This window comes from Hevea brasiliensis, chromosome 5 (genome assembly GCF_030052815.1).
Source record: "Hevea brasiliensis isolate MT/VB/25A 57/8 chromosome 5, ASM3005281v1, whole genome shotgun sequence".
NCBI classification, from domain to species: domain Eukaryota; kingdom Viridiplantae; phylum Streptophyta; class Magnoliopsida; order Malpighiales; family Euphorbiaceae; genus Hevea; species Hevea brasiliensis.
In genome coordinates, this window is record NC_079497.1 from 29,318,542 (window position 1) to 29,379,489 (window position 60,948).

General features: G+C 35.7%; 1 protein-coding gene across 1 annotated transcript; it reads left to right on the forward strand.

Annotated features, from left to right (window-relative positions):
- The first annotated feature begins 50,948 nt into the window (after positions 1 to 50,948).
- On the forward strand, positions 50,949 to 52,007 carry LOC110664143 (uncharacterized). The gene is made up of 5 exons (XM_058147711.1): positions 50,949 to 50,982; positions 51,139 to 51,242; positions 51,315 to 51,371; positions 51,465 to 51,635; positions 51,735 to 52,007. The coding sequence occupies exons 1-5, from the start codon at positions 50,949 to 50,951 to the stop codon at positions 52,005 to 52,007; spliced, it is 639 nt and encodes a 212-aa protein (XP_058003694.1).
- The last annotated feature ends 8,941 nt before the right edge of the window (positions 52,008 to 60,948 follow it).

Sequence of the window (60,948 nt, forward strand, 5' to 3'; positions counted from 1 at the left end):
ATGGTTAGGGTAGGGCCCATATGCATGTTTAGATTTTGTATTTTGTCCATTGTACATAAGTAAATGATGTAATTCAATTTATGATTGTAAATATTGTACTTGATTTTATATGAATGAAATGAAGTATTTTATTTACCTGAAATGATTTTGAGTATTATGATGATATGACATAGTTTATAGAAAATGAAATGAATATAAATTATTTTTAACAGGTAAATAATGGAGCCTGCCATACGCTAATAAAAGTAGAGGAGACTCTGTCTGGGTCTCTACAAAAATAAGATGTGATAAAAAAGATTTTTTTTCTACACATGAGATAATATAAATAAATAGACATCAACTTAATAAGGTACATGACAAAATAAGATAGGGTGCTCTGGCACCAAATGTAGCACATCTTGCTCAACTACACTATAGACGGGTGAGGGGTGTTACATTTTGTGGTATCAGAGCAAAGGTTTAGGTATTCCTAGGCATAGGTAGATGGAAAGTTATAGTGTGCATAACATGCATGAGCCTTTATTTAGAAGTCGAGGTGACATTAATGCATATCTTGTCTTTGTTTATTTTATAGGATCGATGGAGTCCGATCCTTCCGAGGAAGGGTCTTACAGACCTGAGGAAGAGGAGATTGGTAGTCATGCACCTGCTCGCAGTCAGGGGCGAGATAGGAGAGAGGAGTCATCTCTTGGTGCTGCAGGTAGAGCGCAGCAGGCATTTTTGGAACAGATGACTCAGATGCTCTGCAAGTTTACCGGAGCCATCCCACAGCCACAGCCACAGCCTGTACAGCGGTCCCCACTAAAGAAGTTGAGAAAATATGGGGCCATCGACTTTAAGGGTGAGAAGGAGGATGACCCAGCCGCTGCTGAGCATTGGCTAGAGCGAACTAAGAGAGTGTTGAAGCAGTTACATTGCACACCAGAGCAGCAGCTAGAGTGCGCTCTGTCGTTACTATAGGAGGAAGCCTACTAGTGGTGGGATTGTGATGCCCTTTACCCGTCTACTGTATAGCTGAGCAAGAAATGCCACATTCGGTGCCAGAGGACCCTATCTTATCTCATCATGTCCAATGTAAATTTTTAATATCATTTAAAAATGGTAATCCATGTGTAGAATTTCTTTTTTTATTACAAACCCAAACAGAGCCTCCTATGTTTTGTTAGCATCTGGCGGGTTTCACTAGTTACCTATTAACATGTTCATATTCATTTCACACTTTTTCATATCATAATCTACTGTATCAAATCATTCACAACTATTTATGAGATCTCAAAAGGATATCATCTATTACATTTATATAGAAATTCATAGACAATAATTTACAAGTTTACATTACAATCTCAAAGTTTAATTACAATCCAAAATGAAATACATCATGTTTTTATGTGCAATGAACAAAAGAACAAAATCTAGACATACATGGGCCCTACCAACAAAATTACAACTGTCAAGGTGACTAGTAAATACTGGCAAATCTGATCGGCCTCTGTATGAGCACTACTGCTGCTGCTGCTGCGGTTGCGGGGACTGGTCTCCAATACCTATGCGATGGAAAACCAATGCACTAAGCATAACGCTTAGTGGTGCGTAATTTATAATAACAATAATTGAATAATTGAAATAATAATTCTATATGGCAATTCATAATTTCTAGGTATTTTACATTTTTATTGCACTTTGGAAACAATTAAAATTATTGGGATCTTTTCTATTTACTTAATGTATATTCAGTCTTAATTTATCATTTTCAGTGCTCAAGAAACCTATAAGAAATTATAAAAGCTAAATACACGGGAGTATACTAGTTAGACAGTCATATGTCTATCCAGTATACGTCGGTCATATCAGGCATGAAGCCTGCAGGCAGGCATTTAAGCCAGATATAATATTAGGCACAATGGCCAATGAGCAGGTATAAAGCCTGTAGAACAATCATATTAGACATATTTTATCTGTTAATGATTATTTCTATAGGCAGTACTGCTATCTGTAGTCCCTAATTGGTATACCAATTGATCCAAATTAAATAAATAAGTCTAGGTATAATATGGGCAATTACACATTATTACTTATTTATTTGAAATGTTCATATCACTTTATAGTGGGAAAATAGGTCCCACATACCTCTTTCATGTGGTTTAGTGTTTAATGGCTTGTTAGGGTTAAATTCCCTACCAGAAGATAATTTATCTCATGGACCCTTCTTTGGTTTCAGTTTTTGTATCTTACTTTTGCCTATCCATATAATCAGTTTGTAGCCACTATTTGGCCACACTTCCTTCATGGAAGTTGTTCCTCTATGTTTTATCTTTATTTTTCCTTTTGAATCATTTTAGTTTGATTTTTAGAACTCAAATTATGGTCGGATAACCATAACTGACTCATTTCCAGATTCTGGTTCCTTAACTAGGCAGCTTCTAGACTTAAACTTTACCTAATTAATGGAACATGTTGCAGTCACTTTTGTCACTTTTAGGCATAGTGATCTTCATAGAAATTGTTTCCCTATGTCTTGTGGCCACTTAGAAGTTTTACTCACAATTTTTCAAGTTTTGTGAAATTATTTAGGGCCAATTAACTAACCTGGACTCATGTACCCTGTGCCAACAGGTGTTCAGTTCAGGTCAGTGAATGCAGGTCACTTTTTGAGGTTCTTAAATTCATAATTTGAGGAAGGTTCCTAAAACAAAGTTGGAGCCCTGTTTCTTAGGTTTCTAGAAAGGTATAGCTCATCCAAATTGGATTTCTCTAGTGGGAGATATGACTCAAATACTATTCTGGGATTAAATGAAATTTGGTCAGATTCTAGGTTTTGATGTATTGAATTTTTCTAACAATTTGACCTAGTTCTCTTGATTTTTGGGTTTTGGTCAAAATACCAATTTTGTAGCTCTGTGTCTTGTGGACATTTTACCACTAGTTTCATTACATTTGAGTTTTTGTAGTCTAAGTTATGGCCATTTTTCCAAAACTAGTAGGGTAAGTTTATGTCCAGTAGTTTCTAGATAACCTAATTCTGGACAGTTTTGTGACCCAACTTGGGCCAGCAATTTGATTTGGTTTAAGGCATTTCTGGGTCCTGTGGTTTTCATGAAAATTGTAGCCCTATATCTAAGCTTTCCAATGGTATAAAATTCAGGTCATTTGGACTAGTATAGAGGGAGTAATGACCAAATGAATATATACTGGTCATTTGGTCATTTTCTAGGTTTTGTGCAGGGTCATCCGGATTTGGGCAGAAAATTGATCAGGATTTAGATGAAATTTGGGCATGGTGTCTTCATGAAAAATGGGCTATTTTAGGTCTAGTTTCACCTCCAATTAGCCTCATACCAATTGGAGTCACATAATTTTAGTTTTGGTTCATCAAACACACTGGACTCATTGAGTCTCAACCTGTAAAAAATGGCACTCCCAAATATTCAATCTCCTCGAACTTCCTTACTTTAATTTGCATACATAACACTTATATAAGCAACAATCTCATCTCAATTAGGTCAATCTCAACCATTACACAAAATCCTCAAATCATGTATACAAACCCTAATTTCAAAGTTCCGATTTGCACAAACACAACACATTCAAACTCCCAATCATATCAACTTATCAAACATTCTCATGGAACCCATTTTCATCATTTAAAATCATCAAACCCCAAAGAGATCTGTGGCTGTCGAAAATGGTGACATGATGGGTTAATGGATTTCTTTTTAATTTAATGGAATTTACACTTAGTTTAGCATGATTTTCATGCTTAAAGAAGAGAGATTAGGAGTTTAGTGCACTAACCTTTTTGGTGACTGGTCAAACTTCCCTTCTATCCCTTCTTTTTACTATCAATGGCTTCCTTATGGAGTGGGGATGATTTTTAATGAAGAGGGCTAAGGTTTTTGGTGAGTAAATGAGGGAAGATTCAAGCTTGAAGCTTGAACAAAAATGGTGGAAAAAGAGAACCAAGCAACCGGCCAGAAGAGGGAGAGAGAAGAAGCGGAATGGAGAAGAAGATGGGTTGCTGGCTTTTGTCTCTTGTCTCTCTCTCTCTCTCTCTCTCTCTCTCTCTCTCTCTCTCTATATATATATATATATATATATATATATATATATATATATATATATTTATGGTACTTAAATTTTTTTTAAATTGTCATAAACCCATTTCTTTTCTTTTATTTTCTCTTCTTCTTCTTTCTAATTCAACTTATAAATTTTAACTTATGTTAATTATTTCATTCTCTCAAATTTTATTTTGACATTTAGGTCAAAATTCACCTCTGGGTGTGAAATGACCAAAATACCCTTCATGGTGCTCATTGGGTTATTATTATTATTTTTGTACCAATTAATAAATTCTCTGAATTTTATTTTATTTTCTCTAAATTTTTTCTATATTTTCTTAACATTTATTCCATCAATTTATGTCTTCTCACTATAGTTTAAGTGTAGTTCCAGATATTCTGACTCTCCGAACAGACATTAGTTGATGGAGCAGTAAAATGCATGGACTACCTACTGTGAGGGCGTTACAATTCTTCCCCTCCAAATAGAAATTTCGTCCTCGAAATTTACTTGATGTGAAGTGATGAGGGAACTGCTGCCTCATCGTTTCCTTGCTCTCCCATGTTGCTTCTTCTGTGTTGTGGTGTCTCCACAAGACTTTCACTAATGGGATCCTCTTGTTTCTAAGTTCTTTCACTTCCCGTGCCAAGATTCTGACTGGTTCTTCTTCATACGTCAAATCAGGTTGCACAATTATCTCCTCTGCTGAAATGACATGTGAAGGATCTGATATATATCTCTTGAGCATCGACACATGGAATACATTGTAAATCTTGTCCAGCTCAGGTGGTAAAGCTAGCCTATAAGCTACTGGACCCACACATTCAATGACATCGTATGGACTAATAAACTTAGGGCTTAACTTACCCTTCTTACCAAATCTTAGCACTTTCTTCCAAGGTGATACCTTGAGAAACACCATATCTCCAACCTCATACTCTATATCCTTTCTCCTCAGGTCGGCATATGACTTATGTCTGTCTGAGGCGGCTTTCAAATTGTCACTGATGAGTTTCACTTTTTACTTAGTCTACCTCACTAAATCTGGGCCCACTATTTTCTCTTCCCCCATTTCTGTCCAACATAAGGGAGTCCTGCATCTCCTCCCATACAATGCTTCGTATGGAGCCATTTTTATGCTGGCTTGGTAGCTGTTGTTGTAAGCAAACTCTACCAAAGGAAGATACTTCTCCCAACTTCCTTCAAAATCAATGATGCAGCTTCTTAACATATCCTCCAATACCTATCATACCATATCATTTATGTCATTAGTGTTAGGTTATTGTTATCATTCCTTTAATAATTATAATAATTCATTAAATTCTAAGGGTTACCTGAATCACCCTTTCTAACTGTCCATCCGTCTGTGGATGAAAAGCAGTACTAAAGTGCAGTTGAGTGCCTAAAGACTCCTGTAGCCTCTTCCAAAACCTCAAAGTAAATCTCGGGTATCGATCAGATATGATCGATGTTGGCACTCCATGTAGCCAGACTATCTCATCTATGTAAATCTTTGCTAACCTCTCCAGTGAGTAGTCGGCTCTAACAGGTAGAAAGTGAGTTGACTTGGTCAATCTATCCACAATCACCCATATAGTATCATGCTTCCTCTATGTCAACGGTAGCCCAGTGAAAAAATCCATGGTGATGCAGTCCCATTTCCACTCTGGTATGGATATAGGTGGCAACAACTCTGATGGAACCTCATGCTCAACTGGCATGTCAAACATCTGGTCACAAAATCACCAATCTCTTTCTTCATTCCAGGCCACCAATAATGTGTTTTCAGGTCTTGGTACATCTTGGTACTTCTTGGGTGCATAGCATGGAAGCTACTATGTGCCTCTTTCAAGATATTCTTCTTCAGTTCCTCATCTCTTGGTACACAGATTCTGCCTTTATAATACAGGCACCCATCTCCTTTCAACTCATAATTAGTCTCCTTCCCCTCTTGAGTTCTGCCCATGACATTTAGCAACTTTTCATCCCTTAACTGTGCTACTTGTATTTGCTATAGCAAGCTTGGCTTTACAAGCAACTCAGCCGAAAGTACCCCATCCTATGCTAAAGACAATCGACAGTGCTCTCAAAGCCATCATGGACTTCCTGCTTAGTGCGTCAGCCACTACATTTGCCTTCCTAGGATGGTAGTCGATCACACAGTCATAATCTTTAAGGAATTCAATCCATCTCCTCTATCTCAGATTGAGTTCCTTCTAGGTTGGCAAATACTTCAGACTCTTGTGATCCGTATATATGTGGCATTTCTCACCATATACATAATGCCTCCATATCTTCAATGCAAATATTATTACCGCCAATTCCAGATCATGAGTTGGGTAGTTCTTTTCATGTGGCCTTAGCTGTCTGGAAGCATAGGCAACTACTTTCTCTTCCTGCATCAGAACACACCCAAGCCCATTGTGAGAGGCATCACTGTAGATCACATAGTCTTTCTCTGACTCTGGCTATGTCAACACTAGAGCTTCCGTAAGCATAGCCTTCAGCTTCTCGAAACTGGTTTGACATTTATCATTCCAGTCAAACCTTGCATTCTTATGTAGTAACTAAGTCAGTGGGGCTGCTATACGAGAGAATCCCTTCACAAATCTCCTGTAGTATCCAGCTAACCCTAAAAAGCTCCTGACCTCTGTTACATTTCTGGGAGGCTTCCATTCAACTATTGCTTCAATCTTTTTGGGATTTACCCTAATCCCATCTACTGATACAATGTGTCTAAGGAAGGATATCTCATCTAACTGGAAGTCACACTTGGACAACTTGGCATACAACTGCTTTTCCCGTAGTGTCTGTAGTACTACTCTCAGGTGTTCATCATGCTCCTCCCGGTTCTTAGAATACACCAAGATATCATCTATAAAGACCATGATGAACCGATCCAAGTAAGGATGAAAGATACGGTTCATTAGGTCCATGAAAGCTGCTGGTGCATTTGTCAGCCCAAATGGCATCACTAGAAACTCATAGTGTCCATACCAAGTCCTGAAAGCAATTTTAGGAACAATTGTCTCCTTTACTCTCAGCTGGTGATAACTTGATCTGAGATCTATCTTGGAGAATACTTCAGCTCCCTTCAGCTGATCAAACAGATCATCTACCCAAGGTAAAGGGTATTTGTTTTTCACAGTCACCTTATTCAGCTGTCGGTAGTCTATACATAGCCGAAGTGTACCATCCTTCTTCTTCACAAATAGCACCGATGCTCCCCATGGTGACACACTAGGGCGTATGAAACCCTTATTCAATAGCTCCTGTAACTGAACTTTCAACTCTCTTAGTTCAGTGGGTGCCATCCTATATGGAGTAATGGAAATTGGTGTAATACCCGGCATAACCTCTATAGCAAACTCCACTTCTCTATCAGGTGGCAAACCCGGTAACTCTTCAGGAAACACATCCGAAAATTCACATACTGTGGGGATCTCTTGCATGCTTGGGCTAGTCTTCCTAGTGTTAACCACATGTGCTAAGAAAGCCTCACAGCCCTCTCTTATCATTCTTCTGGCTGCTATGGCTGATATGATAGTAGAAAGACAATCCATTCCTTCACCCACAACTGAAATCTCATCCCCTTCTGCTGTTTATAGTAACATCCTCTTTAGCCAACAATCTACCATCGCCTGATGATGTGATAACCAATCCATTCCCAATATCACATTAAACTCATGGAATGGTAGCTCAATCAAGTCAGCTAAAAACTCATAACCCTGTATCCTAAGAGGATAACCCTTGTGGACCTTTTTCACCATGACACTATGGCCTAAAGGGTTTGTAACTTATATGTTCTCCTGTAACTCCTCTACTTATAGCCCTTTACTAACAGGTGGGGCAATGCACACATAAGAATGCATGGAGCCAGGATCAATTAATGCACATACAGATAGATCATAAAGTAAAAAGGTACCCCTGATGACATCAGCTGGCTCTGGCTCATCTCGAGCTCTCATAGCATAAGCACGGGGTGCTACTTTAGTCTCCTGCCTTTGAACTGTCTCTGCTGTAGGCCTCTGTGATGTACCAGCTATATCAGGCCTCGCAGGTCTTCTACCCCTCTGTGCTGCTGGGGCAAGTCTCTCTGTCTTGAGTGGAATAGTGGAAACACTAGCATTCCTCTGTGGACAATCCTTCAGGAAGTGATCTGTAGACCCACATCTGAAACACCCACCAGTCAACAATCTGCACTCTCCTCTGTGGGGCCTGCCATAATGTGTACAAGCAGGTGGTGGGGCTGATCACAGTGTAGCTGTACCGGGAGAACTACCCACTGATGCACTAGACTATCCTCCTCCTCTCCTTCGGTCAAATCGGGATCTCCGCTTCTTACCTCGACCCTGAGTCTGACCTTGAGACTCCTTGGGCCCCTTACTACCCATGTCTGCTGAACCAAATTGACCAAATCTAGAACCCCTCTTACGTTGCCTGTCCTTTCTGGACTATTTTTCATTTTTTACTCTCTCCATATCAAGGGCCAATGCTATCAATTGGGAGAAGTCTATGAAGTGGTGAGATGTCACTATCAACCTAATGTTGTCATTCAGTCCGTCCTCAAACCTTCTGCATTTATTAGTTTCTATGGGCATCAACTCCAATGCATATCCACTAAGTCTCATGAATTCTTGCTCATATTTGAAGATTGTGAGTTGCCTCTGTCTCAGTGCTAGGAATTCTCTCCTTCTAGCCTCCAAGTACACATGGCCAATGTATTTCTTCCTAAATTCAGCCAGAAAGAACTCCCAGGTAATCTATGCAGGCTGTGTAACACCCCTATTTGCATAGCCTGGTAAATTACACTATTCCGGAGACCGGTGTTGGCCCCGACAATTAAGAGGACAAGAACTATGTTTAAGACACCTAGAAAAGCCCTAATCGAAAATAAATAGTGATTACCAGATGGAAAAGTAAAAATAAGAAAAACAGAACATAAAAGGTTAAATGAGCCAGGAGTCACAGCGATGGGTGACCTTCCCAAGAAGTGACTGCGAGGTCAGTCTAAACTCAAATTTCGAACCGAAAAATGTGACGCCGCAGTCCTTAGGACTATTGCGAACATAGTGAAAAAGAGAAAATCACAGAAAAGAATTTTTAAGCAGGTCAAATAATTAGGTCAGGGATCCGAAAGAAATATCGAATAACTTGCAAACCGGATCAGACCGGTGAGGGGCAATTTGATCAATTGACCCCTAGATGTGATTCCTGACCTAACTGTCCAATAAAATCGAAGAAACGAAAATTTCAGAATCGAAAATTAAATTAAAGAACTATTGAAAAATTAAAGAAAAAGAAAAAGAATAAAAATGGGACTTATTACATCATGATGATAACATCATATATGATGTCAAAATTAATTTTAATTTCCAACCTTTTTGACCAAGTCAAATAGCCAAATAATTACATAAAAACAAAAAAAAAGAAAAGAAAAAAAAAAGAAAAAAAGGAAAAAGTTTATTACATCACCTTATATCACTATTATGACATCATAAATAATTTTGTTTTTTCCCTACAAATATTGACCAAGTCAATTAAGTGAAAATAGACATAAAAATAGCAAAACTTGAAAGAACGTTCATTTTTTCCCTTTCTTCTTCTTTTTGCCGTGAACTCTCTTCTCTCTCCATGTATTCCACCATTAAAGCTTGGTTTCAAGCTTGATTTCTATGCACATACCTCTAATTTCTCCTAAATTTCTTCATAAAACCTTGCTAACTCAAGTAGAAAAGAAGATTGGAGGACAAAGAAAAGGAAGGAATTGAAGATTTGGAAAATTTGGAAGTCAAAGTTTGAGGTTAGTAATCTAAACTTGAATATTTTAATTAAATGTTTATGTTCTTAGTTCAATTAACTTAGAAATATACTTAAAATGAAAAGAAAACTATTATGGGGGACCAAATAGAAATTTTAGCAGCCATGGTACCCTAGAGTTTGATGGTGTTTAGTTTGGTTAAACATGAAATCTTGGTGAATTAATGTTGTATAGGTGATTTGTATGTTTAAATTGCATGAATTGAGCTAAGCATGAAAATTAGGGTTTTGGCACCTAGGGTTTTGGGAGGAAAAATATGAGAACCAACCAAATGATGTGTTTGACCTTGCTTGAGTTGAAAAATGGTCATGTATGACCAATTTTGGAATGTTGGAAGTGTTGGAATTGAATGGAAATTCGGATTGCTTAGGGCCATTATGCAGGCAGCAGGACCAAGGTCTCTTTCAGGGACCAAAACTGAAACTTTACCAACCCAATTGGTGTGATGCCAATTGGGAATGAAACTAGACACAAAATGGCACATTTTTCATTTGGGAACCATGCCTAAAAAGTGACCATATCATAGTGAACAAATTGACCAAATCCGGAATTAGGTATGCTGCCTTGTATAAAAATGACCAAATGAATAGTGTTTATTCATTTGGTCATAACTTAGGCTAGGCAGGTCCAAATGACCTGAAATTTTACCAGTAGAAAGATGAGATATAGACCTAAAACTTTCATGAAGAACACAAACCCAAATTATGCCCTTAACCAAGTCATTTAGCCATCCAAAATTGGTGACCTAAAACTGCCAGAACCAGTTTTGGTGCCCAGAAAATCTGGGTTAGGCCAATCCGCCCAACCATGTTCAAATGGCTATAACTTGAGCTACAAAACTCCAAATGGAGTGATTCAAAAAGGAGAATAAATTTAAGAAAATGAGAAACAATTTCTATGAAGAAAACTTAGTCAAATTCTAACAGTAATATGACCAATGGAACAGTACAAAATAGGACACCAAACTGAAAATTTGCAATTTTGCCTAAAAGACCTAAGTTTTGAAAAAACAACCAAAACCAACAAAATTGGTGACCAAAATGTGGTATGTGAGTATAGTTGGAGTTCCCATACCTTTTAAGCATAAGAAAGTCAATATTTTGACTTGAATAGTAACCTCAAATGAAAATTTTCAAGAATGTAAGTTTAAGCATATTTGGGCTAGAATTAAGTATTTATGAATTAATTATTAGATTTATTGTGAGATAAGATACTGTGTCACACCTTACCCCTCTGTAAGGCATAACATGATCCCGTAGAATACTTAATGAACTACCGAACTTCACCTACCGATAACTCATTAAGTACCCTACAAGGGATTTTAAAACAATTTTCTTACATTTTGGAAGTGGTGAGCATTTTGGTAGGAATTAAAAACCATTTATTGAAAGTTTAAATACTAGTAAAAATTTTTGTCCATTTTAATTTTGCCGCAAATTTTATAAAAATTTTGACAGAGTTCCGTTTGTATTTGGTGAAAACAGTTCTTCAAATACCTGAAAAAAGACACTTCCAATAATTTTCTCAACTCCCAACCTCCAATAAATCACAAATCAACTCAATTCAATTCACTTCAAAACAATTCCACAATCCAAATCAAAATTTATCATCACAAAATATTTAATAACTTCATTCATAAGACATAAAGTATGAAATTCACAAGTACAAATATTAATTTACAGAAGGAAATTCAAAAATAATATTATTACAATTTATTACAACTACTCAACTTTACATTGATACATACAACATTACTATATTTACATCAAAATTAACTACAAGGGTATAAAATAATACCCGTACAAAAAGACCAGTGTAGTCCTCAATTCGATAGCAGCTCACTCTGCTGCTTTCTCCTTGCTCTTATCTGCGACAGCAAAATAAGTTATCGCTGAGTATAAAAATACTCAGTGGTGCACAATAAAAATTTGAAATGCAATACATAAATCATTCATTGATGAAATACAATTTAAATATTTCTCAAATTATCTAAGTTCATAATAACACAATTTAGTTAAATAATTTCATAAACACAGTATTGCCAAAATCATACACAACTTAAGCCATGACACAAAATTTCCGATCAATGCCGTGTTGTACACCACGAAAAAGCAATCTACAACCCCATTAATCGAAATCAATGAGGGAGGTGGTTAGCTAGCTAATGAGTACTCATCCGATCTCAACCTCAACTGACAAGCCAGAGAGGGATGAAAATAAATGATCTCAACCCCATAAATGGAGGAGGAATAATGTGATACTGTCATGCTAAATGTGAACACAAAAATCTATTCAAAGCAATTTATTCAAATAATTTATTGGAAATCTAGTAAATTTTCAAAGTCATATCCACAATCATAAATGGCAACACAATTCATATTTAACTCAAAAAAATCAAATTTTCAAGAATCATATATTTAAAAAAGAATTACTGTGCACAGACCTGACGTGAGTCGCCTCTAGGCCTTGACTCAGTCTCTCCGAGCTTCCAAGTCTTTTTCAGCTGAAACACACAGTTTCATAGTGTTTCAGTACCATATCTTAGCATAAATCCAAAAATAAATTTAACTTTACTTTTACCTAGCTTTATTATGCTAAACTCGACGTTCTCGAAATTTTTGTGTTTCGGGTTACTATTCACTACACTATTCAAGTCAAATTATTGACTTTCTAAAGCTTAATAGCTATGAGAACTCCAACTTCACCCACATACCACAATTTGGTCATTAAATTTGTTGGTTTTGGTCATTTTCTCAAAGCTTAAGTCTTTTTGGCAAAATTGTCAAATTTTCAGTTTTGGTGCTCTTAGTTACACTGTTCCATTGGTCATTCTACTGTTGGAATTTGGCAATACTTCCTTCATAGAAAATGTTCCTTATTGTCTTAAGTTTATTCTCATTTTTGGATCACCCCAATTGGAGTTTTGTAGCTCAAGTTATGGCCATTTGAACCATGGCTGCCGGATTAGAAACAACCCAGATTTTCTGGGCAATTTTGGTGCTGGCAGTTTTGGGTCACCAACTTGGGGTGGCCAAATGACTTGGTTAATGGCATAATTTGGGTTTGTGTTTTTCATGAAAGTTTTAGGTCTATATCTCATCTAATCACTGGTAAAATTTCAGGTCATTTGGACCTGCCTAGCTCGAGTTATGACCAAATGAACAAACACTGTTCATTTGGTCAGTTGTACAGGGACAGACTGAGATTTTCCGAATTGAGTCAATTTGTTCACTAGGTTTTGGTCACTTTTTGAGCATGGTTCCAAAATGAAAATTGTGTCATTTAGTGTCTATTTTCATCCCCAATTGGTCTCATATCAATTGGACTTGTAAAATTTCATTTTTGGTCCTTCAAAGTTGACTTGGTCATGCTGCCAGCAGCATGACCACACTCCCTCCGAATTTAGCTTTAATTTCAACCATTCCAACACAACTCATTTGGTCACAAATGACCATTTTTCACTTCACAATAGGTCAAACATATCATTTAATCATTTCTTCAATTTTTTGCCTCAAAACCCTAGGTCTCAAACGCTAACCACACTAATTAATTGCATTTAGCTAATTTCAAAGCTCTCAACCATAATCATTCAACTATTGGAGGTCCATAAGCTCATTCAAATCCATCAAACCATGTAAATCATACTCCCCATCAAGCTGGACGAAATTTCAGTGTAGTCCTCTTCACATATTTTTATTTCACTTCATTAACTTCTAAACTCATTTAAGTAACTAATGATGCATTTAAATAACTAATTGATAGTTAAGAGACTAACCTTTATTTAGATCCTCAAATCCCAATCTTTTGTTCTCCTTTCTTCCTTCAATCTTCTTCTCAAGTTGAGATTACAAGTTCTAGTAAGGTATTTAAGGGAGTTATTAAGACTAAGTGGAGAAATTAAAGCTTGAATGCAAGCTTTAATGGAGAAGTTTCCATGGAGGGTTTATGGAGAAGGGAGGCGATAACTTGATGGAAGAAGAAGACAATTCTAATTTTTTTTTTCTTTTTATTTTCTTTTATCTTTATCCCCTTTAGAAGACCAAAAATCCAATTTAATAAATAATTTAATTAATTTGTTTATGACATCATGCATGAGGTCATGCATGATGTCATCACCTTTTTACTTTTTCATTTTCCTCTTTTTTTTTTCTATTTTTCTATTAGTTCTTTAATTTAATTCTCGATTTTGAAATTTTCTTTTCTCCGATTTTATTTGACAGTTAGGTCAGGAGTCAGCTCTCGGGGTCAATTGACCAAATTGCCCCTCGTCGGTTCATCCCGGTTTGCAAATAATCTAATATTTCTTCCGGCTCCCTGACCTAATTATTTGACTAGCTTAACAGTTCCTTTTCGTGATTTTCTCTTTTCCACTGTGTTCATAAAGGTCCTAAGACCGCAACGTCACATTTTACGGTTCGAAATTTGAGTTTAAAATGACTTCGCAGTCGTTCCCGAGGAGGTCACCCATCGCCGTGACTCTCGGCTCGTTTAACTTCTTATGTTCTGTTTTTCTTATTTATACTTAACTAATTGGCAATCACTAATTATTGGTGTTTATGGTTTCTCTAGTTGTCTTAAGTATGGTTCTAATCCCCTTAATTGTCCGGACCGACACCGGTCACCGGAACAGTGAAATATACCAGGCTATGCAAACGGGGGTGTTATATACTGAAACACTATAAATTGTGTGTTTCAGCTAAAAAAAGACCCGGAAGGTCTAAAGAACTGAGTCAAGGCCTAGAGGCGACCCATGTCAAGTTTGTGCATAATAAACCTTAATTTATCATTTTCTCATAGAAAATTTATTTAGTTATGTATTGTGAAAATATTGTGTTAATTATGGGTTTTGAGAACTACTGTGTTGCCACTTTGAGAATGAAAATTTGACTTTGGAAATTGATTGTGTTTTGCATAAAATATTTGAATAACTTGAATTAAATTGTTTTTAATTCACACTTGGTATGGCAATATTAATATGTTCCTCCTCCACTTGTGGGGTTGAGTTTGATATTTGATCACTTTCCTCCCTCTCTGGCTTTCCAATCTGAGGGGTGAGTTTGGATGAGTACTCATTAGCTAGCTAGCCACCTCCCTCACTGATTTCGATTAGTGGGGTGAGTTTGCCTTGTCGTGGTGTATAACACGGCATGTTTGGAAATTTTGTGTCATGGCCTAAGTTGTGTTATTGATTGGCAACACTATGATTATTAAATTATTTGATCAAATTTGTGTTAAATTAAGCTTTGAAAATTATGATTTGCTATAATTGTGATTTGAAACATGGTGAAATGTGATTGGGAGATTTTTGAATTATGAAGTGATCATAAATGTCTTATATTATGCATTTTGTATTTTATTGTGCACCACTGAGTATCTTTATACTCAGCGATAGCTTTCTTTGCTGTCGCAGATAGAGAAAAGGACATAGCAGCAGAGTGAGCTGCTATAGTAAGAGAGGAGAACAGTTTGGAGATCTTGTACGGGTATTTGTTAATACCTTTGTAATTATTTTGATGTAAATGGTTTAGTGTCATATGTATTAAGGTAGATTGAGCAGTGGTACAGTCAATGTATAATAATATTATTTTTGAGATTTTGCGTCTATAAATTAATTTATGAATGTAAATTAAATATTTAAAATATAATGTACATGAGTTTATGAAATGTTTTGAGATATCAATTCTTGATTTGAAATTTGGATTTTGAATTGAAGTGTTGCTATTGCTGTTATTTGAAGCTTGGTGGTTGCAAATGGGGTTGAAATTAATTATTTGGAAGTGTTTTTCACAGGTTTTGAAGAACTATTTTCCCCAAATATAGACAGCACTCTACCGGAATTTTTATCAAATTTACAGAAAAATAAAATGGGACAAAAATCTTAACTAGTTTTCAAACTTCAATTAAATGTTTTGAATTCCTACCAAAATGCTCACCACTTCCAAAATGTAAGAAAACGGTTTTAAAATCCCTTGTAGTATATTTAATGGGTTACCGGTAGGCGAAGTACGGTAATTCATTAGATGTATTACGGGATCATGTTACATCTTACAGTAGGGTAGGGTGTGATATGTTTAGTGGTACCAGAGCAAAGGTTTTAAAATAAATTTTGAAATGTGAATTTGAAATATTTTGTCGGTAAGTACAATTGCTCAAATGTTTGATACATATGATATATTTACATTATGAATATGCACTAACGGGGGTCAACCTCCATGTGTTTGATTTCAGAAAGTAGAGAATTTTTGGAAACAGAATGGAAGAGGGAGATCATTCCGTGGAGCAATCTATCGAGGCTGAGGTCCAAGGGGAAGCCCCAGCACTCCAGAACGTGAGTGGGTCAGCCACTCCAGCTCCTACTCCAGCACCGCAGTTTCCTGCTCAGTTTACACAGCAGATGGCCACATTTTTCTAACAAATGACAGGAAATGTGCCACCACTAGCTCAGATGCAAGCAGCTGCAGCACAATCACAACCTCTGGCTCGGCAATATGAGAAGTTAATGAAATTTGGGGCTACAAAATTCAAAGGAACAGTGGATCCACTGGAAGCGAAACAATGGATCCACTGGAAGCGGAACAGTGGTTAGAGAGGATGGAACGGGTTTTCAGAAAGCTACAGTGTGTAGAAGAGCTGAAGTTCGAATATTCAGTATCACTTCTGTAAGGGGATGCATATGAGTGGTGGAAGACCATTCCCCACAGCCTGGTAGAGCCACCAGTCCTCACATGGGCAGACTTTTAAGGGAATTTCGGTAAAAGTGGGTTCCCAATGCTTATGTAGATATGAAGTTGCAAGAGTTTTTAAGTCTGAAGCAAGGGGACAGAACTGTAACAGAGTATGAGTGGGATTTCTCTCGACTAAGTCATTATGCCTAAAGTTTGGTCACCACCCCCAGAGACCGGTGTAAGAGGTTTGAGGCTGGGTTGAGGCCTAGCTTGAGAATGCAAGTGGTAGGGTTCCGACACCAGAATTTTTCTGAATTGATTTCACAAGCCTTGGAACTGGAAAGGATAGAATCAGAAGGGGTAGTGAAAAAGAGTATAGAAGAGAAAGAGAAAACAGAAAAAGCTACTAGTCAAACTACATAAAGTAGTTCGGGGAAGAGAAAACATTTTGGAGGATCTAGCTAGCACGAATCAGGTAGAGGTAGATCTTCTGGATAGAAACCATCCCAATCTGATCAGCAAACTCAACAGACACGCAGAAATACGCTGTCGGAACGACTTTGTGAGACTTATGGTAAACCACATAGTGGAGTATGTTATAGAGCTATAGGAGCATGCTTTAATTATGGAGGGACTGGTCATTTTGCTAAGGATTGTGTAAGTCCATGCCATTATGGATCATTTACCACATCAGAAGGATCAGCCCAAGTTTCTACCCCGAAGAGTTCACCAACAGTTGATAGAGGCAGAGGCAGAGGCAGAGGTAGGTGTAGTATACCTGGAAGTCATAGTAGTGTGAATCAACCAGGACAAGGTGATGCTCCAGTGAGAGTATAAATTATGCGACAGAGGGACGAGTATGAGACTTCTGACATGGTTTCTGGTATCTTCTCGATTCTTAACTAAGATATGTATATGTGTAAAAAAAAAAATTTGATATGTTAGTGACTAGTCTTTTTAAAATTAATTTTGGAAGAGTTTGTCAGTGAAAAATATTTGCTAGCATACAAGAATTTGTAAAATTAAGTAGTAAGCCTAATTAGGTAAGGCAAGAGAACCTAAAAGTAAGTTATAGTAATATAGCTACCTTAGATACGGGTAAAGGTATTACTACTGATAGGTGTCAGTGGGTACCATAATCAAAATAAGTTTAAGATATTAGTGAGATTTGAAAGAAACAAGTTATAGGGAAGTTTGATGTATTGGGATGTATCGTAGTAACTATGCAATATTCTTGATGTTTGTACTATAAGCTGCAGATTACAGTACTGACTTGGGATTTATTGTGTAGAGCTACGTACTACCCAATAGTACACAAGGATAAAAATAGTTGGAAACGACATCTGTTTTGGTACAGTTATGATAAGATAAAGTTTTCTTATTGGAAAGGAGTTTGACAGAAGCTCATAAGGAACTTGGTACACGAGGTGAGTAATCGATATGTAAATATTGTTAGTTAAAGAGCTACGGACCATCATTCCGATGATGAGGCTACATGGAAATGTGAGAAAACATCAGAAAACAACAAATATGACTAATTGAGGACAGATAGTGGGCAGAATTTCGAGGACGAAATTTCTTTTAAGGGGGAGAGAATTGTAACACCCCTATTTGCATAGCCTGGTAAATTACACTGTTCCGGAGACCGGTGTCGGCCCGGACAATTAAGGGGACTAGAACTATGTTTAAGACACCTAGAAGAGCCCTGATCGAAAATAAATAGTGATTACCAGGTGGAAAGGTAAAAATAAGAAAAACAGAACATAAAAGGTTAAATGAGCCCGGAGTCATAGCGATGGGTGACCTTCCCGGGAAGTGACTGTGAGGTCAGTCTAAACTCAAATTTCGAACCGGAAAATGTGACGCCGCGATCCTTAGGACTATTGCGAACACAGTGGAAAAGAGAAAATCACATAAAAGAATTTTTAAGCAAGTCAAATAATTAGGTCAGGGATGCGGAAGAAATATCGAATAACTTGCAAACCGAATCAGACCGGCGAGGGGCAATTTGGTCAATTCAACCATAGTGGTGATTCCTGACCTAACTGTCCAATAAAATTGAAGAAACGAAAATTTCGGAATCGAAAATTAAATTAAAGAACTATTGAAAATTAAAGAAAAAGAAAAAGAATAAAAATGGGACTTATTACATCATAATGATGACATCATATATGATGTCAAAATTAATTTTAATTTCCAACCTTTTTGACCAAGTCAAATAGCCAAATAATTACATAAAAACAAAAAAAAGAAAAGAAAAAAAAAAGAAAAAAAGGAAAAAGTTTATTACATCACCTTATATCACTATTATGACATCATAAATAATTTTGTTTTTTTCCTACAAATATTGACTAAGTCAATTAAGTGAAAATAAACATAAAAATAGAAAAACTTGAAAGAAAGTTCATTTTTTTCCCTTTCTTCTTCCTTTTTCCATAAACTCTCTTCTCTCTCCATGTATTCCACCATTAAAGCTTGGTTTCAAGCTTGATTTCTATGCACATACCTCTAATTTCTCCTAAATTTCTTCATAAAACCTTGCTAACTCAAGTAGAAGAGAAGATTGGAGAACAAAGAAAAGGAAGGAATTGAAGATTTGGAAAATTTGGAAGTCAAAGTTTGAGGTTAGTAATCTAAACTTGAATATTTTAGTTAAATGTTTATGTTCTTAGTTCAATTAACTTAGAAATATACTTAAAATTAAAAGAAAACTATTATGGGGGACCAAATAGAAATTTTAGCAGCCATGGTACCTTAGAGTTTGATGGTGTTTAGTTTGATTAAACATGAAATCATGGTGAATTAATGTTGTATAGGTGATTTGTATGTTTAAATTGCATGAATTGAGCTAAGCATGAAAATTAGGGTTTTGGCACTTAGGGTTTTCGGAGGAAAAATGTGAGAACTAGCCAAATGATGTGTTTGACCTTGCTTGAGTTGAAAAATGGTCATTTATGACCAATTGTGGTATGTTGAAAATGTTGGAATTGAATGGAAATACGGATTGCTTAGGACCATTATGTAGGCAGCAGGACCAAGGTCCCTTTAAGAGACCAAAATTGAAAATTTACTAACCCAATTGGTGTGAGGTCAATTGGGAATGAAACTAGACACAAAATGGCACATTTTTCATTTAGGAATCATGCCCAAAAAGTGACCATAGCATAGTGAACAAATTGACCAAATCCGGAATTAGGTATGCTGCCCTGTACAAAAATGACCAAATGAACAGTGTTTGTTCATTTGGTCATAACTTGGGCTAGGCAAGTCCAAATGACCTAAAAGTTTACCAGTAGAAAGCTGAGATATAGACCTAAAACTTTCATGAAGAACACAAACCCAAATTATGCCCTTAACCATTTCATTTAACCACCTAAAATTGGTGACCTAAAACTGCTAGAGCCAGTTTTGGTGCCCAAAAAATTTGGGTTAGTCCATTCTGGCCAGCCATGTTCAAATGGCTATAACTTGAGCTAAAAAACTCCAAATGGAGTGATTTAAAAAGGAGAATAAAGCTAAGACAATGAGGAACAATTTCTATGAAGAAAACTTAGTCAAATTCTAACAGCAACATGACCAATGGAACAGTGCAAAATAGGACACCAAAACTGAAAATTTATAATTTTGCCTAAAAGACCTAAGTTTTGAGAAAACAACCAAAACCAATAAAATTGGTGACCAAAATGTGGTATGTGTGTATAGTTGGAGTTCCCATACCTTTTAAGCATAAGAAAGTCAATATTTTAACTTGAATAGTATCATGAATAGTAACCTCAACATGAAAATTTTCAAGAATGTAAGTTTAAGCATATTTGGGCTAGAATTAAGTATTTATGAATTAATTATTAGATTTATTATGAGATAAGATACTGAAACACTATAAATTGCTTGTTTCAGCTGAAAAAGACCCGGAAGGTCTAAGGGACTAAGTCAAGGCCTAGAGGCGACTCACGTTAGGTTTGTGCACAATAAACCTTAATTTATCGTTTTCTCATAGAAAATTTATTTACTTATGCATTGTGAAATTATTGTGTTAATTATGGGTTTTGAGAACTACTGTGTTGCCACTTTGAGAATGGAAATTTGACTTCTGAAATTGATTGTGTTTTGCATAAAATATTTAAATAACTAGAATTAAATTGTTTTTAATTCACACTTGGCATGGCAATATTAATATGTTTCTCCTCCATTTGTGGGGTTGAGTTTGATATTTGATCACTTTCCTCCCTCTCTGGCTTTCCAATCTAAGGAGTGAGTTTGGATAAGTACTCATTAGCTAGCTAGCCGCCTCCCTCATTGATTTCAATTAGTGGGGTGAGTTTGCCTTGTCGTGGTGTACAACACAGCATGTTTGGAAATTTTGTGTCATGGCCTAAGTTGTGTTATTGATTGGCAACACTATGATTATTAAATTGTTTGATCAAATTTGTGTTACATTAAGTTTTGAAAATTATGATTTGCTTTAATTGTGATTTGAAACATGGTGAAATGCTATTGGGAGATTTGTGAATTATGAATTTGATCATAAATGTTTTATATTATGCATTTTGTATTTTATTGTGCACCACTGAGTATCTTTATACTCAGTGATAGCTTTCTTTGTTGACGCAGATAGAGAAAAGGACATAGCAGGAAAGTGAGCTGCTACAGTAAGAGAGGAGCACAGTTTGGAGATTTTGTACGGGTATTTGTTAATACCTTTGTAATTATTTTGATGTAAATGGTTTAGTGTCATATGTATTAAGGTAGATTGAGCAGTTGTACAGTCAATGTATAATAGTATTGTTTTTGAGATTTTGCATCTGTAAATTAACTTATGAATGTAAATTAAATATTTAAAATGCAATGTGCATGAGTTTATGAAATGTTTTGAGATATCAATTCTTGATTTGAAATTTGGATTTTGAATTGAAGTGTTGCTATTGCTATTGATTTGAAGCTTGGTGGTTGCAAATGGGGTTGAAATTAATTATTTGGAAGTGTTTTTCACAAGTTTTGAAGAACTGTTTTTCCTAAATATAGACAGCACACTACCGAAATTTTTATAAAATTTGCGAAAAAATAAAATGGGACAAAAATCTTAACTAGTTTTCAAACTTCAATTAAATGTTTTTAATTCCTATCAAAATGCTCACCACTTCCAAAATGTAAGAAAATGGTTTTAAAATCCCTAATAGTATATTTAATGGGTTACCGATAGGCGAAGTACGGTAAATCATTAGATGTACTACAGGATCATGTTACATCTTACGGCAGGGTAGGGTGTGACATGTTTAGTGGTATCAGAGCAAAGGTTTTAAAATAAATTTTCAATTGTGAATTTGAAATATTTTATCGGTAAATACAACCGCTCAAATGTTTGATACATATGATATATTTACATCATGAATATGCACTAACGGGGGTCAACCTCCATGTATTTGATCTCAGGAAGTAGAGAATTTTTGGGAAACGGAATGGAAGAGGGAGATCATTCCATGGAGCAATCTGTCGAGGCTGAAGTCCAAGGGGGAAGCCCCAGCACTCCAGAACGTGAGTGAGTTAGCCACTCTAGCTCCTACTCTAGCACCGCAGTTTCCTGCTCAGTTTGCACAGCAGATAGCTACGTTTTTCCAACTAATGGCGGTAAATGTGCCACCAAAAGCTCAGATGTAAGCACCTACAGCACAATCACAGCCTCTGGCTTGGCAATATGAAAAGTTAATGAAATTTGGGGCTGCAGAATTCAAAGGAACAGTGGATCCACTGGAAGCAGAACAGTGGTTAGAGAGGATGGAACGGGTTTTCAGAAAGCTACAGTGTGTAAAACAGCTGAAGTTTGAATATTCAGTATCACTTCTGCAAGGGGATGCATATGAGTGGTGGAAGACCATCCCCCACAGCCTGGTAAAGCCACCAGTCCTCACATGGGCAGACTTTTTAAGGGAATTTCGGCAAAAGTGGGTTCCCAATGCTTATGTAGATATGAAGTTGCAAGAGTTCTTAAGTCTGAAGTAAGGGGACAGAACTGTAGCACAGTATGAGCGGGATTTCTCTCGACTAAGTCACTATACCGGAAGTTTGGTCACCACCCCCAGAGACCGGTGTAAGAGGTTTGAGGCTGGGTTAAGGCCTAGCTTGAGAATGCAAGGGGTAGGGTTCTGACACCAGAATTTTTCTGCATTGATTTCACAAGCCTTGGAACTGGAAATTATAGAATTAGAAGGGGCAGCGAAAAAGAGTACAGAAGAGAAAGAGAAAATAGAAAAAGCTAAGTAGTTTGGGGAAGAGAAAACATTTTGGAGGATCTAGCTCGCGCGAATCGGGTAGAGGTAGATCTTCTGGACTGAAACCATCCCAATCCGATCAGCAAACTGAACAGACATACAGAAATATGCTGTCGGATCGACTTTGTGAGACTTGTAGTAAACCACATAGTGGAGTATGTTATAGAGCTATAGGAGCATGTTTTAATTGTGGAGGGACTAGTCATTTTGCTAAGGATTGTGTAAGTCCACGCCGTTATGGATCATTTACCACATCAGAAGGATTAGCCCAAGTTTCTACCCCAAAGAGTTCACCAACAGTTGATAGAGGCAGAGGCAGAGGTAGGGGTAGTACACCTGGAAGTCAGAGTACTGTGAATCAACCAGGATAAGGTGATGCTCCAGTGAGAGTATACACTATGCGACAGAGGGACAAGGATGAGACTTCTAACATGGTTACTGGTATCTTTTCGATTCTTAACTAAGATATGTATATGTGTAAAAAAAAAATTTGATATGTTAGTGACTAGTCTTTTTAAAATTAATTTTGGAAGAGTTTGTCAGTGAAAAATATTTGCTAGCATGCAAGAATTTGTAAAGGTAATTAGTAAGCCTAATTAGGTAAGGTAAGAGAACCTAAAAGTAAGTTATAGTAATATAGCTACCTTAGATGCGGGTAAAGGTATTACTGCTGATAGGTGTTAGTGGGTACCATAATCAAAATAAGTTTAAGATATTAGTGGATTTGAAAGAAACAAGATATAGGAAAGTTTGATCTATTAGAATGTATCGTAGTGACTATGCAATATTCTTGATGTTTGTACTGTAGGCTGCAGATTACAGTACTGACTTGGAATTTATTGTGTAGAGCTACGTACTACCCAATAGTACAAAAGGATAAAAATAGTTGCAAACGACATCTGTTTTGGTATAGTTATGATAAGATAAAGTTTTCTTATTGGAAAGGAGTTTGAAAATCCCAACCTGGGATTTAAAACTCTAAAGTTAGAATATTGAAAGGTTATAGTTCAGTATTAAAGAAAGTAATGACTACACATCAGTGCAAAATAAGCTATATAATATCAATAGAAAGAAAAAAAAAGAAGATTACAAAGGAAAATAATAGCTAAAGCAACAGTAAGAAAAGATTATGATTATACAAACAAATTAAACGTTACATGAAATTGTTAGAAGTCTTACACAGACTCAAAAGAATGAAGATTACAAGATTATGTAAAAAGGAGAAAGACTAAGTTCTCATTATCTAGGATCATACGAGGTCCTAGAAAAAAGTGGATCCGTTAGCACATAGATTTGCTTACCCCTAGAATTGAAATGAATTAAAAATTAACTTATGATAGAAGCTCATAAGGAACTTGGTACACGAGGTGAGTAATCGATATGTAAATATTATTAGTTAAAGTGCTACGGACCATCATTCCGACGATGTGGCTACATGGAAATGTGAGAAAACATGAGAAAACAACACATATGACTAATTAAGGATAGATAGTGGACAGAATTTCGAGGACGAAATTTCTTTTAAGGGGGGGAGAATTGTAACACCCCTATTTGCATAGCCTGGTAAATTACACTGTTCCGGAGATCGGTGTCGGCCCGGACAATTAAGGGGACTAGAACTATGTTTAAGACACCTAGAAAAGCCCTGATCGAAAATAAATAGTGATTACCAGATGGAAAATTAAAAATAAGAAAAACATAACATAAACTACAAAAATAAGATGTGATAAAAAAAAAATTTTTTTTTCTACACATAAGATAATATAAATAAATAGACATTAACTTAATAAGGTACATGACAAAATAAGATAGGGTGCTCCGGCACCGAATGTAGCACACCTTGCTCAACTACACTGTAGACGGGTGAGGGGTATTACATACATTCTATCCCATTTAATCAATCAAATCATGTCTAGGAACATATAGTCATTTGTCTTTCCAAACAATTTGCAATAGGAAATTACAATGCAAGTCCACATCATAACTGCCTTGCATTGACAAAATTGAGGAAAATTTAACACCAATGAAATAAAAGAGAGATAATCAATAGTAATTCAAACAGTAAGCATCAAGGAATAAAATGATTTCAACACCCATCGAAATAGTAACATATCATCTTGAGCTGTACTCATTTGTAACACCCTCACTTTAGCTAGTCCATACATTCTACTATTCCGGTGACTAATGTCGGTCGGACTGCCAAAATATCTGGAACTATATTTAGACTAGAGTGAGGAGTCATAAATAGCCCAAACAATAACACAAAAAATTAAGAAAAAATTTTAAAAATAAAAAATATTAAGGTTAAATGAGCTGTGGTTCTAGCGATGGTGACCGCACCGGGAAATCACTGCGTAGATAGTTGACAATCCCAAACCTGCGAGGAACCCCGAGAAATAATTTTCGGGACATCATTAAAAGTTTACTGAGATACAATTGACATTAAAAATGACAAAGAGAAGAATAAAAATTTAAGGAACTGATGGATCAAGGATTTAATCGGTATTACCAAAAAAGTGGGACTATAACCCGAAGAAGGGCATTTTGGTCATTTGACATCTAGAGTTAACTTTTGACCTAAATGTCCATTAAAAATAAGTAATATTAAATTTTGAAAACCTCATAAAAATATGAAACCATATGTATAGTGTAATTAAAGAAAAATGAGGGATTATTTGCAAATATTAAAACTTTAATATTATAATAATTAATTAAATCTTAGTGGTGGTATAAATACACATTAGAAGACAAATGCTTCTAATAACTTCACTTCGTTTTCTTCATTCTCTCAAAGGGGCCAAATTCCATCTCCCAAAATCCTCCATGGATGCTCCTCATGCAAGCTTCCATCACCTTCATTTTTACCATGATTCTCATAAATTCTTTTATTAAACTTTGTCTCCACACTTTGGGAAGTATATAGGCAGAAAAAGGAAGGAGAAATTTCAAAGTTTTACAAGGTTAGAAAATTCTTGAATCAAGGTTAGTGCTTAATCTTCCCACTTTTCTTTGTTAATTCTTGAATTAAGGTTAAATTGAGTGGATATGCTAAGAAAATTGAAGAAAATGATGAAGGAATAGTGTGTAACACCCCTATGTTAGGTAGTGCGTTCAACTGTTCCAGTGACTAGTGTTGTCCGGACAGCTAGGATGCCTAGAACTACAGTTAAATATGAATGAGGAGACATAAAATAATGAAATACAAGAAAAGAAAATACAATAAAAACAAAGAAAAAATAATAGCAATGAAATGTAACCAAGTTAAACGAGCCGAGAACCCTAGCGATGGGTGACCGCACCGGAAAGTCGCGGCGTGGACCGTTGACTGGCCCTGGACCGCGGGGAACCCTGGAAAATATTTTTAAGACTTAAATAGACATCTATTAAAGTATAAATACCATTAGAAATATCAAAGAAAAATTAATTAATTAGTAAAAAGAAAAGTGAGAAATCGAGAAAACAGATAAAACTCGGTGTTATCGAAAAATCGGGAATGCAACTTGAACAGGGGCATTGTGGTCATTTGACACCCCGAGTTGTCTTTTGACCTAAATGTCCATTAAAAATACATGATATTACACTTGAAAAATATCATGAAAAATTAAATTGGTGGTACCTAATGTAAATAGCAAAAATTGGGAGCTTAATGTGAGAAATTGGGAATTTAATATTAAACAAACATTAAATTTTCAATAGTGCTCCACTAACTCACCCAAGTGGACCACTTAATCTTCATCTTGGACAGCAGATTCACATCTTCCTCAAACTACCAAGAACGAGCCAAAAATGGAAGAATGAAGAACTCCATGGCCGTCCACCTTGGAGCTTCATGCAAGCATAATCCAACCATGGAAACCTCAAGCTCCCTTCACTAAAAGTTGTCCATACACCTTGGGCAGTAGATAGGCAGCAAGAAGATCAAGTTTTGGTAAAGTTTTGAAGAGTTTCCAAAGTGGTAAGTAGGTATTTTTTATGCTTGCTTCATTAAAGTTTGTGTGGATGTTATGGGTAGTTGAATTGTGGAAAGATTTTTGAGGTTTGATGTTTAAGGGAGATGTATATTTTTGGCAACCATGGAAACTCCATAAGAACAGTTTATCCTTGCTTGTAAATGGTAGATTAAAGGGTTGATTAAGTGTTTATATGTGTAGGAATAAATTGGGTAATGTATACTAAGTATATGTGAAAGTATACTTGATTTTGGAAGCTTGGAAATTAATTCAAGGAGAGGTACAATTTGGCAATGTGAAGTGTGGACCAAAATATGTTGCTTCATGATTTGGTTTATGGAATATTATTGTTGAATTATGGTATTTGTTATGACAGCTTGTACATATGTATAAAGGTGTGAGTTTGGACATGTGAATGAGCTATATTATGTAGTTAAATTGTGTGTAAATTAGACTTGGTAAATTCTATACTATAAGGTGCATATTGAGTGTGGTTATAAGCTACCAAAATGACCAAGAATGTGTTTTGGAATGTGTTTATGTTATGGTACAAAACAGAAATGGCATGAAGGAAGTGACTTGGTAAGTGTTAAATGTGTCCTTTGATGAGTGATGGACAATGTGCAATAGGGCAGTGTGTATTTTGGCTTAGAACCTTAAGTGTGTGGCTCCAATTAGCATGAAACCAATTGGAGGTGAAACTAGGCACCAAAAGTGCCAACTTTCATGAAGGAAGCTTACCAAAATTCTGCTTAGAAGGTAACTTGAAAAATGACCAAATCCGGATTAGTGCATTTAAGGCCTGAAAATTGACCATTTGGGCAGCAGTTAGTGTTTTGGCCATAACTCACTCAAAACAGGTCCAATTGACCTGAAATTTTTACCATGAATAGTAAGACATATATCTACAATTCTTATGAAGACACCAAAGCCCAGAAATGACCTTAAGCAAGTCAAATAGCTTGCACAATTTCAGGTCCAAAAACTGGCCGAATCAAAAGTGACCTAAAAATGACCTAAAATGACCATTTTGGTACATTCTGACAAGCAATAGTAGATTGACCATAACTTGTTCTACATAACTTAGAATGACCTAAAATTTTATCCCACATGCAATAAGACATAGATCTACAAGTTTGTATTTTTGACCGAAACCCAAAAACTGAGGGAACTAGGTCATCCGATTAGGCCAAATTAGTACATCGGGATCTGATAAAATTTAATAAAACGCAATATACATGGAAATGAATTTGGTAACATGTACCAATACCAAAAAGGCTACAAATGTGACATATTGGTAACATTAAAACCTAATTCACCTAGACTGCATCGAGGGTCGACATCTTGGGTTGACTAAGGAAATAATAGAATTCAATGAATTAGTTATTAAGCATTATCGTTAGAGACAGTTTAAATGAGTACTGAAACACTTCAAATTGTGTTTCTCATTTAGCAAAGACTTAGGGAAAGGGAAGGAAACACTGAGTCAGAGCCAAGAGACAGTTATCAGAGGTTTGTGCACAACAGTTATTTCTTTTGAATTTTTCAATTGAAATAAATTATGACTATCTGTATATTATTATTTTAAATTGTGGAAATGTGTTTGAATGGATACTTATTGCTTGAAAAGCATTGTAAATGGTTTGAAACTGTGAAAAATTGTTTGAATGATATTTGATGGATACATATTGATTGAAAAGCATTGTAAATGGTTTGAAACCACAGCTATCATGTATATTAATTGAATTCCTCGCTAGCTTGTCAAGTGGGACGAATTGAATTCCCTCTCTGGCTAAATTGTTGAGGTGTATGCCTGTTGAGGACGAATAGAATGAGTACTCATATTTTTGCTAGCTAGCTATGTTATTCCTCATTAGCCATCGGCTTTTGGGACGAATTGAATTCCTCATTAGCCATCGGCTTTTGGGACGAATTGAACTTTGGAACATGATTAAGCTGTGTGTGATTTATTGATATGTATTGTGAGATTGTGAAATGGAGTTTAAATTCTTATTGACATTCACTGTCTTTTGAATTTAACCATATTTTGATTTATTGAGATTTATTGTGATATTGTGAAATGGAGTTTAAATTCTTTATGACATTCATTGTCTTTGAATTTAACTATGGTTTTAAGTATCCACTATTTATATGACTTATGATTTGTGATTTTAAGTTTTATTTGATTAATGTTGTGCACCACTGAGAAAATGGCTCAGCAATAGCTTTTCATTGCTGTCGCAGGTAGACAGACTTACAGAGTAGCAGACTAGGCTGCTAGTGCTTCAGTGAGAGATCATCGGGTATATTGAGTATACCACACTTTGCATTTTGTATTGTAATGCGTGTTCACTGTATGTATATAGTGTTCTTGGTTTTGAGCAGTTGTAAATTGAAAATTGTACATTGAAGTTGTAAAATAAATTGTGAATTATTTTGGCTTGTAAAATTTGTACTATATTTCTTTTATCTCAGCCTTTCAAAATATTGAAAAATTATTGTGGATTTGAGTTGAGAAACATATTGTGTTGATTAAATGTTGGAGTTGAGATTGAGAAATATATTTGAAGTGCTTTTTACAGATTTTTGAAGAACTATTTTATTCAAAATACAGATGGCTCTCCGCCAAAATTTTTACAGAAATTACTATTAATTCAAATGTGTTAGCTGTTTCACTTCAGTTCAAAAAATTTTTTTAACACCTGTAAATAGTGCTCACCACTGTAAAAAGAAGTAAGAAAAGTTTTAAAATCCCTTGTAGTGTATTTAATGGGTTATCAGTAGACGAAGTTGGTAATTCATTAGGTATACTACGGGATCATGTTATGCCTTACAGAGGGGTAGGGTGTGACATAGTGAGCCTTGAATTCGGTAGCCATGAAAAGCATAGGAGTTTGATTTATTTTTACATTTAAATGATGATTAGTGAGGTTGATTAAGTAATTATATGTTGAGGAATGAATTTTCATATTAGAAAATTTATGGAATATGTAATGTTGACCTTGACCATTTGAATTAGGGTTTTGAATTGATTATTGGAGACTTGTGTAAATTGCAGAAATTTGACCAAATTGATATTTGATTGATGATAATTAGAAGTGCCATGTATGTAATTCATAGTTTGGGAGCTGGAGGAATGAAAATTGGAAGTTTTCTTTTGTGCAGGTTGAGTATTTGTTGAGGGCAGTGTATGTTTTGAGCCATAAGTGAACTTATGTGGCTCCAATTGGTATGAGGCTGATTGAAGGTAAAGCTAGACCTAAAATGCACAAATTTTTAGGTAGAAGCCATGCTAAAATTCTGTCCAAAAAATGACCAATATGTTGCCCTAATCTGGATTACCAAATGAGAACCCAGAGAATTTTACCAAATGAACAGTGTTCCTTCATTTGGTCATATCTCACTCTAGACATGTCCAAATGATCTGAAATTTATACCATTGGAAAGCTTAGCATAGGGCTTCAACTTTTATAAAGAACACAAAACCCAAAAATGTAATTAACCAAATGAAATTGCTTGCCCAAGTTGGGGTACCAAATTTTTCCAGAATCAAAACAGCCCAGAATTGCTGGACATATGCAACCTGACCAGTTTTGGTAAAAAGACCATAACTTGGTCCACAGAACTCCAAATGACATGAAATCAGTGCCAAAATTTCAATAAGACATAGACCTACAATATTGGTATTTTGACCAAAACCCAGAAATCAAGAAAAATAGGTCAATTGACTAGGTCAATTTAGTGCCTAAATTCTGAAAATTTGCATAAGTAACTATTGACTCCAGCATAGTCTTTTAATGATATCTCTCACTAGAAAACTTCAATTGAGATATGCCATATAGTTCTGGAAAGCTAAGTAGCATAACTCAAAATATGGTATGTTGGTGTTATCAAAACTAACATACCAAGTGTTTAAGAAAAAGTCAACATTTTGGTTGACTAGTGAAATGAATAGTAACTACTCAATATCAAATGCAAAGAATCATATAATTAACTTTGTAACATGCTCTAGTATGCTTAGTATGATTGGTTTGGATAGGTTGGCATGCCAATAGGGTTCCAATAGCAGTACTGCATATGGCATTATGCCATTCTGTGATTTATGGCTCTTGTGTCCATTTTGTGATATTATGGCTTTTAGCCATTTTGATACACTTGATACACTTGGCCTACTGCCTGATACTTATTACGGCTTATTAGCTGTTCTGTTGCATACCTGGAGACACTTTGTGACTGATGGTGTGATGGCCCGAGGTACTTGGTACCCAATGCCAGTTTACCCGATTATCCAGTCCGGTTAGTTGCATAGGTTACTCGGGCAACTAAATTAAGTTTTAATAAAAAGCACCAAATTGTTAATAATATTAATAATTACCTAAAATCTTAGTCTGCTCATAATCATAATATAAACTCTGCATATTTAATTATTTTAATTTATTTTTATTTTATATTGGCACCACTAAGCAGTATTACTTAGCGCGTCACTTTTGTCACGTGTAGGTACTGGAGACACAGCTGGGGAGCCCAGCAGACCTCAGACCAGGTGATTAGTCAGATCTACACAGAGCCCAAAGTCACCTCTCATATGCAGTGCACTTGGTAGGAAATTAGGATTTTGTTTTGTATTTTGTACTTAGACTTTCACTATTGTCATGTACATTGTAAACTTATGAAATTTTATGTTAATGTAAATATTTTGTAAATCTTTGTTAGTTATTAAAATTTGAGTATTTCTCCATGAAATTGAGATTGATTATAATATGAATGGAATTGTAAGGTTATATTGAAATGTTGAGATTGATGAGAAATTTTGAGATTGTGTTGAGATAAATTGAGTTTGAGAAATTGAGTATTATATTGGAATTATTTTTAACAGGTTCAAAAGAGCTGTTTTAACAAATTATAGCCGGCACTCTGCCGGATTTTCTGTAAAATTTGCGGAAACTCAAATTCATCATAATTTAAAATAAAGGACATAAATGGCATGAGTTTTTACATAAAGGCTATTTAAATCAATAAAATGAGTATAATAAAAATATGATAAGATAAGATAAGGTGCTCCGGCACTCCGTGTGATATGCCTTGCTCGGCTACACTGTAGACGGGTGAGGAGTGTTACATTTAGTGGTATCAGAGCACGGTTTAGGCGTTTCTGGGTCTAGATAGAGTCCATATCATGCATTGCATTTGTAAGAGTAGAGGTGACACTAATGCAAATCTGTTTGTTTTTCTTATTTTGGTTAGGATATAGATCCTGCTTCTCAGAGAGTAGTTGAGGAAGAGGTGGAGAGTCATACTCCATCTATGACTGAGGCTGGAGATAGGGGGGAACTTGCTCCATCAACACCAGAGGCACCTGCACAGCCTCCACAAGCCATGTTTCAGCAAATGGCTGAATTTTTCAGATAGATGGCAGGGGTTATGTCTCTGCCACCACCTCCACAGTAGAAATCTCATCTGGAGAAGCTCAGAAAGTTTGGAGTTGTGGATTTCCTGGGTAAGAGAGAAGATGACTCAATGGTAGCTGAGAACTGGTTGGACAGAACAGGAAGGGTCCTAAAACAACTTCACTGCACCCCAGAGCAGAACCTGGAGGGTGCTGTGTCCCTGCTCCAAGATGATACATACCAATGGTGGGACACAGTATCCAGTGAGGTGCAGCCAGAGCAGATAACCTGGGACTTCTTTCTCACAGAGTTCAAAAAGAAGTATGTGGGCAGTGTATACTTAGAAGAAAAAAGAAGAGAATTTATAAATCTGTGACAAAGACAGTTATCCGTAGCGGAGTATGAGAGGAAATTCGTCAGACTGAGCCGTTACGGAAGGGAGATAGTCCCTAACGAGACTGAGAGGTGTACGAGATTTGAAGAAGAGCTTAATGACAGCATTAAGATAATGATTATAGCTTTGGGGATTACTGATTTTGCACAGTTAGTTGAAGCTGCATTAAAAGTTAAAAAAGTCAGAATAAATGAGCAGAGCAGAAGGGACAGATAGTAGAAGAGGGGTCCAGGTCAGTCTAGTGTATCCTCTGCTCCCAGTAAGAAGTTCAGAGGTCTACCTGCTCAGAGCTTAAGTCATTAATAAAGTCAAGTTTAGTTTTCAAGGCCCAGATCTCAGTTCACACAGAGGAGAGGCCAGTCCACACCTTCAGTAGGCAGCTTTTCAGGGATTGTGTTTAAGGGACTAGCCCCAGCAGTCTCTACTGCTTGTCCATACTGCGAAAGGTGGCACAAGAGGGAATGTTAGTAAGTAACTGGGTGTTCTTTCAGTGTGGGTTTTCAGAGCACTAGATCAGAGATTGCCCCCGAAGAACTGCCACATCTGCTCCGGTATCAGTTGCCAGACCTGCCCCTACAGCTCTAAGGGGTTGAAGGCCTAGTAAGGCTGAGGCAGCCGGTACTTCACAGAGGCCTGCATCAGAGTCAGTAAAGAGACCAGAGGCCAGAATACTCTTCAGAGCACTAGCCAGAGCCTATGCCATGAGGGCTCAGGAGGAGCAGGACGCTCCAGATATCATCAGGGGTACATTCTTCCTCTACAACTTGCCTGTGCATGCATTGGTGGATCCAGGATCCACCCATTCATATATCTGCATCAAGTTACCCATAGAAAGGGGGATATAAGTAGAAGAGAGTGACCAAGATATTCTGGTCACCAATCCACAAGGCCATAGTGTGGTAGTGAACAAAGTGTATAAGGGTTGGCCATTAAGGATTCAAGGGAAAGAGTTCTCGGTAGACCTAATTGAACTGCTCTTCCATGAGTTTGACGTGATTTTGGGAATGGACTGGTTGTCATGTCATCAGGCAATAGTGGATTATAAATTGAAGAGAATCTCTCTGAAAACTGCTGAGAATGAAGAGATAACAGTTGTGGGTCAAAGGACAGATTTCTTATCCAATGTCATCTCAGCCACAGTTGCAGGGAAATGGATGAGAAAAGGCTATGAAGCCTATTTGGCACACATTGTTGACAATAGGCAGGGTAAGCTTGACCTTTCTGACATACCCATAGTGAGTGACTTCCCTGAGGTATTCCCAGAAGAATTGCCTGGTTGGCCACCAGAAAGAGAAATTGAATTTGCTATTGAAATTATGCCAGGTACAACTCCAATTTCAATTGTTCCTTATAGGATGGCACCTACTGAATTGAAGGAGTTGAAAATCCAGTTGCAGAAGTTACTGGAAATGGGGTTCATACGCCCTAGTGTGTCACCAAGGGGAGCTCTAGTGTTGTTTATAAAGAAGAAGGATGGGACACTGAGATTGTGTATTGACTATCGGCAGTTGAACAAAGTGACAGTGAAGAATAAGTATCTGTTGCCCAAAATTAATGATCTATTTTATCAGTTGAAATGAGCAGGCATATTTTCTAAAATTGATCTCAGATCAGGGTATTATCAGCTGAGGCTTAAGGATACAGATGTACCTAAGACTGCATTCAGGACTCGGTATGGGCACTATGAATTCCTGGTGATGCCGTTTGGTTTGAAAAATGCACCAGTAGCTTTCATGGATTTTATGAACCGTATCTGCCATCCATACTTAGATCGGTTTGTAGTGGTCTTCATTGATGACATCTTGGTGTACTCTAAGAACAAGGAAGAACATGATAAGCATTTAAGGATCGTTTTGCAGACTCTGAGAGAGAAGAAGCTGTATGCTAAGTTGTCTAAGTGTGTGTAACACCCTCATGTAGCAATTCCGCACATTCTATTGTTCTAGTGACCGGTGTCGGTCTGGACAGCTAGAATGTCTGGAAAAATATTTAGACTAGAGTGAGGAGTAATAAATAACTCAAATAAGTATAAGAAAAATTTAGAAAAAAATTTTAGAAATAAAATACAACCAAGTTAAATGAGCCAGTGCCCTAGCGATGGGTAACCCAGTGGGAAGTTGCGGTCTTCGCAACTAGAAGCCCTAAACCCATGAGAAAATTTATGAAATAATTTCTGGGACTCCAGAGAAGAGTCATTGAGGTTTATATGGCATTAGAATGCCAAGAAAAGGCTTAGAAAAATTTTTTGATCGGTACAGATGATTTTGGCTAAATAAGCCAAAAGGAGGGCATTTTGGTCATTTTGTCTTCAGAGGTAATTTTTGGCCGACTTGTCCAGTTAAGTAAATAATTATTATGATATAAAATATGAGTAAATATTACTAAAAATTAAATAGAAAATGAGTAGAGAAGAAAGAAAAGAAAATGAAGAAAAATACCTAATTATGACATCACATGATGTCATTAAGAAGGCCTCCACCAATCACAACACAACAAGCATATTTAAAATTATTAAAAAGGAGCTAAAAACAAAAACAAAACAGCCATCTTCCTCATTTGTCTCTCATTGCCGGAAATCTGTCATCTTTCTCTCTTCCATGAAAAAAATTTCTTCATCTCTCTTAATTTTCATTGATTTCCCTCCACAAAACCTTAGACCTCCTTCATTAAAACTTGTCTACACCACTTGAAAAGGTGTTTGGCTGCCAAGAAAGCCAAAGAAAGTGAAGGAAATTGAAGGGAGAAAATCTTTCCATAAAGGTTAGTGCTATCTCTCTCTCTCTTTTCTTGTTTTCATGTTAGGATACAAAATAAATCAACTAGAAATTGTGGAAAAAGAAGAAAAATATGCATGATAGGACCACTTCAAATTTTGACAGCCAAGAGAGTGTGAGGGTTTTGATGATTTACTTACAATTAAATTTGTGTATTGATGTCAGTTGATGTGTATATAAGGATTGGAGTTGGGGATTTTAGGAGTTGCATGAGATTGAGACTTTGATTAATTAGGGTTTGTGATGAACTGAGGGTTATTGTATTTTAATGTTATGTGGAGTTTTAATGGTGAATTAGTGACCATTTAGCTGAGTATAATGAGGAATTGAAGTGAATTGTAGCTTTGAATGTGAGGTTTGGTGTGCTGCCTTGAGTGCCCTGCAGGTCTGGATGTGAGTCCAGCATGTTTGGACAGTTATAACTTGAGTTGTGTAGGTTCAATTCATACAAGGCTAATTGGAAATGAAAATAGACACATAATGACACAACTTTGGTGAAGAAACCCTGCCTAAAAAACCAAACCAAGTTGATCTAAAAATTACCCTAATCCGGGTGACCAACATGCTGTCTCTGGAAAATAACTAAATGAACAGTATTCGTTCAAATGGTCATAACTCAGTGTAGAAAAGTTTAATTGTTTTGAAATTTTACTAGTAGAAAGCTGAGACATAGAACTACAACTTTCATGAAGAATACAAACTCAAATTCTAGACCTAACCAATTGAAATTGCTAGTCCAAATTAGGACACCAAATCTGGCAGAACCAAATTGCCCAAAAATTCTGGATACAGGTCACTCCGGCCAGTTATGGTAAAATGACCATAACTTGAGCTACAAAACTCCAAATGGAGTGATTCAAAAAGGGAATTAAAGAAGACACAATAAGGAACAACTTTGATGAAGAAAAGTTAGTCTAGTTTCCACTGTAAAATTGTCCAATGGAACAGTAAACTTAGGTAATCAAAACTGAAAATTTATAAATGCATCTAGGGGACTTTAAATTGCAATTGGCAATTAATACTAGCAAATGTAAAACTCAAAATGTGTGATGTTAGTGTAATTAGAATTAACATATCCATTAAGTATGAAAAAGTTAACATTTTGGTTGACTAGTAAGGTGAATAGTAATCAAAATAATTAGCAAACTAAGATGAAGACCTAGAACCAATTCTAAGCTTAAAAGCTTAGAATTGTATGACAAATGTGGACTATGCATCCTAGTCAAAATTGTTAAAGGGAAATTAAGGCCATAAATTTGAAATCCATGAAATGTTCATGGATTGCTTGAAACATGAAAAGTAAGTCACCTAATTGATGTGAATAGATAGTTAGGGCTTATATGCCCATCACAAATAGAATTCATAAAATGTTAGTAATTCAACTTGAAATATAAAATTTGTAATTACATAAGTAGATTTTTGAATGTATAAATGAGAAGGAAAAATGTTTTGAATACAATGGTACATGTGAACCATTGTTTAGAATTGTGATCAATATGAATAACATAATGAATGAATAAATGAACCATATTAATGTATGAATGAGACATTAGTTCTTATTATTGTAGAAAGGAAAAGTACTTTGAGTACAATGGTATAAAAGCATAATTGATGTGAATTGTGATCATATAAATGATCAAATGAATGTATAAATTATAATTGAAATTTATTATGAAATAATGAAGTCATAAAACATAATATATTAATATTTAATGATATTATGTGCCCTTGTATTGCCTAGACATGTGTGTCAGATTGGATAGATTGGCATGCCAATAGGGTATTGTTTTAGTAGTACTGTAAAAGACTTTATGCCTATATTCATGGCTTTATGCCCGCATTCATGGCTTTATGCCCACACTCATGGCTTAATACCAGATTATGTGTTATCATGGCTTTTTAGCCATACTGACTGCATACGTGGTTGACGTTCTGTGTCCCATGGTATGACGACCCGAGGCACCGCGGTGTCCAGTGCCAATAACTCGTTATCCAGTTTAGTCAACCTATCATAGGTTACTTGGGCAGTCTAATTAATTAAAATAAGTTACGAATATCAACAATTAAAAATACTAGAAAGCAAATAAATGAGAAACAAGTTCTGAAATAAATTAGATTAGCTCCAAAAATTTATTTCTTAGAAGGGTCTGAAGTAAATTAAATTAGTTCAAAAAAAAATTTTTAAATATTTCGAAATGATTGTAAACAACTTAAAAAGTATCAAGGAAGTGATAAAAAGACTAGTATAAGAATTATAACTTAAATAACATTACAAATGTGACTTACATAAGAGTATAAGCATAAGTTTAAAATTTAGATTATTCGTATCTAGTACATTATTAAAGTAACTTTCTGAACTGGGCACCTCCAAAGAAGAACATGGCAGGATAGAGGATAGTTAATATTAGAAACTAAATTAATTATAAATCTAAATTATTCGAACTATGGTTTATTTCTACCTTTATTTGTATATTATTTTCTTGCTATATTATTGCACCACTAAGCAGCAATGCTTCGCACGATGGATTTGTTTCCTTGCGCAGGTACTGAAGTTAAAGCCCCGCGAATACCAAACAGAGATTTTGGAGTTCTGATCTGTAGAGTGTTCAAGGTTATCACCTCCTCAGCAATGCACGTAGATAGGGCCCATATAGATCATGTTATGTATTTTGTACATTATAATTAGTTATTATTCGTAATGTAAACTATGAATTGTATGTTGAAATATAGATTATGGAACTGTAATTAATTTATAGATCATGTAAATTATGAATTTATGTAATCAGTCTGTAAATCATGTAAATTAATGAAACTTGAGAATTTATATATATAAATTGTGCATGAATGGAAATGCATGAAAATGAATATGAAATTGAGATATATGAATGAGATGTGAATTACAAGAATTGAAAGTGAGATGAATATGATGAGCATGAATGATATATTTTTTGTAAAATATTATTGAAAATTTCAAGCAGGTAAATAGTGAAATACGTCAACTGATAATAAAATAGGGAAAACTCCACTGGTTTCTCCATCTAAAAAAAATTGATATTAAATATAATGAGAACAAAATTTTTAAAGAAATAAAGTAAGATAAGTTAGGGTGCTCCGGCACTGAATGTAGCACGACTTGCTCGGCTATACTGTAGTCAGGTGAGGGGTGTTACAGTGTGACTTTTGGTTGAGTGAGATTTCCTTCCTTGGACACATAATATTAGCTGATGGGATTAAAGTGGATCCCAAGAAGATAGAAGCCATGATGGAATGGAAGCCTCCCAGAAATACAACTGAGGTCAGAAGTTTCTTGGGGCTAGCTAGGCATTACAGAAGATTTGTGAAGGGGTTTTCTCTGATAGCTGCTCTATTGACCAAGTCGCTACACAAGAATGTAAAATTTGACTAGAATGACAAGTGTCAAGCCAGTTTTGAAAGGCTGAAGGCTATGTTGATAGAAGCACCAGTGTTAACACAGCCAGTGTTGGGAAAGGACTTTGTGGTTTACAGTGATGCCTCACATAATGGGTTAGGGTGTGTTTTGATGCAAGAGGGGAAAGTGGTTGCCTATGCTTCTAGGCAGTTAAGGCCACATGAAAAGAATTACCCTACCCATGATCTTGAACTAGCAGCAATCATTTTCGCACTGAAGATATGGAGGCACTACTTGTATGGTGAAAAGTGCTTCATATACACAAACCACAAAAGTCTGAAATATTTGTCAACCCAGAAGGAGCTCAACCTTAGACAAAGAAGATGGATTGAGTTCCTAAAAGATTATGATTGTGTAATAGACTACCACCCTGGGAAGGCGAATGTAGTTGTTGATGCCTTGAGTAGAAAGTCCATCACAACTTTGAGATCTATGGATACCCAATTATCCTTAGCTCATGATGGAGCTATCTTGGCTGAGTTGCAAGTGAAGCCGAATTTGTTACAACAAATATGAGATAGGCATAAGACTGATGAGAAATTGATTGCTGTAATGGGCAGAATGACAGAAGGGAAAGAAACTGAGTGTGAGTGTCACACCCTACCCCTCTGTAAGGCATAACATGATCCCGTAGTATACCTAATGAATTACCAACTCCGTCTACTGATAACCCATTAAATACACTACAAGGGATTTTAAAAACTTTTCTTACTTCTTTTACAGTGGTGAGCACTATTTACAGGTGTGAAAAACCTTTTTGAACTGAAGTGATAGAACTGACACATTTGACTTATTTGGAGTTTCTGTAAAAATTTTGGCAGAGTGCCATCTGTATTTTGGATAAAATAGTTCTTCAGAAAACCTATAAAAAGCACTTCAATATGTATTTGCAAATCTCAACTCCAACATATTTCTCAACACAACATTTTTCTCAAACTCAAATCCACAGTAATTTTTCAAAGACTGAGATACAAGAAATATAATACAAAACTATTCAAGTAAATGAAATCTCAAATTTACATTTACAATAATTTACATTTAATTACATACCAAAATATTTTACAAGAGTTTTTATACAACTGCTCAAATAATTTACATACATATTATTACATGCATACATCAAAACCTGTGTACATGGGTATACCTATGATATACCCGAGCCGATCGAATATATCTTCAAGGAAATTTACTTATCGCTTTATGCTCTTCTTACTGCGATAAAGATACAAAGCTATCATTGAGTGGTGAACCTGGTGCACAACTATAATTTAAAACATAGTACAATATACATTGACAAAATTTACAGTAAATAATTTGGAAATCTGAATACTCATCAAATTCCACAACTCAAAATATTCATTGCCAATAATGTAAATTATTTGTATAAATGACTTTGATCACAAAATTCAATTTATCAAATCATGACTATCCATTTAAATAATTCTAACGAAATCAATTATACATAAACCATAATTGAAATCAAAATTCCTTACCATTCAAAAGCCATTCTGTATCTCAAAAATCATTATATATTTCAAAAATCATACTGTATCTCAAAAATCATACTGTATCTCAAAACTCATTCTTTATCTCAAAAATCATTCTTTATCTCACTAACCATGCAAGACTAATCCGAAAGGGCCATATTCGATGTGATTTTAACTCCCTATGGTCGGGGAGGTCGAATCAGATTCTAACTCCCTATGGTCGGGGAGGTCGAATCATCGTGCACAGTACCATCACAATAATGAATCTTCCGCAAGGGCCATAACGATAAAATAAACTTAGATCTAATATCAAATCAGAGGAAAATCTAAGCCTGTGCACGTACCATGGTAATCAAAACACAACTAACTCCATTGTCTTCTCAACAAATGAGAGAGACGGGTAATAACCTAGTCAAGCATCTATAGTGAGATATAAAACAATATCACAATCCATTTAGTGAGCATAAATCACAATACAATTCAATTCAAAGTCAATTTCAATATCCAATAAAGTTTTATGCTCATCACAATTCAAATCATACAATTGCATTTTTCCATGAAAATTGCCATCACAATTCAAAACATGTTCTATCACAATTTTCTAAAACATAATTTATTCAATCCATAACAATGCTTAATACTTGTCGAAATACCATTGCACAAAGCTAAATTCATACCTACTATAACAATTTCAATAATCATTGAATTAAATCCAATGCTTGTTAAACGTAATACATAAGAAAAATATGTCATTTAATCATATGAAATATTCAAAACAAAATCAGTTAAAAACTAGTTGTGCACAAACACAACTTAAAACAATAACATACAATTAATCATATGAAATATTATTCAGAGCAAAATTAGTTGAAAACTAGTTGTACACAAACCTCTGATGACTGTTTCCTGGTCTGGACTCAGTGTTTCCTTCCCTTTCCCTGAGTCTTTATTAACTGAGAAATACAATTTAAAGTGTTTCAGTACTAAATTAAATTGTCTCTATCGATAATGCTTGTTAAGTGGTTCACTGAAATCTATTATTTGCTTAATCACTTAATATACCGACCCTCAATATTTTCTAAGTAAATTAGGTTTTGGTGTCCTTAATATGTCACATTCGATAATGTTTTAGGATTGGTACGTGTTACCAAACTCAATTCTATGTATATTGCATTTTCTTGCATTTCATTGCAAATTGCTGGATTTCGGGATACTAGTTTGACCTAGCCGGACGGCCTAGTTCCCTCGGTTTTCGGGTTTCGGTCAAAACTATAAACTTGTAGATCTATGTCTTATTGCACGCGGAGCAAAATTTCAGGTCAATCTGAGTTAAGTAGACCAAGTTATGGTCATTACACTATTGCTGGTCAAATGGCATCAAATTAGGTCAATTTTAGGTCAATTTGGTCAACTTTGGTTCGGCCAGTTTTTGGACCCGAACTTGTGCAAGCTTTTTGACTTGCTTCTGGTCATTTCTGGGTTTTGGTGTCTTCATAAGACTTGTAGGTATGGGTCTTAACTATTCATGGTTAAAATTTCAGGTCAATTGGACCTGTTTTGAGTGAGTTATGGCCTAAACACTCACTGCTGCCCAATTGGTCATTTTTCAGGTCCTAATTGCACCTAATCCGAATTGGTCATTTTCTTAGGTCACCTTGCAAGCAGAATTTTGGTATGTTTTCTCAATGAAAGTTGGTACATTTTGTGCCTAGTTTCACCTCCAATTGGTCTCATACCAATTGAGGTTACACATTTAAACTTATTGGCTAAAATGTACACTGCCCTTGGTTACTTTGCTTAACACACATCAATTACACACATTTACCTTGCAATATGTTTACTTCCCTACCAAATCTGTTTTGGTACATTACCACAACTATATATTACTTTACATTAACATCACTTTGGGCAGATTACAATTATCCTCAACATACCAAATATAACTCTAATTCCCAAAGTTCAAATACCATTACACATACACATAACATTACTAGTTTTTACATACTCTTTACACAGCAAGTTCATATACATATCCATCAATCCTTCTATGTCAATATTCTGCCAACACTTCCATGAATACATACATTTATTCAAGTGTCCCCAAGCTGCCGAAAATCTTCTTCAACACCAAATTGTCCTACAATTCATCAATTCCCATTCAAGTGCCAAAAATCACCATATAAATATGAAGTAATTTACTAGGTTATTAAATCATCATGATCAACACCATTTCTCATCAAATATATGCACAATTATTTCATCAATTACATGACTCCATGGCTGTCCAAAATGAACACAACAATAACTCTTCAAACTCAAAAATTTTCTTCACAAATCCAACACCCATAACATGCACACAAAACTTAACAAAGTAATCTTCAAAAATACAAACTTACCTTATGATTGGAACTTGCCAAACCTTGATTAAACTTCTTGATTTTGGTATCAAACTCTTCCTTGTGATGTGGGGACAATTTTTAATGAAGCTAGGTGTGGGTAAAGGAGGCTTGATCATGGGATTTTTAAGCCTTGAAGGTGGGCGGCCATGGGAGCTTTTTTGGAGAATTTCATTCACGGCAATGGAGGTTTAAATGAGGAAGATGATGTTTGAGTGGGAGTAATCTGCCCACTTATGATTATATTTAATCCATTTTAAAATCCCTTAGTGGTCTACTAAGTATTAGGATAATGTTTGTTTAATGAAACTTTTACTTATTCCACATTAAACCCATAAATTTTTGCTATTTACTTTAGGTACCCTCAATTTAATTTTTCATTTTATTTTCTAAGTGTAATATTATTTATTTTTAATGGAAATTTAGGTCAAAAGACAATTTGAGATGTCAAATGACCATAATGCCCCTGTTCGGGTTGCATTCCCGATTTTTCGATAACACCGGGTTTTGTCTGTTTTTCGATTTCTCACTTTTCTTTGTACTAATTATTTAATTTTTCTTTGATCTTTCTAATGATATTTATTCTTCAATAAGGGTCTATTTAAGTCCTAAAAATGTTTTCCAGGGTTCCCCGCAGTCCAGGGCCAGTCAACGGTCCACGCCGTGACTTCGGTCTGATCACCATCGCTAGGGTTCTGCCGCTTAACTTGGTTACATTTCTTTGCTATTATTTTTCCTTTGTTTTTCTTGTATTTTCTTTTCTTGTATTTCATTATTTTATGTCTCCTCACACATATCGAAGTGTAGTTCTAGGCATCCTAGCTGTCCGGACAACACTGGTCACCGGAGCAGTAGAACGCACTACTGAACTTAGGGGTGTTACAGTGAGTGAAAGAAAATGGGTGTCTGTACTACAAAGGAAGAGTGTGTGTACCAGATGATGGGGAATTAAAGGCTAGTATTCTGAGATAAGCACACAACAGTGTGTATGCTATGCACCCAGGAAGCACAAAAATGTACCGTGATCTGAAGCTTCATTTTTGGTGGCTTGGTATGAAGAAGGACATAGCTAACTATGTAACTAGATGCTTGACATGTCAAAACATCAAGCTCTATCGGCTTTGTTACAGCCTTCAAACATACTTCAATGAAAATGGGACCGGGTCACTATGGATTTTGTAAGTGGTCTACCTCTCACCTAGAAAAAGCATGATGCAGTATGGGTGATAGTGGATAGGTTGACCAAGTTAGCTTATTTTCTGCCAGTCAGGACTGACTAGTCACTGGAGAAGCTAGCAGAATTGTATATCAGTGAGATAGTTAGACTGCATGGAATCCCACGTTCTATCATATTTGATAGAGACTCGAGATTTATATCTAGATTCTGGAAGAAGTTACAAGAATCCTTGGGCACACAACTCCATTTTAGCACGGCTTTTCATCCTTAGACGGATAAACAGTCGGAACAAGTAATTCAGGTAAATTTTGAAACTCATTGAGTTATTGCAAATAATAAATTTAAATGATAATAATAACATGAAATATGTGATAGGTCCTTGAGGATATGCAGAGGAGTTGTGTCATTGAATTTGAGGGAAGTTGGGATAAATACCTTCCATTGGCAGAATTCGCATACAATAATAGCTACTAAGGTTGCATACAAATGGCACCCTATGAAGCACTGTATGGGAGGAAGTATAAAATACCAGTATGTTGAACTGAGTTGGGTGAATATAAGCTCATGGGACCAGACCTGGTAAAGTAGACAGAGGATAAGGTGAAACTGATAAAAGCCAACTTGAAAGTTGCCTCAGACCGACATAAGTCTTATGCCGACTTGAAGAGAAAAGACATAGAATATGAAGTTAGCGAAAAGGTGTTCCTCAAAGTATCATCGTGGAAGAAAGTACTAAGGTTTGGGAGAAAGGGTAAGTTAAGCCCTAAATTCATTGGCCCGTATGAAGTTATTAAACATGTGGGTCCAGTGGCCTATCGACTAGCTTTACTACCAAAGCTGGATAAGATCCACAATGTGTTCCACGTATCAATGTTAAGAAGATATCGCTTAGATCCTTCACATATCATTTCCATGGAAGAGATTGAAGTACAATCATATTTGACTTATGAAGAGGAACCCATAAGGATCCCAGCTCGGGAAGTGAAGGAATTGAGAAACAAGCGGATCCCATTGGTGAAAGTGCTTTGGAGGCACCATAACACTAAGGAGGCAACTTGGGAAAGTGAGGAGACGATGAGGAAATAGTTCCCTCAATTGTTTGCATCAGGTAAATTTTGAGGATGAAATTTTAATTAGAGGGGAAGAGTTATAACACCCTCACTTTAGCTAGTATACATTCTACTGTTTCGGTGACTAATGTCGGTCTGGACAGTCATAATATCTGGAACTATATTTACACTAGAGCGATGAGTCATAAATAGCCCAAATAATAACTAGAAAAATTAAGGAAAAATAGCCCAAATAATAACAAAAAAAATTAAGGTAAAATAGCCCAAATAATAACCAGAAAAATTAAGGAAAAATAGCCCAAATAGTATACATTAAGGTTAAATGAGCTGCGGTTTTAGATATGGATGATCAGACCGAGAAGTTACTGCGTAGACAGTTGACAATCTCAAACCTACGAGGAACCCCGAGAAATAATTTTTGGGACATCATTAAAGGTCTACTGAGATACAAATGACATTAAAAATGATAAAGAGAAAAATAAAAATTTAAAGAATTGATGGATTAGGGATTTAATTGTTATTACCGAAAGAGTGGGACTATAACCCGAAGAGGGGCATTTTGGTCATTTGACATCTAGAGTTGACTTTTGACCTAAAGGTCCATTAAAAATAAGTGATATTAAATTTTGAAAACCCCATAAGAATATGAAACCATATATATAATGTAATTAAGGAAAAATGAGGGATTATTTGCAAATATGAAAACTTTAATATTATAATAATTAATTAAATCTTAGTGGGGGTATAAATACACATTAGAAGACAAATTCTTCTACTAAATTCACTTCATCATCTTCATTCTCTCAAAGGAGTCAAATTCCATCTCCCAAAATCCTCCATGGATGCTCCTCATGCAAGCTTCCATCACCTTCATTTTTGCCTTTATTCTCACAAATTCTTTCATTAAACTTTGTCTCCACACTTTGGAAAGTATATAGGCAGAAAAAGGAAGGAGAAATTTCAAAGTTTTACAAGGTTGAAAAATTCTTAAATCAAGGTTAGTGCTTAATCTTCCCACCTTTCTTTGTTAATTCTTGAATTAAGGTTAAATTAAGTTGATATGCTAAGAAAATTGAAGAAAAGGATGAAGGAATAGTGAGCCTTGAATTCAGCAGCCATGAAAAGCATAGGAGTTTGATTTATTTTTACATGTAAGTGATGATTAGTGAGGTTGATTAAGTAATTATATGTTGAGGAATGAATTTTCATATTAGAAAATTTATGGAATATATAATGTTGACCTTGACCATTTGAATTAGGGTTTTGAATTGATTATTGGAAACTTATGTAAATTGCTGAAATTTGACCAAATTGTGATTTAATTGATGATAATTAGAAGTGCTATGTATGTAATTTGTAGTTTGGGAGATGGAGGAATGAAAATTGGAAGTGTTATTTTGTGCAGGTTGAGTATTTGTTGAGGGCAGTGTATGTTTTGAGCCATAAGTGAACTTGTGGCCATGTATGAGGCCAATTGAAGGTAAAACTAGACCTAAAATGCACTAATTTTCATGTCAAAACCATGCCAAAATTCTGTCCAGAAAATGACCAATATGTTGCCCTAATCGGATTATCAAATGAGAACCCAGAAAATTTTACTAAATGAACAGTGTTCCTTCATTTGATCATATCTCACTCTAGACATGTCCAAATGACCTGAAATTTATACCATTGGAAAACTTAGACATAGGGCTACAACTTTTGTGAAGAACACAAAGCCCAGAAATGTCATTAACCAAATGAAATTGCTTGCCGAAGTTGGGGTACCAAATTTGTCCAGAACCAAAATAGCCTAGAATTGCTGGACATAGGCAATGTGACTAGTTTTGGTAAAAAGACCATAACTTGGTCCACAGAACTCCAAATGACTTGAAATTAGTGCCAAAATTTCAATAAGACATAGACCTACAATATTGGTATTTTGACCAAAACCCAGAAATTAAGAGAAATAGGTTAATTGAATAGGTCAATTTAGTGTACAAATTCTGAAAATTTACATAAATGACTATTGACTACAGCATAGTCTTTTAATGATATCTCTCACTAAAAAACTTCAATTGAGATATGCCATATAGTTCTGGAAAGCTAAGTAGCAGAACTCAAAATGTGGTATGTTGGTGTTATCAGAACTAACATACCTAGTGTTTATGAAAAAGTCAACATTTTGGTTGACTAGTGAAATGAATAGTAACTACTCAATATCAAATGCAAAGAATCATATAATTAACTTCGTAACATGCCCTAGTATGATTGGTTTGGATAGGTTGGCATGCCAATAGGATTCCCATAGTAGTACTGAATATGGCATTATGACATTTTGTAATTTATGGCTCTTGTGGCCATTTTGTAATATTATGGCTTTTAGCCATTTTGATACACTTGATACACTCGGCCTTGTGCCTAATACTTATTATAGCTTATTAGCTATTCTATTGGACATTTGGAGACACTTTGTGACCGATGGTGTGATGGCCTAAGGTACTTGGTATCTAGTGCCAGTTTACCCAATTATCCAGTCTGGTCAGTTGCATAGGTTACTCAGGCAACTAAATTGAGTTTTAATAAAAAGCACCAAATTGTTAATAATATTAATAATTACCTAAAATCTCAGTCTGCTCATAATCATAACATGAACTCTGCATATTTAATTATTTTAGTTTATTTTTATTTTATATTGGCACCACTAAGCAGTATTGCTTAGCGCGTCACTTTTGCCACGCGTAGGTATTGGAAACACAGCTGGGGAGCCCAGCAGACTTCAGACCAGGTGATTAGTCAGACCTGCACAGAGTTCAGAGTCACCTTTCATCTGCAGTGCACTTGGTAGGACATTAGGATTTTGTTTTATATTTTGTGCTTAGACTTTCACTATTGTCATGTACATTGTAAACTTATGAAATTTTATGTTAATGTAAATATCTTGTAAATCTTTGTTAATTATTAAAATTTGAGTATTTCTCCATGAAATTGAGATTGATTATAATATGAATGGAATTGTAAGGTTATATTGAAATGTTGAGATTGATGAGAAATTTTGAGATTGTGTTGAGATAAATTGAGTTTGAGAAATTGAGTATTATATTGGAATTGTTTTTAACAGGTTCAAAAGAACTATTTTTCCAAATTACGGCCGGCACTCTGCTGGATTTTCTGTAAAATTTGTAGAAACTCAAATTCATCAAAATTTAAAATAAAAGGACATAAATGGTATGAGTTTTACATAAAGGCTATTTAAATCAATAAAATGAGTATAATAAAAATATCATAAGATAAGATAAGGTGCTCCAGCACTCCGTGTGACATGCCTTGCTCGGCTACACTGTAAATGGGTGAGGGGTGTTACATCATCGCTCTTTCATAGCATAAAACTCATCAATTATAGAATAGATATTAAAAGTATCATCTATCTTTTTATGAATATGTAAAGTTGAAGAATTTATAAGAAAATCATCTCCCATCTTATAGCGAAGCTTAGTCTTTAAAAGTCTCATAGCTGAGAAAGCATGCGAAGTAGTAGCAGTTGAGACTAGAAGTGTTAAAACAAGTCTAAGCAACGTATCAATAAGAGGATAAATAGTTGACTACCTTGATTTTATTAAATATTGGCATAAGTTAGAGATAGTTGATAATTTTTGCATTTTAGGATCATGTTGCAAATCAAGTTCAAAATGCTCTAATTGATATCTCAAATGTAATTTTTCTTGTTTTAAAAAATCTTCAGATAAAACTTATGAGCAAGGTTGCAAACATCAACAATTCTAAATGATCCGAAGTCATTTCTTGGATATGAAGAGGAGCTAAAAGCAAGCAACTCCATCATATCTTCCTTAAATATAACATTTAGTTATTGCAATTGTGAGTCAATAGTAGCAATGAAGACATCAACTCAAAAATAATGCTCAAATGTAACTAGGTCTCTTTAATTACGAGTTCTACCTCCACTAAATTAGAATAAGCATTCATATTAGGGATATCAATTTTATGTTTCTCACAAAATAATTTCACACTTTTCGAGCAATGAATCCTTTCCATTTTCTCTCATTTTTTGAATAAATATTTTTGTTGTTGATATTAAGCACATAGCATTCAAAATATCTTAAAACTTGCATTGTAAGGCTTGACAAAGGTTATCTGTGATTTCAAGTATACCTATCATAAGATGCAAAATAAACACAAATTCAAAATAAGTGATATCATTATAAGCATAATTAGCATCTCCTCTTTGGCTATAAATAGCCCCTTCAGCAATTATAATTTTCAAGACTAAATACATCGCTTCAAACATAATCACCAAGCTTCTAACATAGCTTAAGTAAAAACTCCATCGAGCATCACTAGCCCGTTTTATAGTGCTAACTTAAAACTAAAATAACTGAAATCAATAAAGTAAAGGTGAGCAAAGTAGATTGACTAAAGAAACCAATTAATGAAAGCAATTCTAGAATTAGGGGTTCACACTTCAATTTATTATAGATATAATCTCATTCATTCAATAAATTGGAAAGTTGTGACTTTGAAGGAAATTCATCCTAACCTATCTTAAATCCTCTCTCAAGGCATTCAAGGTGTATCTTAATCAGCTTGAACCCTACTTTCATGGCGATCAATCCTAATTAAGATTTGTTAAGCTCTTTGATTAATTGTGCATTCTTTCAGCCTATCTTTTGGTCAAAAACCCTAAGTTTAATATTTCAATTTTTCAATATTAATCTTCATCTTTTAGTCCTTCAATTAACATCTAGAATCATGACTAAGTAAAACTTTACACAAAGTATGCATTAAGATCACAAGAAATTAAATCAAAGAGCAAGATTACAAATTTATTAAATAAAAATCAATATGAATCCATAATAGAATTGAAAGTGCTACATTTCTAATCCTATAATTAAGAAAACTACTCACTCATGATGAGTTTAACAATTAACATGAAATTAAAATAACAATAACAAAACATCTAAAGAAATAAAATTAAGAAACCCTGATAGATGATTCAGTAGCTTTGAACTTTTAGAACTTCGACTATAAATCTCTCATTTGAATCTTGTGCAAATCTCTCCAAATTGCATAAAAACAAAGTAAGAACATAAAGAATGAGATCCTTGACTTGTTCTTGACTTCATGTATTTATATCTGGCATAAAAACATTCAATTCAGAGTCCTAAAGGCCTTAAAAGTCTGTTTGAGTCATGCAAAAAAGAGTTAGAGTCAATTTGGAGTTTGAGCTGGAACATTTTATATGGCCCATGCTTCATTAGACAGGCAGGCCATGTAAGTCTTTGGAGCTCTTAACACTTGCAATTTTTGGTGTGACAAATGGTTACCCAGGCCAGGAAACTTTACACGGGTCTTTTTATATGGCCTGTGTACTTGCTTTCTTCAACACTCTTTCTGGTAGATAGTTACACAGGCTAGGGCATCCAGTGCACGGCTTATGTAAATCTTTACAGTGCATATTCTACTCATTTTGACTTTCTAACTTGTTCAAATGTGTTCTAGGTCTTGGAATTGCATAAATTCACTTGATAAAATACAAAAATCATGAAACTAAGCCAAAATAACTTAAAATCCTAAAAAGTAATGAAACTAACAAAGAAATCATGCATTGACTAGGTAAATGCTTATGAAATGCAGTAAAATATTACTTAAAAAGTGTGGTTAACTAGGCTACAACCTTATAACTATGAAATTCAGTATAAAGAAGGGTTAGAAAATCAAGCTGTAGATGCTCTCTCCATGGATAATTTTGCTGCTCTTAATGCTATAATAGTTCATTTATTATTGCCTGATCAACTCATGGTTGCAATTAAACATCGTTGGCAGCGTAACGCTACTTTTGTTTAGCTTATTACTGAATTGAAGGCAGATCCTAATTCACATTCTAATTATACATGGCAAAATGATTAATTGAGGAGGAAGGGCAAATTGGTTATTGGTAATTTTGCAGATTTGAGAGTAAACTAATTGAAATGTATCATGATTCCTCTTTGGAAGGTCATTTAAATGTTATGATGACTAGAAAAAAATCAGCTATTATTGTGTATTGGAAAGGCTTGCAGAAATTTGCTAGCAAGTATGTCAGACACTGTCCTATTTGTCAACAGAACAAGTATGAGAATGTGGCATCACTAGCTACTCTTCAACCTTTGCCTCATCCTTGGGGAATATTAATTGATATTCCCATGGATTTATAAAAAGCTTACCTAAATCAAAAAGCAAATCTGTGATTATGGTTGTAGTGGATAAGCTCACTAAATATGCACAGGGTTGGAACATCCCTCTACTGCTAAAAGTGTTGTTCAAGCATTTTTAGACAATGTCTTTATGCTTTATGGACTTCTACAAACCATTATCAGTGACAGGGATGATGTATTCAATAGTACTTTTTTGGCAAAAATATTCAATAGTACTTTTTTGGCAAAAGTTCTTTTTAAATTACAGGGAGTATCCTTACACATGTACGTAGCTGACCATCCTCAAAAAGATGGCCAAACTAAGGTAGTCAATATATGCTTGGAAACTTACCTCAGATGCATGTGTGGTGACATTCCTCATTTTTGGTTTAACTGGCTATCCTTTGTTGAATTCTAGTATAATACTTCCTATAATTCAACTATTCACAAGACACCGTTTGAGGCTCTATATGGTGTACTTCCTCCTATTCATATTCCTTATATGCCTAAAGATTCTAATGCAACTATGGATATTTTTATGAGGGATAGGGAGTCTGCAATTTCCTTGTTGAAACACCATTTGACTAGAGCAACAACTCGAATGGAGCAATTAGCAGACAAAAAATGTACTTAGAAGCATTTCCTAATTGGTGACATGGTTTTTCTGAAACTCCAATTGTATTTGCAGCACTCCGTTGCTGCTAATTCGCATCATAAACTAAGGAAGCGATACTATGGGCCTTATCAGGTTATAGACAAAGTTGCACCTGTGGCTCATAAACTCCAAGTACCTTCTAAGGCTAGAATTCATAATGTATTTCATGTTTCCTTTCTCAAGCTTGCTCATATTGCTGTGGTAGCTTCTTCATATTTGCCTCAGCTGCCTCAACAACCATTTCCTTATCTACAAGCTATATTGGAAAGAAAGATGGTTAAAAGGAGAAATCAGGCTGCTATCTAACGTTTGGTTCATTGGTTAGGATCTTTACCTGCAGATGCTACTTGGGAGTTTGCTGAAGACATTCAGTTGAGGTTTCCTTCTTTTGTTCCTTGAGGATAAGGAAGCTTTCGAAGGGTGGGTATTGATACAACATTATTTGTAAATAAGCCATTGAAGGTTGAGAAGAAGAGTTTAATAAGTGAAACAGTGTGGAGCTCCTAATTGAAACAATGCGCAGAGCTTAGACATGCTTCTCTCCTGTAGCCATTACAAAAATCATGTGTCTAGCTTAGCTATCCAATGTGTAGTTTGTTATAGTGGTTGGGTTATTAGAGTTCGGTTAGGAGAGTTGTTTTCCGGGTGGGAGATTCTTCTTATAATTGTGGGATAGAGATGATAACTATATAGAGAATGACTTCTTAATTCTCAGTAATGAATAATATTCTTTTGTCAGTTTTCCTTGTTCTGTAAATTTTCATTTAATTCTTTTTGCTACATATCAGAATCACAAAGCCCTCCGCATGAGTTAAAAGGGTAATGACAATCGAATGAAAAAGTAACAAGAAAATGGAAGATGAAAACGACGTCCTCTGCATATGCGTTGAAGGGAAACAACCCAAACAAATAAAAATGCCTCCACAATGCCCCTCCTTTTGCTAATATTCACAAAATGCCCAAAATTGACAGTATTCTAAGAATAATGAAATTGCACATCCAACTTTATTATATGTATTGAATAAAATTATATATTGTTATTGTGATACCTCATATTTGTGTATTTTATAATTTTAAATTTTAAAAGAATATTTAGATTTTATATTTGTATTTGTTAATTAAATATTGTAAAAATTTGTTATCATTATTTTTAATGAACATTTAAATTTTATTTATTTAATCATTATATTTTCATTTAGTGTTAAACTTATTTTAAATCATTATTTTGAGTTTAATCTCTTCAAATGATATTAGGGGAGAGATTTGGCAGAAATTTTTTTGAGAGAATGAAAAAAAAAAAAAGAAAAAAAAATAAGAGAGAAGAAGAAGTTGAAGAGAGAAAGAGAGAGAACTCTGGTTGATCCCTCCCCAATTTCTTTAGCCTTTACAATGGGAAGCAACCTAGTGGTGCTAGTGAAGCAAATGAGGCTGGAATCCTCTTCCCTTTGAATTCGGTGATTTCGGCCACCATTTTTGAAACCAGGCACACCATTGAAACTTACTTGATGTGCGCTTTCATCCATGACCATCCCCGCTTATTTAAATTGGGTTTTCCAGCAAATCAAAAAAGGTTTGGCAGTAATGGTTTTTGGCCTGATTTTGACAAGCGGCAGTGAGTGGTGGTGACTAGCGTATTCCTAATGGCATGGTGCACTGGTGGCGTATCCAGACCAGCCAAACTCCATCGACCAGAGGCGGCACGTGGCGGCTTCAGCATGTTGAGTGTGGTTTTGGTGACCTAGTGAAATTCAATGGCTCCAAAACTCCATGTCCCAATTTCTCGAAGCTAGTTCCAACATAAAACTTGAGTGGATAAGTTCTGAATGCTTTAATTTTACGGCTGTAGGTAACTTGAAGTTGCACATCTAGATACTTAATTGAACAAGCTAAGTGAGTTGTAAAATTAATTTTAGTGGTCAAGAAGTGTCATTTGTGTTAATATTATGTTTTAGTTTGTTTAAGATAAATTTTATAGTATATAATGTAATTAGCATTTCGACAACGAGCTGGATGACGGAGGATAATGTTTGATAGCTTACCTTTGCTAGAAGATCTAGTTAGGACAAAGAAACAATTAGGCCCCAATTCTTGGATTGGTTGGATGGAGGAAAAGACATGGTGTTTTAGGTCCCAAAGAGCATTAAGATTGCTTGTTGCTGCCTTTTGAGGGCTTGTATGTGTTCTATAATTAGTTATGTCTATCTTTATATAGGAGAAAAATGTCCTAGTATAAGGAAGAATGCCAAATTTTTGACAGAAATATATGAGCCCTTTTGTTTCCTAAATGGTTCGTTATCAATTGCTTTATTATTAATACGGGTGAATTAACTTACAAAATAAGAAATGGAAATCAATTAGTCAAGTAATTTTCTACTAATAAATATGAAAATTTTTATTAATTTAATTAATAATTAGCCATTTCGCCCGTAAGTTATGCGGACTATTAATTAATATATTTAATATATATTTTAATAACATAATTTAATATATTTTACTATATTTTTTAATATATTTTACTATATTTTATATTTTCCTTATTATATTATAAAATTTTAATTAACTAGATTTTATTTCAAATTTAATAAATAAATAAGTTGATTAGAAATTTTTTATTATTCTTTAAATTATTTGACATATACCAATAAAAAGATAAATAAAATAAAAAAATACACATGCCACTTGTCCATTTTTTTGAAATATCATAATTATAATTCTTATATTTTAAATATAAGAAATGTTTTAAAAATATATTTAAATTTTCTAAATAATTTATATATATATATATATATATATATATATATATATATATATATATATATATATAATTTTCTAAAAAATAATTATTTTTTAAAGTTGTCGCAAGGTATTTTGTGGTCGCCTGAACGAGCGCTCATCGAAGTGGGAAAGAGTGAGGAGTCGCCAGTTTAATTTTGAGGGAAATTAAAGAAAACTATTTGTGAAATGCAAATTAAGATGAAACCACTTCAAATGCAGAGATTCTAGGTTCGGGGTTCATAAACGGGTGGGGAAGGTGTTAGGCACCCCACCTCGTCCCTCAACGAGGGTGAGCAGGTTTAACCTTATGCTCTTTATAAATTAAAGTCGATAGTTAGGAGGGGATTCGAATGGAGATGTTAATCCTTTTGATAAAAGAGAATATTTGATTTTTCACTAATTCGAATTACCCAGCTACACAAATAAATGAGACAACCATAGTGAATTGATGGGATTATTTTGCGTATTTGTTAAAAGTTCGATTCGAGAATCAGATAAGAACTCTCCTCCGACCTCTTTTAGATGCTCATTAAAATTTCGATTGGAGATCGGATAAGAACTCTCCTCCGATCTCTTTCAGATATTTATTAAAAATTTTGATTGAGAATCGGATAAGAACTCTCCTCCGATCTCTTTTGGATGTTTATTAAAATTTTGATTGAGAATCGGATAAGAACTCTCCTCCGATCTCTTTTAAATGTTTATTAAGATTTTGGATTGAGAATCAGATAAGAACTCTCCTCCGATCTCTTTTATTTGAATGAGAGCCGGATAAGGACTTTTCCGACCTCTTTTAAATGTTTATTAAGATTTTGGATTGAGAATCGGATAAGAACTCTCCTCCGATCTCTTTTAAATGTTTATTAAGATTTTGGGTTCTGGTGCTTGAGAGTGGAGGTAACCTTCCCTTACTACCATTCTAAAAATTTCCTCAAAGTGAGGCATCAGTTCATCTACCTCTGGGGTTGACCCCTCTCCTTTTGACTCTATCATGTTCACACCATTGCCCGTACTATGATTGGGCAATGGGTTTGAGGTAACATTGGGGAGAGAACCATTCCCTTCAATCTTCAACCACCCATTCCTGATTAGGGCATGCACCCTTCCCCTGAGTACCCCGCAGTTATCTGTTGAATGCCCTTGTGCCCCTCCATGATACTCACTTCGGGCACTAGCATCATACCACCTGGGGTATGGCAGCTGAATTGGGTCAAGGGGAATTGGCACTATTTATTTATACCAACGAGGTATCGATATATTTCGCTAAGTGGTAGGGGAAGAGGTGGATCAGGATTTCTTGGTGGTCTCGGGTTATTTTGAGGTGGTCTGGGCTGGGTAGGTGGAGGAGGTGGTCTGGGCTGGTAGTTTGTTGGTGATGGATACTGTGGGCATGGGTGAGGATAATTTGGGAAAGGGGGTGGAATGTTTACAATGGTTTGGCCATGAGGGGGAGGATATGGCCGATAATTATTCGGGGGTAATGAAAATTGGGTGTTTTGTCGGGTGATGGAGTGCACATCACCCTCTTTCTTCTTACCAAAACTGGTAGTCTTCTTTGCAGGGTTCTTAGTCAACTCCTGCAGTCGTCCCATTCTTAAATTAGCTTCTATCCTCTCACCAGCTTGGATGATGTCCGAGAAGCTATTGGAAGTGTTTCCGATCATCAGATTGAAGTAAGGAGCCTTCAATGTCTCAATGAACAAGGAGCACAGTTCATTGTCAGTCACGGGAGGGTGCACTTCTGCGGCCTTTTCTCTCCATCTTTGGGCATATTCTTTGAAGCTTTCCCTATCTCTCTGCACCAGGTTTTGGAGGTCTCTCCTTGTGGGGGCCACATCACAGTTGAACTTGTATTGTTTTAGGAAAGCATTCTCCAAATCTTTCTAGGAGTGCAATTTGCTCCTGTCCAACTGAATACACCATCTCAGGGCTGCCCCAGAGAGACTCTCATGGAAAAAATGGACTAGTAGTCTGTCGTCTTCTATCAGGGCAGACATTTTGGCAATATAAGTGGCCAGGTGAATGCGGGGGTCTGAGTTCCCAGTGTATTTGTCGAAGTCCGTGATTTTGAACTTGGGCGGTACCACCACATCTGGCACCAATCTCAATGATGCCACATCGACTGAACCATACATGTTTAGCCCCTCTATCGCTCTTAATCTCTCTTCGAGAGCGAACAACTTCTCATTTTCTCTTGCTTTATTTTCTCTTCCTACTACATGAAATACTCCCCCAGTTGGGAGATGAGGGGTGGAGTGAACCGGAGGGATTAGGACTGAAGGGTATGGTTCGGCATTTGATATAGTTGGATAATAGGAGAAAGGTGGGTCATTATTCAGTGGGGCCGGATTGACGATGATTGTCGGATCCGGGATAAGTGGTTGAAAGGTGAAAGAGGTTGAAGCGTGATGAGGATCAACCGTTGTAGGTGGTGGGGGAGGTACTGGCAAGTTAGGCTCTGAGGTAGGTTTATTATGGGACATCTCCCTCATTAGTCTTATGAGCTCTGAGACTTGGTCTTTCAGTTGGGACACTTGTCTTTGTAGGTTCTGGACTTATTCCTGGTCTTCCATTAGCCTTCTCGTTCGTGATCTTGTTAAGTACACTCGCCTGGGTTAAACTGCGTGTCTGGTCAGGCTTGCTTTGTTGGAAGCAATATTGATTTTCTGTAGGGAGTAAAAAAAAGAAAATTTTCAGTGAATTTTGATTAAAATTAAAAGGGTCCTAATGTGGACAAAGGATACGGTGGCATCTGAGAGCCAGAAATGAAATCTGCAGAAGAATAATTGCATCAGTTTTATCATGGCATCGTTTGATAGTCCGACGGTGAATGACCGAATTGAACACGCCTCTATGGTACTTGTCCATATGGCGCTTCCAACTTTTCGCATAACCCTAACGAGGGGTACCTACGGGAGTCATACTATTCATTCACAATTTTGCTAAACAGTGGCCCAAAGTTATTCCATTAATCGAATAGTTCATACATGGCATTCTTTACATTAGCCTAGGCTTAGGAAGCTTCTTTATAATGTAATGACACTTCTTGAGATATTCGTAGAGCCTTTCTTCTTGTCTGGTGGGGTTGAACATTTTCAAGGCATATTCGGATTCAGGTAAGAGTTCTTGTTTCCCTTGTGCTATCATTCTCTCCAGCTGATCAACATTTTCTTTTAGCTCCTGCTAGCAAGCGGCTTGTCTTTCTTTTTCCTTTCTTTCTTTGGCACATCCCTTCAGAATATCGTTGATAAGTTGTGCCTGCTCCTTCAGTTCAAGCTTCTTCTGTAACACCCTCCCGGTAACCACTCCGTACATTCTACTGTTCCGGTGACCGGTGTCGGTCCGGACAGCTAGAACGTCCGGAAAAATATTAAAATTAAAGTCGGGAACCATAATTAACTCAAATATTAATAAGAAACACTTAGCAAAAATTTTAGAAATAAAATACAACCAAGCAAAACGAGCCGGTGCCCAAGCGATGGGTAACCGGAGGGAAGTTGCGGTTCTCGCAACGAGGAGCCCTAGACCCGGGGGAAAAATTATAAAATAATTTTTGGGACTCTAGAGAAGGGTAATTGAGGTTCCCGTGGCATTAGAATGCCAAGAAAATACCTAGAAAAATTTTTCAATCGGTACAGACGATTTTGACCCGTTAAGCCAAACGGAGGGCATTTTGGTCATTTCGCCTTCCGAGGTGATTTTTGGTAAATAATTAATATGACATAAAATATGAATTAATGTTGATGAAAAATTTATTAAAAATGAGAAATGAAAATAAGAAAACAAAAGTAAGAAGAAAAGTAAGTAAATGGGAATTATGATGTCATTAAGAAAAACTATGACCAATCAAAATTTAGCCATTATTTGATTAACTAATAAAGAGATAAAAGAAGACCTAAACAATTAAAAAACCAGCTGCTTTATTCTTCTTCTTCTTCCTTAAAAACGTGATCCTCTCTTCTTCCTCCCTCCATGAAAATTTTCTTTCATTACCTCCATTTCCCATGAGTTTCCACCACTAAACCCTAACCCCTTTCATTAAACCTTGACCATATCACTTGGAGAAGCTTTTGGCAGCCAAGGAAAGGAAGAAAAGTGAGGTTTAGGGCTTTGGAAATTCTGCCCAAACAAGGTTAGTGCACTTATACCCATTAAACTCTTTAATTCCATGATTTTGGACTTGAACTTAGTAAGATTTGTAGTTTAAATGAACAAAAAACCTATGGGTATGAACACTTCAATTTCAGCAGCCCTAAGAAGAACCAATAAGGGAGTGTTTTGAATGTTTTTAATGGACTTAGCATGAGTTGGAGATTGTATTTAAGTTATATAATTACCTAGATATTTAACTAGGGTGCTAAAGGAGGTTTATGGGTAAATTGCCTTGGACACTAGGGTTTTGAGGCATGAAAAAGTGACTTGGCTGACCAACCTATTAAAGAACACTCTAATGGTCAATAAGTGACCATTTTGGATATGTTGACCATAATTAGAACTGAAAAATGGTAGGGTAAAGTGAAAGTGAAATCTGCCCTAGGACAGCAGCATAGGGACTGAAAATTCAGTCCCTTTGCACAGCCATAACTTGGGCTGTGTTAGTCCAATTGGTGTTTGGCCAAGTGGACATGAAACTAGGCTTATAATGGCACATTTTTGCTGAAGAAACCATGCCCAAAAGACCAAAGCAAAAGGGTCAAAACTCAGCCACAATCCGGATACCCTGCACTGAATTCTGCAGAATTTGCCAACTGAACAGTAACTGTTCATTTGGCCATAACTCACTGTAGATTTGGTCAATTGGCCTGAAATATTTACAGCAACAAGTTAAGACATAGACAAACAACTTTCATGAAGGAACCTACCCCAAATTATGGCCAGAACCCATTCAACCAAGTGACTCAAGTTACTGTTCATGCACTGTAGATATGGTAAATTTCTGCAGAATGCATATCCGGACAGCTTGGGTTTTTGAGCCATATCTGGAGCTACAAAACTCCAAATGGAGTGATTCAAAAAAGGAAATTCAACTAGACAAAATAAGGAACAACTTTCATGTTTTACATTTCTTCAAATTCCAACAGTAACAGTGTCCAATGGAACAGTAAAATTGACTCACCAAAACTGAAATTTTCTGCTTGTGTGGGTTACACTTTGAAATGGTATTAACACTTAATGCCAACAAGTTTTAAACACCAAATGTGGTATGTTGGGAGTGCCAAAGGCAATGTACACATTTTTATTCCAAAATTCAACATTTTTGTTGACCAAGGATGAATAGTGACACCAAAAAAGTTGAAATTCACAAATTGACAAATTTAAGAGTTTCAAATGCCCTAGTATACCTAACAAGATTGGTTTGGATAGTTTGGCATGCCAATAGGGTTCAGTTAGCAGTACTGCACATGGCAAAAATGCCATTCTGTGATTTCATGGCTTTTAGCCATTCTGACTTTGCATTGAGACTTGGCCTTGTGCCTGATATTATTCTGACTTGTTAGCCGTTACATTTACTGCCGGAGATGCATATGTGACCGATGGTGTGGCGGCGAGTACTAGGTACCCAGTGCGGTTACATTATCGATCCGATCGTCTAGTGTAGGTTACTTGGGGCAACCAAATGAATAAAAGTGAACAACGTTAATGAAACAATGAATATATCAATACCAAACAAAGAAAGCATACACATTCTATACACATTTATTTTCTTGCTATTTTCTTTTATTATATTATTGCACCACTAAGCATTATTGCTTAGCGCGTTGCTTTTGCCACGCGTAGGTACTGGAGATCCCGATCGCGAGCCCAGTAGACCACGGTGGGTGAGTCCATCCGTGATTCGCTCAGTGTCCGTGTCACCTCGTCACCTGCAGTGCATTGGTAGGACACTAGATGTCATTTTGTCATTTTGTAATTAACTTTTTATTTTCTCATATGTATTTGGGATTTATGTAATGTATTTTGAGGTTCATGTAAATAATAAAGATTTATGGTCATGTATGGTATTAATTTGAGTATTTAATGGTTGTTTATATATATGAGAACCCTGAGAAAGGGATGTTTTGAGAAATGAAAAGGTTGTTGAGACCTGAAATTGACAAATTATTGAGATATTGATATTGAGTTTTGTTGATGATATTGGAGTTGAGAATGAATGAAATTGTATATTGGAAGTGTTTTTAACAGGTTCCGAAGAACTGTTTTCTCCATTTTTAGCCGGTACTCCACCGGATTTTCTTTAAAATCTTCGGAACCTCAAATGAATAATACTTTTGATAAATAGTTAAAATAAATCATATTTCATAAATTAACTTCAAAAGCATGACACAAATTAAGTAAGGTATATTAGAGTGTGCCAGTACACTGTGTGGCATTACTTACTCGGGTATACTGTACACGGGTAAGGGGTGTCACATTTAGTGGTATCAGAGCACGGTTTAGGCATTTCTGGGCCTAGATTAAGTCCATACCATGC

Bases quoted from the DNA above. Each gene is read 5' to 3' on its own strand.
- LOC110664143 (XM_058147711.1), top strand. From the start codon at position 50,949: ATGTCAGACACTGTCCTATTTGTCAACAGAACAA. The intron at 51,243-51,314 runs GTATTCAATAGT...TTTAAATTACAG, and splicing joins TTATCAGTGACAGGGATGAT to GGAGTATCCTTACACATGTA. The intron at 51,372-51,464 runs GTAGTCAATATA...GTTGAATTCTAG, and splicing joins AAAAAGATGGCCAAACTAAG to TATAATACTTCCTATAATTC.